This window comes from Convolutriloba macropyga, unplaced genomic scaffold, assembly GCF_964194025.1.
Source record: "Convolutriloba macropyga unplaced genomic scaffold, txConMacr16.3 SCAFFOLD_1191, whole genome shotgun sequence".
Taxonomy (NCBI): domain Eukaryota; kingdom Metazoa; phylum Xenacoelomorpha; order Acoela; family Convolutidae; genus Convolutriloba; species Convolutriloba macropyga.
The window spans coordinates 1-61,681 of NW_027453331.1; the positions used below are offsets into that span (position 1 = coordinate 1).

At 34.5% G+C, this 61,681-nt stretch overlaps 2 protein-coding genes across 2 annotated transcripts; one reads left to right on the forward strand and one right to left on the reverse strand.

Annotated features, from left to right (window-relative positions):
* Positions 1-1,470: 1,470 nt before the first annotated feature.
* LOC142358218 (uncharacterized) lies at positions 1,471-27,578 on the forward strand. The gene is made up of 3 exons (XM_075409666.1): positions 1,471-1,650; positions 26,433-26,552; positions 27,132-27,578. Exons 1-3 carry the CDS (start codon positions 1,483-1,485, stop codon positions 27,357-27,359), a joined length of 516 nt encoding a protein of 171 aa, XP_075265781.1. The 5' UTR covers positions 1,471-1,482; the 3' UTR covers positions 27,360-27,578.
* Positions 27,579-30,888: 3,310 nt separating this feature from the next.
* Positions 30,889-50,118, reverse strand: LOC142358219 (cdc42 homolog). The gene is made up of 7 exons (XM_075409668.1): positions 49,380-50,118; positions 45,600-45,671; positions 45,447-45,517; positions 42,901-42,947; positions 42,198-42,260; positions 34,498-34,722; positions 30,889-31,195 (listed from the first exon to the last, which is right to left on the reverse strand). Exons 1-7 carry the CDS (start codon positions 49,418-49,420, stop codon positions 30,956-30,958), a joined length of 759 nt encoding a protein of 252 aa, XP_075265783.1. The 5' UTR covers positions 49,421-50,118; the 3' UTR covers positions 30,889-30,955.
* Positions 50,119-61,681: the final 11,563 nt, after the last annotated feature.

Consider the following 61,681-nt stretch of genomic DNA (forward strand, 5'->3'; position numbering starts at 1 on the left):
CTGATCTCGAGCAGGACAGGCTGCAAGGGCTCTGGGATTGAGGTCTACATTGCAGTGGGGCTGCATAACAAAGAGATGTTTGTAGATCTCGTTCTTTTACGTTGAGGTATGTGATCATTGAGATAGTGCGCTATTCAGTCCTGATGGAAAAGACTGGATGTATGATCGTGCAATATTTTCGTCGTTCCACCCTCGATGCATCGTAACTTCTTAATTGGGACGATAAGTGGCAATGAGTGGCCGCGTTCAGCAGCACGAAGATAATTTAGTTCCTGATGATGTCCAAAATTGTAAAGGTGCCTTTGCAGTACTGCGGCTTTAAAATTTACATTAATTTAGATAGTACAGTGAAGTGATTTTGGTGTTCACGTACTGGAGACGTGAACCACTATGGAGTTGGGTATTTGTTCGATTGAAGTGATGCTAGACAAACTTTTTATTATGTATCGTGTGCTGCATCTTTTCATGATCACACGATGGGACTGTTTTATATATCCATTTGAGTGGTATGCAAAAAACAAAACTGGAGACAGAAAGGGTCGTACTACTGGTAAATACGATAGGAAGTTGTTTCTGTGTGAAAATTGTGTTTAGGTAATCGTTGGTGCAGTCTGCCAGCTCGAAACGTAGTCTACTTATACTAGAAGCGTTCCATGAAGCGTGGATCAAGTGGAAAATGTACACAGTCAAGGGGAAGATGATGGTCATATCCTCTTCCGTGTACTTTTTTTCCAACTGTCCTATTGTGCAGCTGATAGTGGTAGGCTTCAGGGTATGCTGCTGTGGCGATATAGTTGAGCCTCTCAGAAACATGTAGATGGTATTCAATGTTGATCTGGAGAGGATTTTCAAATTGGTGAAGATGAGTGCTGAGAACGCGTATAAACTACTGAGAAATAAATGAGTGCCGAGATTGCTTATGAAGTTCTGCAATAAACCTATTGCTCACAGTTTTTAGAAATGCTGTCTTTTTAGCGTGTGTCTTTTGATTGTTCAGAATCTGTAAACATTTAGATTGTCTGTTTTTGACTGCGGCCAGGTTTTGAGGTTGAAAATTGGCAACAGTTTGATTCTGACCTCAAAAAATTAACACCGAATATAACATTTGAGGAATGGAAAATTTTTACCCCGTCAGTAGCGATGTTTTGAGGGTCGAAATTTCTAGTCAGTAAAATATGAATGGTAGCTCAAAATTCTTAAGCAGAAAACTATTTTCCGTTCTGCATCATGCATTTTGAAGGTTTCGTTTTATGTCAGCGCATTATTTCCATTCGGCGAAAAACGGTCTGTTCCTAAAATTATCGATTATACACTGTCAGTTCATTTTGAAAACGGTCGAAAACGGATATGCATGTAAAAATGTCAAAACCACCACTTCTTGTTTTTTTAGGGGGGAGAGGAATCCCAACTGTTAAGTTATTTCCACATCTGTTAAGTATTTCAGATACACCAGTGCTTATGAATGCGGAGGAGAAGAGGGAAATGTACATGGCTTTCATCAAAAAGGTATTCAGCTATTCCACTCTGAAAACAAAGATGGCCGCAATTATCAGCGAGGCAGCTGAACAAGCTGTGGAACTTCCGGAAAAAGTCAAGAAGAAGAGAGAAAAGGATCTTAAGTTCGCCATTCAGAGACAAATTGCTCTTCAGGTCAGTTATAGGTGCAATAGATATAAATGCAATGATTTTATTTGTCTATTTTTATGCAAAATTTTTGCTTAACCGTTCTAATTTTTCGAAGGATTTCTTACTTACTCTCTCATTCACAGTGATAAGCAGCTGAACTCAATTGACTTCGAATATGTCAAAGGAAAAGTGCTGGTTATGTGCTGTAAAATGAACTTTGAAGACATCTATAATTCTAAAGGAACCGTTATTGAAACACTACAAGGCAAATATCTCTCTTTGGGTTTTTCAAAATTGTGCTGGCGGCAGAGACATTTTTGGTGATGCATTCTGATCTAAGTCAATGTTTTTTTTTTGTTGAAAATGCGTTAAGCTTACCCAGTCATGGATATAATTCAAAACCAATTCTTATGAATTGGGCAATTAAATTAGGTGTAGCAACAACTCCACTTTAACACTTTGCCCAAATGCACCCAGGATGAAGTCCTCGAACCAAGACAGATGTAGATCAGATGAACCTGGGTCGCGGACAGGGTGGTCTGGTGCGACCGAGCTCATAGTCTGGACAATATTTGGGTCGTGTTGCTTCGTCTGGCCCATACCTGAGTTGGATCTATTCAGTCTGGCCCATAACTGAATACAGTCTGTTCGGTCTGGCTCATATCCCGTCCTCAGTCTGTTCGATCTGGCCCATACCCAAACTTCGGTTTTGTCCATACCTAGTTTTTGGTTCAACCCCGGAAAACAATTCAGTCTGTTAGCCCCTTTGGAGAGGTAATAATAAGAAAGTTGGCTCTGATCAGCACCAAGCGAACTATTTGTACTGACCAAAGCGCAGACGTCCAGCACAATATTGAAGCCTGTTCTCTGCAAAAAAGTATTTGAGCCCTGAAGTGGCCATTTTTAAAAGCAGCGGCCGATCTTTAGCAACTAAAAGCAACATAAAGATAGACGATTAAACATATACTGAATTTTGATTACTGAGTAGTCTGTGGTTTTTGGATTGGATGCCTTTGGTTATAAAACAAAGTTTGGCCCATAACTGAATTTGGGTCTGTTTGGCCTGAACCCCCCTGTCCACGACCAAAGTCCGTCTGGCCCATATCTCTTTTGGGTCGAAGACCGCATCAGTAGTGGAAAAAACAAGGGATCCAGCCACCAGTAAAATTTGTCCCTTTCTCCTAACGCTAATCGCGCATGTCGAATCGGGCCAAATTTTACTGCTTACGGGATCCCTTGTTTTTTTCCACTACTATATATTAGCTCTAAATTCAATAAAAAAATCAATTAAAATCAATTATAATCAAATAAAACAAAAAACAAAAATTAAAAAATCAATCATTATTCTATGAATTAGTCTAAGAATGATTTTCACCCTTATTTATTCTAGATCTAGCATCTATTAAGAAAAAAAGGGATCAATCTACTTCACAGATAAATTAAAGAAGAAGAAGAATTAGTTTATTTGAATATTATACTTATAAACATGCTCTCTGAATTGATTTCTAGTATGACCATATCTATATCTATGAAGATAAATACATAGTCTACATTTCCTATATCTAAATCTATATAGTGATATATGTTTATAAACATTACACATACTACATCTTAGATATTGATCGGGATCAGAATAATGATATCCCAAATGTTCTATATAATCTTTCACTTTAACCATATTTTTACATACATAACAAGAATATTCTAATTCTTTACAATTATTACAACATTCTTTCCAAGGTTTATTTATGCCTTTATTGCATTTCATTTTCATTTTTCGAAAAATTATTTTTTGATTATTCCCCTAAACAAATACATCATGTCCCAATCAACTAATACTAATATCATAAACTTCTGCGATGTCTGTAATTTATCCTTTGAATCAAAGAAGGGTTTATACAGGCATCAATCATACGATCTCAAACATAAGGAACTATTGGAGAAAAAGTTTGAGTCTGAAGAAGAAGAAATCTTGGAGAAGGTGTATAATTCGGATGAAGATCTTTATATTATTAAAACTAAAGCCAAAACTGAAACTAAATCTAAAACAAAAAATTAAAACAGAAACTGAAACTGAAACTGAAACTGAAAACAATATCTATTCTAAGATTAGGTTTATATGTAAAGAATTTCATGAAGAATTTAGGAGTAAAGTAGCTCTAACTACTCATTCATATAGTCACAATCGCATGTATCTAGAAAACACAGAAGACTTCGATATAAACTCCAGTCAGAACATGAGAGAGTTTTATATTACAGATAAAGTTGGGAATTACATCGAAGACATAGACGAAGCAACTAATTACTCTTTAGAAGAAATTAAAAACTGTTATCAGTTCAGAAAAGTTAAGAGTTTTAAATATAAGATCACGGCTGAAAGTGATTATAAGAAGAGAACCAAAGAAGAAGTTAAAACTACTAAAATATTCTTCAATACTGATTATATTAATAATACTGCAATATATGAATATGGTGACTTCAATCGTTGGCTAGATTTCGAAAAGGAAATATATGAAGGTTATGGTTATGAATTCGTGTTTCTTGGAATAAGAAGTATTCAGTTAAACATTGAACCAACTAAAGCATCTATTGCTAGTTATATAGATTTACCTCCTGATCTCAAAAAATCTAAATCGATATTAAATATACGAAGTTATAAAAACAATTGCTTGCGACTAACTATAACTGCTTGGCTACATCCCACCCCACACCATGCAACTCGAGAAAGTAAATATGTAGATAAACTAATTGAACCAAGACAACAACATGAAGATGATTTTGCTTATATAATAAGAATACAGAAATTGTATAATATTAATATTTGGGTATACACACCTTGTGGTGGGGGCAAAGTAGAACTGTTTAAACAAATGGATGATTTTTAATGACGATAGAATAGAAAAGATGTAAGAATACTAGTTTGGAGTAATGGTCAAATAGAACACTGTGCTCTAATAAAAAATATAGAAACCCTGTTAGAACGACCAAATAAAAACAACATTAAATATTATTATTGTGATAGGTTTACCTATTGGTTTAACTCACAAATTAAATATGATAAACACGAATGCAACAACTCATTCAAACCAGAGATTGTTTGTCCTAAGAAAAAACAAGTTACTTTTATAAATGAACACAAACGTCAGAATATAAAAAATATTATTACTGCCGATATAGAATGTTGCATTGTTGAAGTCACAACTAATGACTGTAAATATGTAATAGCTGAACATATTCCAATAGCTGTGGGTTACACCTGGCAAGGTAACTTCAAGCACTACTTCGGTCTAGGCTGCATCAAAAGTTTTGCTAGAGATCTATTAGAAATAGAAACTGAGAATAACTTCAAGCGCAACAAACAAATGGTATTCACAGAAGAAGATAAATTATATCATGAAACCAATAACACCTGTCATATCTGCAGCAAAACATGTATTAATAAAGTAAGAGATCATTGTCATGAAACTGGTAAATATAGAGGACCGTTATGTAAAATATGTAATCTGAGGTATAAACAACAAAACTTCATTCCTGTAATATTCCACAATGGCTCTGGCTATGACTTCAACCTACTATACAGTGAACTCTTTTAGCAGAATGATGATAAAAGAAAATTAGATAACATACCACTAGCCGCTGGTAGGTCTAAGATGTTTAGCATTGGTTGTCTCAATTTCTTAGATAGTTATAACTTCCTAGCTATGCCTCTAGATCAAATGGCAAAGATATATCAGGGAACCTGCTTCGCAGATGGATGTAAAACTAAAACATTATATCCATATGAATACTTTGGTTTGGATGATTACCGAGAAGCTATAGGTAATCTAAAAATAGAAGACTTCAAATCCTCACTTCACAATGAATTACCAACACAAGAAGAAGTAGATAACTTTAATAATGAAAACACTCATAAAACAGGTAAAGATCTAACTGTAGAGTATTTACAGAATGATGTCGAAATATTAGACTATTGCATGAATGAATATGTTAAATTAAGTATGAAAGAATTCAAGCTCAATCCACTACATTACCTTAGTCTACCAGGTTATAGTTTTGATTGTTGGTTAATGTCAAGAGGTGTAACATTAGATACATTACAAGATAAACAAATGCTAGATGATTTTGTTGGAGCAAAGAGAGGTGGTATATGTGGAATAATGGGTGATAGATATGTTAATAGTAATAATAATGGTGAAACATGGACGACGTCCCATAGAAACATATGGTACATAGACGCAAACAACCTATATGGTTATGCAATGATGCAAAAGTTACCTTATAAGGACTTCCAATTTACTACTACTAATACTACTCTAGATGTAATATTGAATACTCTAGATGATAGTGATCGTGGTTACTATATAGATTGTGATATTGATTATACTAATGAATATAAAGAGAGAACAGAACAGTTAGCACTAATGCCTAATAAGAGAAAGATAAATGATAATGAATTAGGTTACAGAGAAAGAGATGGGGGCAAGGCAAGATCAGAGAAATTAATCTTAGACCAAAACAACAAAACAGAATATATGGTTCATTATAGAATGTTAAAGTTCTATGTTAAGATGGGAGTAAAAGTAACAAAAATACATAGAGTAATTAAATTTAAACAAGATTATATATGTAGAGATATATACAAAACAATACAAATAAAAGAGCAACAGCTAAAACTGAAGCAGAAAAGGATGTAAGGAAATTAATGAATAACTCATTATATGGAAGAATGTGCATGAATCCTCTACACTTCTTTCAAAGCAAGTTCTTGCATGATGAAGAAAAGATAATGGAAAGTGTAAGTAAACCAACATTTAAGAATATAACTAGATATAGAGATTATAGCCAAATAGAATATATAAAGAAAAAAATAGAATATGATTCTCCAGTATATGTAGGAGTAACAATACTCGAACTTAGCAAATTACACATGTATGATGTATTCTTTAATATTCTACAACCATCTCTCAAAGATCTACAACTCCACTATATGGATACGAACAGTTTCGTATTAAGTTATAGTGAAGGTAAAGTCGGTGATGAGCATATGGACTTAGGTAATCTAGACATGCCTGTAAAAACTTATGATAAAGTCCCCGGCAAGTTTAAGCACGAGCTGGGGAGTAGGATTATTGAGGAATTTATAGCATTGTCCCCCAAAACATATAGCTTCAAAAATTATCCTAAACACTAATAAAAAGGAATAAAGAAGCATAGTAATGCTAGGCACATAGATTATTATAATGCATTAATGAATAATACACAGAGAACAGTAGATGAAAGCAGAATACAAAAAGTTGGGGATAGCATGACAACAACAAAAACAAGTAAGATTAGTCTAAACACATTTGATGATAAAAGATTCTATGTAAATAATATTAAAAGCTATCCTCATGATGAGAATCTTTATCTATTCGAAAGAGATTTAATAAAAAAGATCTGCGAATCAGGTTCCCTGATTAATACTACTTCAAAAAGTTAGATAATAAATATAATAAAGACTTGTTAATAAATAATATTTTAGAACTAACCACTAATGATGATAGAAAGTTAATTGAAGCCTCTATTAGATTATGTAATGATCTATGAAGCAGTTTCACTGATCTATGAAGCAGTTTCACTGATCTATGAAGCAGTTTCACTGATCTATGAAGCAGTTTCACCGATCTATGAACAGACTCCATCTATGGTTTATCGATTTATAAATCTAAATAAAAAACATAAAACTGGTTAATAATATTCTATACTTCCTTTTATAAAAAGATCAATTGCATCTCTTGGTTTAGTAGTTAGTACAATATAGATCATTATCCCTCCCAAAGTTATTTCCAAATCACTTTTTCCTCTAGTTAATTTGGTTTTGTTATATTCTATAAATTTTTTTATTTTACTGGTTTCCCTTTCATCTAAATATTTAGAATAACTTGAAATTATTAATTCATCATGCCAAGGATCCCTAGTATGATCGATAAACTCTTCCATAGCCCGATATTGTTTTCCACAAGCTAAATATTTTTTTTTAAACTCAGAGTAGTTTTCATCAATAGAATTTTCATTATCCATTTTTTACTCTTATTACAATTTTTCAATACATATAAAATGACTAAACTAGAAACACTTATAGAATTAAATAATCTAGAACAACAAAACAGAAGAAATAGATTAGAAGATAAATTAAAACAACATGAATATTATGGTGAAATAGAAGAGTTATTTGATCCTTTAACTAAAACTTTAAATGCGAACAGTGAACACAGTCTAGCATTAAGTGAACAAACATTGAGAGCAATAGATTGGCAAAATCAAGAGTTAGATAAACAAACTAAGATGATCCAGCAAGCTGGCTCCCAGTTTAATGAAGCATTAATGAAGTCCAATGGCAAAGCTGTAGAGGAAGCTCGAGATAAACCAGAACTTTTTGTAGATAAAGACACAGCTCAAATTATTAATTTAATGTCAGTTCAATCTAACCCTCAATTAAAGTTAAAATTCGGAAATTTAGGTATTGGTGAATTTGAAATGAACGGCGCTAAAATAATTTATCAAGAAAATGCTTTTATAGTTAAGGATAATATATACGAACTTTCAGATGGTTTATAAACTTTCTTACTAACCCAAATATAAAATATGGTGAAATCGGGGAAGATAAAAACAAAATTAAAAGGTTTTTATTTGATATTGGATACGATTTAGGAAAAGGGGATAAGAAAAATGCTAGATATAGAGCAATAAAACGTAAAATAGGTGTAGGAGATTATGTATATGGTAGGGGTTTAAATAGCAACCCTGACCAACAAAGTTGCCACCACTACGTGGATCAGGGAACCTGCTTTGCAGATCCAAATAATTTAATAGAAAGACTAGAATTATTAACACTAGAAACAAAAGCTGGTCATGATGGATTATATGATGAAATGCTAGATATATCTAAGCAACTATTATCTATGAATATTATTAACCAAGAGCAACTACTTAATTTTGTTTTTAACTATGGTAAATGAATAATGATGAAAAAACAACAACAACTATCGGCAAACCCTCTTCACGGATTAGCTAAAGAAGTATTCAGTCCTCAAATAACAAAGTTTAGAAGAGAAAGAATAATACCATTATATAAAGATGAAACATGGTCAGCTGATTTAATTGATAAGTCATCTCTAAGTAAATACAATAATAATTTTAAGTTTATATTAACTGTTATAGATATATTCACAAATTATGCAGGGGCTTTTCCGTTGAAGAATAAATCTGGTTTATCTATAACTAATGGTTTTAAAATAGTATTAAGTGAACATCCACAAGGTGGCTCTGAACCTAGGAAACCAGAAAAGTTATGAGTAGATAGAGGTAGTGAGTTTTACAATAAAACATTTAAATATTTACTTAAAGAATATGAAACAAAACTATATTCTACTTATAGTGATTTAAAGGCTGTATTCATAGAGAGATTTAATAGAACATTATTACACATAATGAATAATTCTATGTTCATCAATGGCGATGGTAATTGGGTAAATATATTAAATGTTGCTGTTGTAACATATAACAATAACATTCACTCAACAATTAATATGACACCAGTTGACGCTTCTAATAATCCTGATAAAGGTAAAGACACTTTTAGTTTAAGAATATTAAACCTAAACTTAAAGTTGGTGATTATGTTAGAAATGCAGATAAACGTAATATCTTCTCTAAGGGATACAATTCTAATTGGAAAAGAGAATTGTTTAAAGTTAATGAGATTTTAAAAACACAACCACCAACTTATAAGATAGAAGATCTGAATGGAGAGATAATAGAAGGTAAATACTATGAACAGGAACTATTAAAATCAGAGTTTGACTTTGAATCTAACAATAATATTTTAGAATAAATAAATATAGACCTACGGTCCTAAGCTGGCAAGCCGGATTTAATTCTTAATATAAATAATGACAAGAAATAGATTTAACCAAGCAAAACATCATATGGGGAATGGAAACAACTTAACACTAAGTAAGGCTCGTGGGTTATTCCTAGAAGATAATGATAATATTGATATGAAGGATACCTATAAAATTACAAATGTTCATCCTCCAATAGATGAAAAAGATGTTGTTAATAAAGAGTATTGTGACAATAACTTATTATCCTCTTCTAATAAAATAGACATTTTACGTAGAAACATAACTGAACTAGGAAAAGGTGAATTTGATAAAGTCACAACTAAAACATTACAACTAAATGAAACACAAGTTAATGATGAACTAATTAATGAGTTTATTGAATCAACAAATGAAGTCACAAATACTGGTAAGTTTTGTAATAAAGTTGCTGCTGATACTTTCTCTAAATATAATCAATTAAAACAAGAATTTGATAGTAATAAGTTTAATCAGAATATCACTAAAATACAACTAGATGAAATGTTTACTACTGGGCTAAAAGAATTTACAGAAGTTAATAAAAAGACTAATTCTTTTATAGATGAAGCCCTTTTAAATAATAAAAGGACAACAGTACAATATATAATTGCTATACTTTTACGAAGTAAGTTACTTGATAATAAAGAACAAGAAAGTCTAGAGAAGCATTATGATTTTAAACAAGAAGATATAACGAAAGAAATAGAAAGAATTTTTACTAATTAAAATACCCGAAACTATGACTAACCCAACATCACCGAGTGAGAGATTACTATATCCCAACTTGTCAACCGTTAATGAACAGTACATAAACGAAAAGATTCATGCCAATAATAAATTTAATAACAATATTAACATTATAAAAGATATTAGAAATTATTATGAAACTGAAACTAATAACTATAATAAGAAGTTAAGTAGATATAAGAATTATATTAACGTAGCTGAGATAACAGAAATAGTATTATCATCTATAGCAACAACTGCAACATCAACATCAGTTGCATTAACAGGTATAGGATTACCTTATTCTATACCTACAGCTTTTGCAACAGCAACTGTTTGTGGTTCATGATCAAAAACAATTAATACTAAAATAAGAAATAAAGTTATAAAGTATTCACAAATTTATATTTTAAGTAAACAGTTTAGCGACAATTTTAATAAACTATATACTAAATCAATGAATGATAATAAAATAGATAATGTTGAGTATAATGAATAAGTTAAGGTATATGAGGATTATAAGAAGAACAAGAAATTTAAGCTGAGTGTTTTTTTAAACTAAAGTTGTTAGTGTTTAGTTATAATAATGTATTTAGTGATAATAATATTAGTATTAATATTTATCGATAATCATAAACATAATATAATCATAATCATAATTAAAACTATAATATAATCATAATCATAATCATAATCATAATCATAATCATAATCATAATCATATTCATAAATATAATATAATCATAAACATAATCATAATCATAATCAACTAATTATCTCTTCTTAGTACCTAAGTATAACCCTCTTCCTTTTTGTACTACCTTTATTCCTTCACCAGTAGTTGCAAATTTAATTAAATCAGGTGTGGCTGATAAAGCAGCTCTAGGATTTCTAGATGCAGCTGCCTTTCCTGTTTTACTTGCTATTTCTAATGCTCTTACTGGATTATTGGCAACTTTCTTTCCAAAGTTAACTGTAGCTCTACCAACACTTTTAAAGAAATCTTTCAATCCCTCTGCTTCTATTGTTGCATCAGATACTGTCATTATTCCTTCCACATTTAACACAATTACCCTTTAACTTTTTAGTTCCTTTTGAAGTGAAAAAACCTCTTATATTATTAGTACCACTATAATGTCTACCTCCAACACAATAAGAATTAGTTTTGAATTTATTTAAAAGACCCATCTCTATATATAAAAATAATGGAAGTTAAAAAGTATAATCCTTTTGTTGTTATTAAGTCTCAGCCTGAGCCTAAGCCCAAGCCCAAGGTTAGGCCCAAAGCTAAAATTAAGCTTGAAGCTAAGGGTCTATCTCTAGAAAAAAAAGAAATTAGATATTTTTTATGCTAAGGGTTTTGTTAAGACTAGTAGGAAATAATGACAAGGACTATAGTTATAATTATAACTATGACTTAATTATAACTACGACTTAATTATAACTAAGACTATGTCTATGATACTATATCAACCATCTTATTTCCATCACTATTCACACTAATAACCTTTCTTGTTAATACTAATGCATGACATATAACTTCTGCAACTGCAGCACTAAATTTAAAATTAAGTTGTATTGGTTGTGGTCCTATATGATCACTTTGATATCTCGTATCGAATACATATATTCTATAACTACTTTTGAATGATCTATGATTTATATATGGTTTTATATTATGTGGTAGCCCATTATAATCTTTATTAAAATTAACAATCTCTTTAAAAGCCTCATTATAATTATTGGTTCCATAATTAATATTCATTCTATCCTCCCTAAATATTCGATAAAGCTCCATAAAACTCACTATCAATCTTACAATAACATTCAGTAACATTCATTATATCAAATGTACTTGCATCATGAGTTTGTTCATTAACCTTATTATTTTCAAAAACAACTATTATATATTCTGGTCTTTCCATACCACTTTCCATACCAAGATCAAACAAGAAGTTAGTAGCATTGGGCACATTCTTATGAAATGTTTTTCTTTCATAATAGCTAAAGTCTACATTATTCTTTTTACTTAAACCCTTTTGCACAATAATTCTATTATCATTACTAGGATCAGTACTAGGCACACACCATGATATATCTCTAATTTCTATATTAGCATCATTACCAACTGCACCAGGATTAGCATTAACCATATTCATCATCAGTACTAGTTAACAACTTATACATCAATAGATTAGGATGACAGTGATCTATATATTCAATAGTCCCACCACCACTAGTTTCAAGTTTAACTGAACTAAACAATGCCATCATACCATAATTAACTAATCTGACATTAGCATCATTAGCAAATACACCACCAGCATCATCTGATACAACAAACTCTATCTCTAGATATGAATCACGCAAATTTAAGTGATTCTCTTCTCTATTGAGCATGATATTAATATTGGTATTAACCGTATTCATTGTTGCTAGATTATTTGGTTTATTATTTATAATCTTACTTTTATTTATATCATTATTATAGCCATAAGTTGTATCCAAATAAAAATCCATTTTTATAAGACCAAAAATGACTGATCCACGAAGCGGCTTCTCCGATAGTTTAATCTTAAGAGAACTGCAAAATATACATGAAGCTTTAACTAAAACTAAAGAAGAGCATACGCTTAGTTTAGATTGATAAAGCCAACAGAAAAGTTTAACTTTAGTGAACCTATACTTAACTCATCAAAATTAGGTTTAATTAGATAATCTGTTTATAATTCAGTGTTTAATGTGAATAGAAGGAATAATCAACTCATATATGATATCAAGGGTGAAACCTGGTCAGATACCCGTATTTTAGCTATTATACCAGGAGCATGTGAATTATTCGAAATAGCAGAATTAATAAAAGAAGAAACTAATGGTAATGTTATAATAGAATCTGATAAGAATACAATGAAAAGTTTAATGGAGGTAAAACAAGGTGCAATTAACTTTGACATAGAAAATTCAATAGCCTCATTACTAGGCTTTAATAAAATAGTATATGAACAAGGTAAAAATACATCTCAGAAAATTGTTGATATAATGGGTTTTAGTACTATTAACATTCATTGTAATGTGATATCTGGTGTTAAAGATAATGGGAATAACACAGGCATACTATATACTTTTACTCTAACAGAACCACCAGACTATCTAATAAATATTATACCAACTAATATCTTATATCAAAATGTAACTAAGGATAGAATAGAATATATAGAGTTTCATATTAAAAATGAGCATGGAAGACCTATAGACTTTAATGGCGATGTATTGAGTTTTACTTTGCATTTGATTTAGAATATATTTATCTGCGAAGCAGGTTCCCTGATAGATATAGACTTAGTCATGGTCAGAGGCAGTTCCTGATAACCATAGACTTAGATTTACAATTACACTTTACATAGACTTATCTGCGAAGCAGGTTCCCTGATACTCATACTTTTACTTATGGGTCTTCGACCATGCTTCACCATGATTAATTATAAAACTCTACGATCCCAATTAATTCTTAGTTTACCATTAATATTTTTAGTTATATCAATGACAATATAATTATAAGGCTCTTTCTATACCTTATTACATATATTAGCAAACTCAATATAACTAAGTTCAACATTATTAAAGAAATCTTGATATATCGATGCTAGGACTTTACCTCTCTGTTCAATTAAAATAAATAGATTACAGTTCTCTCTAACACTCTGACTATCCAGAGAGAACAGGTTTTGATTAAGATATATCATATAGCAATTATTATGTCTACCTCTACAAAAGTATTCAATAATAACTGGTTCTTTGGCTCTAACATCATCGAATATCATTAGTTTCTTTAAGTCTTTGGCTAGTTTATCAGGAGATGGTAAATCTTTTATATCTTTAATAAATTCTTTAATTGCTTTTGGGTTTATTCTTTCTAATCCATTGTATTGATCACCAGTAGGTCCAATGATGTATAGCTTATCAAAATATATACTAGCTAGAATTAGTTTTTTTAATAAGAATGTCTTACCACATTCACTAGGACCAGATATTATACATCTAAAGTTATCTGGGAATGTGGCTTCAGTAATTATATCATCATCATTTAGCCAAGATTGTAGATCTTCATTTATATTTACAGAGATATTGTTAGTAGGACTATTGTTATTAGGTTTACCCTTTTGATGTTTTTCACCGAATAGATCTGCGAAGCAGGTTCCTTGATATATAGAATTATCATTAACATTATCATTAACATTATTATTATAATTAACATTATCATTAACATTATCATTATCAATGTCATTATCATTATCATTAATATTATCATTAACATTATCATTATCATTAACATTATTAGCAAAGCTACTTCGTAGATCATTAACATTATCATTATCAATAACATCATCATTATCAACATCAATGTCCTTATCAATATCAATATCATTATCATTATCATTATCGTTATCATTATCATTATCATTATCATTATCATTATCATTATCATTATCATTATCATTATCATTATCATTATCATTATCATTATCATTATCATTATCATTATCATTGTCATTATCTTTATCATTATCATTATCATTATAATTAAGATTAACATTACAACCCAAACAAAAACACTCATTATATATTCCTGGATATTTACATTGATTAACTAGAATATTTAAAGCACTTTTAATTCTAAATCCTCTATCAATAAGATAGATCATATATAAACTCTAAGACCCACAATAAGATTCATCATATTGTTGTATTCTCTCATTAGAGCCTAGATAAATATATTCTTCTAAAAATAATGGTGGGGTTTCTACAACAAAACTATCAAAGTAATACACTGGAGCACCTTCTCTTCTTATAACTAAAACCCAATGTGTACCCTCAGTTGGATGTAGATTGACAATAATGTTGAAGTTAGGTTCAGAGATCTGCGAAGCAGGTTCCCTGATTGTTTTAGGACTTTGATCTCTCATTACTATTTCAATTGGTGTTAGACTTATATCTTTACCTATATCTTTTATTCTAATATCACTCATAGCATTATTATCAATATTAAATTTATTATTGAATTCCTCAAAAGTTAGGATGAGCATTTTTATATAATAAATTTAATATATAAAAATGGATAAAGGCGGTATACTTTTTTTCTTATTGTTGTAATTGGAATTAGTTATACAATATATGATTCAATACCAAGTAAATACGCAAAACTAGAAGAAAGCGTTGTTGGATTTATGAATAGGACTCTAGTTAGATTTGAATATGAAAAGTCACCATTACATACTATTGTTTATGGTGGAACTGGTACAGGGAAAACATATTTTGTTAGACAATACTTAAAATTATACTCAGTCCAAAATCAAGACCAAAACCAAGACCAAAACCAAGACCAAAACCAAGACCAAAACCAGAACCAAGACCAGGCTAAAAATATAGTTATAGTGGGTAAAGATGACAGTGACTGGATAGATCCTGAGTCTAATAATTTTTATACTGGGTTTAATAAATGTGATATAAATATGATCACAAAAATAATATGCATAAATTTCAAAATTGTGTAATAGTACTTGATGATATGGGTGATAGGTTAAATGAGGATATAGCTTATTATTTAACCGAAGGTAGACATTATAATATTCAAATGATTGTAATGTGTCATAAACCAGCTCAAATAATTAATACGGCAAGGAAGAGTTGTGATACTATTTATTTAACAACTTATAATGGACCTGATCTATTTAAAAACTTTAATGAGATATATAAATGTGAACACGACTTTAGTAAAAATAATTAATGAGTTAAATAGTAACCATTATAATCATACAGATGGAATATCAGATGAACTTCGTTATGGTATAATAAAATATAATAATAAGGAAAATACTTTTATTATTATTAATAGTAATAGAGCAATGATACATGATTCAAGAGTTGGTTTCCTTGCTTTAAAAGCTCTTAGTTTAAAAGACGAATTAGAAAGAGAAGATATAAATAAACTTATAGCATATATGAAACCACTCATGATAAATGCAACAGATAGAAATGTTATTAATCATGATAACTATATATTCTATTTTAATAAACTTCTTACTTTAAATCTTATTAAAATTCAGAATGATGTTCTAACTAAAGAAATGATTATGGGAAAGGGTATAAAATGTTTATCAACTATTGGTGGAATTATAAGCTCAGGTTTAATTATATTTAGTTATATTTATCCCGATATAATATCAAGAAAAGCTGGGAGTGTAGCAATGGGAGCAAGCACAATGTTGAGTAAAGTAAATACATTAGTTAACGTTGGATACGGAGGAGAGTTAGAAATTTTTTAACCAGACTATATGGAAATAATGAAGAAGTTAGAGAAGAGATTATAAATTTTGTTACAGATAAAAACGAATTAGACCTTGAATTGATTTTAGATAAGAGATGTAAAATTAATACACTCAATACGTTAGGAAATAAATATTTAGCAGAGTGTATCACATCTAAAGATAATACCAAAGATTTAATTGAAATCATGGCTAAATATTACCCCGCGAAATGATTAGGTAAATATTATAGTTTACCCTATTATAAATGCTTTTAAAATGTTTAGAGTGTAACTATAAATATGGAAACATTGCTGTTTTAAAATATCATTATGAATCATGTCATAAAGATAAAACTGATAAATGTATGTGTGGTAATATAATACTAAGTAGTATTTGTGCTAAAAATTTTTCTCCATGGGGTTGTTCTTTTAAAAATGAATCTAGTTCTAGTTGTAGTTCTAGCTCTAGCTCTAGTTCTAGTTCTGGTTCTGGTTCTAGCTCTAGTTCTAGTTCTAATTCTAGTTCTGGTTCTGGTTCTGGTTCTAGTTCTGGTTCTGGTTCTGGTTCTATTTTTGGTTCTATCTATGACTCTAACTCTAACTCAGATCCTAACCGTAACCCTAACCTTAACCCTAACCTTTAGCCTCACCTTAACCCTAACCCTAATCTTAACCCTAACCTTAACTTTAACCCAGAAGTCTTAATTAGAAGTTGTAATAAATGTAATTATATAAAACCACTAACTGATTTTAATGAGAGTAAGTATACATGTAGAAGTTGTACTTCAGCTAAAGTTAATTGTCCATATTGTACTTCTGTTGTGAGATATGCTGGAATACGGGCTCATGTAAAGAAACAACATCCAGATGTAGAATTAACTAGAGGGTTTAGTAGAAGCTTATTAGATAAAAGACAAAGTCCTAGAGCTGTAAGTCCTTTAGTTATTGTCCAAACAGAGGAAAGTTTTTCGTGTAAATATTATAATTTTGTATCATTTCTTATTAATCATGGAATAAATATAGAAAAAGTAAAAGAAAATATAAATTTATTTAAGAGTATAGATAATTTGAAATAAAAAGTATAAAAAATTTAAAAAATATCAAAAGAGAGGGAATCACTCTTTAAGAGCGAAAGAGAGCGATCTTTCTACTGGGGGATCACTCCGAATAAGAGTGAATCGCTCTTAAAGAGTGAAATGTAAATTTTGCTTTGATTTTTTGATTTTTTGTTCTATTTTTGATTTTAATTGATTTTTCTATTGAATTTAGAGCTAATATATAGTAGTGGAAAAAACAAGGGATCCAGTAAACAGTAAAATTTGGCCCGATTCGACATGCGCGATTAGCGTTAGGAGAAAGGAACAAATTTTACTGGTGGCTGGATCCCTTGTTTTTTCCACTACTCGCATGCTTGGCAGAGTAGTATTTTTTATAGACCGGCTCCCATTTAGGCAGCTATTATTTAGGCCCTCTCTGTTTCAGTAATCCAAAATCGTGTTATACTCTGTTTTTGGTATCCAACAACATGAAAAATTGTAGTAAAGTTTGCAGGTTTTTGGAAATTTTTGTCATTTTGCAGTTCTTCTACTTTAAAGAGCCTTTGAAACAATTTTACAGCGGGTGCATGGGCTAAAGGTTACGTTACAGCAAAACAGTTTTGTATTTGAGGACATTATTTTTTAAGAACATAGCCAAATACTTGGGACTTTTTTAATTGCTCTCAAACGAATTTTGTAGCAATTATATTAGTCCTGTCGGTCTTTTTTATGCGATTTTTAGCTTGACCGATTTTTTGTCTGACGCTTTTGACTTTGTGTCCTCAAAAACGGGATAAACAGGTAGCGCCCAGCGGGCATTAAGTGCTTTTAGAGCCTTTCAGCTCTGTTTCAGCCCAAACGGTTTTGGAGACTTATACTTATGGTGTGAAGAGCGGTTCTTAAAGGTTGAGGACCCCCCCGCCCCAACTGTTGACCCCCCCCCCACTATTGTCCCCCCACCGCGTTGTTGACCCCCCACCCGACTGTTGCCACCCCCATCTGCACCCCGGTGCATCAGCCCCCGTGGCTAGCTACTGACGAACTACTGAACTACTGGCTCGCTAAAACACGCAAATTTATGCAAATTTTCGCATTTTTTTCGAGCTTTTTGAAAGTTTTTCTCATTTTTTGAGTTTTATCAGCCCTAGATTTCAAGGAGCTCACTCTATGGTTTGATAATAGGTTACGGCATAGTTTCTAGTGGTAATAGAGTGGTTTCAACATCAAGAATTGTTGCATTTTTTTTTTTACAAAACTTGCAAATTTTTTAAAGGTTTTTAAAAAATTTTCGATTTTTTTTTGGTTTATCCAACCTCAAGAGCCAGGGAACCTCCTCTAGGGTTTGATAATAGGTTAGTTTATAGTTTCTATGCGTATTGGACTTCAAGATTTTAACGTCACGAATTTTAGCTTTTTTTGACAAAAATTGAATTTTTTCAAAAAAATTTAACATTTATTGTCATTATTCAAGGTTTTTCAGCCTCAGGGTTCAGAAAACCTCCTTAAGGGTTGGATAATAGTGTTTTTTGCATAGTTTTTAGTGGTAATGGAGTGGTTTTCAACGTTTTAACATCACAAATTTTAGCAATTGTTTGATAAAACTTGAATTTTTCCTCAAAATTTTCAAAATTTATTGTCATTATCTGAGTTTTTCCAGCCTCAGTAACTCAGAAAACCTCCTCTAGGCCTTGATGATAGGTTACTGAAAAATTTTTTTTGGCCACAGAATAGTTTTCAACTTTTTATTATTACAATTTTTATCGATTTTTTCATAAAAGTTGCATTTTTATACGTTTTTTTGGCAATTTTTTGTCTTTTCATAGGTTTATCGAGACTCAAGAGCCAAAAACCTAATTTCGAGTTTGATAATAACTTATTGTATACTTTCTAGATGCCATGGAGTGTTTTTGAAGATTATAACATATAACGAGTTTTAGCATTTTTTTGAAAAAAATTTGGCAATTTTCATGTTTTTTGAATATTTTTGGGTTTTTCCAGCCTCAAGAGCCATGAAACCTCCTTCGAGGTTTGATAGTAAGCTGTTTCTTGGTTTTTGGTGTTAAATGAATGGTAATCATTATTTTAATCATTCGAGTTTTCGCATTTTTTGATAAAATTTAATTTTGAAAATTTTTGAACAATTTTTATCAAGTTACAAGTGTATGGATCTTTATGAGCCAGTGAAACTGTTTAAGGCTGGAAATGGGAATACAGGATAGTATCTTGAGACAATAGAATGGTGTTCTGAAGAGGTTAATATCACGAATTTCAGCTAGATTTTTTTAAAATTTGCAATTATTTTTAAATTTTGGAATATTTTTGTCCTCTGAGTTTAACGATCATTACTGGCAAACGAAGCTTTTTAAGTCTTGCAGATGGGTTACATGACAGAATTCCAGAGACAAAAATTGTTTTAAACATTTTCTTTACTGCGAAATGTGGAAACTTTTCTTTTGAATTTTGCACTTTCAGTTTTTTTTCTATATGATTTAGTTACTAACAAAGCTAGAAAACATAATGGAAAACTTATCTAGCGCTCTCTCTCTCTCTCTCTCTCTTTATGTTGGCTGGCGTTTCTTTCTTTCTTTTTCTCGCTCGTGTTTAATCTCGCGCTCTCTCTCTCTCTCTCTTTCTCTTTAACGCTTTTGTTGATGCCGCACTTCAGCGGCTGTTATGTGACATGCTGTCATCGTCTATTACTCTAATCTGAGGCCCCTTCAATCAAGCTAAATCTAACCTCAATAAACAGTGGCTAGGTACTGACGACGCCAACCGCTAGCCGGTTGTTTGAGATTAATTCGCCCGACGTTAGTCGTTTATATTTTAAAATTTTTTGTCTCGATTATATATCCAACTGGATTTTTGTTAGCCTGAATTTCAGTATGATTCAGATGTTTGTATGAAGGAATTGATACTGAAGTTTTATTCAAGATAAATAAAGAAAATAAAAAAAATTTTATTTTTTTTATTTTCCAAAATTTAGTTTTACATTTTTGCTCTGAACAAAATTAAACGTAAACATCAAAATTTCAGCCCTAATTTTAGTCCAATCTATTTTCTTGCAGTTTTGGTTTTCTTTTGTGCCTCTGCTTCTTTGTATCCAATTCTTCACAACCGAAAGTTTAAAAACTTGGATAACTAAATGCATTCAATATCTTCAATTAATAAATTTTAATACCTGGCTCTATCGATCAGTCAGGTTTTTTAGACACAAAGAAAATACATAACTAATTTGAAAACGTCGCATTATAGCACGCTAGAACCTCTAATGCAAACAAAAAAAGTGGAAGAAAATGAAAAAAAACATCGATTCGAGCCGCGGAACAATTCGAGTTTTTCTGACTTCATTGGCTGTCAGTTGTAAGCTCTTCCCTTCTCGAACTGATAAAATTCTTATGTCGGTCAGTGGTTTCAAAGGCGGATAATTGCCGACAATGCGCTGGCTATGTTCTTAATTTGATTTTAAATTGTTCAGTGACAAAAATTCAATGGCCCCAGAGATACCTTGAGAATAATATTAACTAGAGAATACATGATTACTTTTGAAGTAGTCGCCAAACTTTCGCTATTTTTCTGCCCGTTTGCAAATTTAATACCTATGCAGGAAAATAATGACAAATGAGATCATATATAATTTTGTGCTTGCTTTTTTATTTTTATCGTTACACGAGACAATTTTCTGCCGTGTAACGATAAAAAAAAATTCTGCCGTGCACCAAAAGCTCTCATTTTTAATTTTAAAAAAGTAGTGGTAATCACTGCAAGACAATACGTTTAAATTGTCTTTTATAAAAAATTTTTTCTCTCGATTATATATCCAACTGGATTTTTGGTTAGCCTGAATTTCAGTATGATTCAGATATTTGTAAGAAGTAATTGATACTGAAATTTTATTCAAGATATATACAGAAAATAAAAAAAAAATTTGATTTTTTTTAGTTTCCAAAATTTAGTTTTACATTTTTTGCTCTGAACAAAAATAAACGTAAACACCAAAATTTCAGCTCTAGTTTTAGTCCATTCTATTTTCTTGCAGTTTTGGTTGTCTTTTGTGCCACTGCTTGTCGCCTATATGTCAAACAAGATTTTAGTAGATGATGAGTTGATAATTTTTATATTATCCATTTCAATCATAAACATTTTTTTATCCATTTTGCGCATTTTTGACAATAAATCTTGGTATTCAATTCTTCACAACCGAAAGTTTATTAACTTGGATAACTAAATGCATTCAATATCTTCAATTAATAAATTTTAATACCTGGCTCTATCGATCAGTCAGGTTTTTTAGACACAAAGAAAATATATAACTAATTTGAAAACGTCGCATTATAGCACGCTAGAACCTCTAATGCAAACAAAAAAAGTGGAAGAAAATGAAAAAATCATCGATTTGAGCCGCGGAACAATTCGAGTTTTTCTGACTTCATTGGCTGTCAGTTGTAAGCTCTTCCCTTCTCGAACTGATAAAATTCTTATGTCGGTCAGTGGTTTCAAAGGCGGATAATTGCCGACAATGCGCTGGCTATGTTCTTAATCTGATTTTAAATTGTTCAGTGACAAAAATTCAATGGCCCCAGAGCCACCATGAGAATAATATTAACTACAGAATACATGATTACTTTTGAAGTAGTCGCCAAACTTTCGCTATTTTTCTGCCCGTTTGCAAATTTAATACCTATGAAGGAAAATAATGACAAATGAGATCATATATAATTTTGTGCTTGCTTTTTTATTTTTATCGTTACACGAGACAATTTTCTGCCGTGTAACGATAAAAAAATTTTCTGCCGTGCACTAAAGCTCTCATTTTTAATTTTAAAAAAGTAGTGGTAATCACTGCAAGACAATACGTTTAAATTGTCTTTTTTAAAAAATTTTTTCTCTCGATTATATATCCAACTGGATTTTTGGTTAGCCTGAATTTCAGTTTGATTCAGATATTTGTAAGAAGTAATTGATACTGAAGTTTTATTCAAGATATATACAGAAAATAAAAAAAAATTGATTTTTTTTAGTTTCCAAAATTTAGTTTTACATTTTTTGCTCTGAACAAAAATAAACGTAAACACCAAAATTTCAGCTCTAGTTTTAGTCCATTCTATTTTCTTGCAGTTTTGGTTGTCTTTTGTGCCACTGCTTGTCGCCTAGATGTCAAACAAGATTTTAGTAGATGATGAGTTGATAATTTTTATATTATCCATTTCAATCATAAACATTTTTTATCCATTTTGCGCATTTTTGACAATAAATCTTGGTATTCAATTCTTCACAACCGAAAGTTTATTAACTTGGATAACTAAATGCATTCAATATCTTCAATTAATGAATTTTAATACCTGGCTCTATCGATCAGTCAGGTTTTTTTAGACACAAAGAAAATATATAACTAATTTGAAAACGTCGCATTATAGCACGCTAGAACCTCTAATGCAAACAAAAAAAGTGGAAGAAAATGAAAAAATCATCGATTCGAGCCGCCGAACATTTCGAGTTTTTCTGACAGTGGACTTCATTGGCTGTCAGTTGTAAGCTCTTCCCTTCTCGAACTGATAAAATTCTTATGTCGGTCAGTGGTTTCAAAGGCGGATAATTGCCGACAATGCGCTGGCTATGTTCTTAATTTGATTTTAAATTGTTCAGTGACAAAAATTCAATGGCCCCAGAGCCACCTTGAGAATAATATTAACTAGAGAATACATGATGACTTTTGAAGTAGTCGCCCAACTTTCGGTATTTCTGCCCGTTTGCAAATTTAATCTTAACCCGGGTCGAGGCCGAATGGTTATCTTGTAAGAACTTGCATGTTTGTGGCAGAAACTTACAAGGCGATGCATCGGCTTGCAAGTTTTTCTTCCAAAACCAAAAACTTGCAAGTTTTTACAAGTTAATCATTCGACTTGCATGTTCTTACAAGTTGACCATTCGACTTACAAGTTCTTACAAGTTAACCATTCAACTTACAAGGCTCTTACAAGTTAACCATTCGACTTACAAGTTACCTAGAAGTTAACCATTATCACACACACACCACACACACACAACGCGCGCACACACCCGAGCGCACACACATACACGCTCGCATACAAACACATACACACACACATACACACACATACGCACTAAACCGTAAATAAAACGTTGCAAGACATAAATGTAAACGGATGTTTGGAAAAAATAGAATCTGGAAAAGTTTGAATTAAGTTATAAAAAACGGTATAAAAATAAAGGGCCACTAATTTATTTTGAGAAAATACTCACATATGAATATGAAAATTCAATCAAAGTCAATATTTTGGGAAAATTTTTAAAAAACCGATCGTGAGGAAGCTAATTGAGATGGACAGTTTTTTTAATGGAATTGCAAAAAGAGCTCTCTTGAGTTGATAAAATTAAAAAAAAACCATTTTGTTTACTGAGGTCAAATTGTATTATGTTATCAAAACAGAGCAACTAACTCCCACGCGCTTTCTACGATAAATGACTGAATGTTAAATTGAATTGACCAATAAGAGTTGTGCTCGACCGGAACGAAATTGCAAGAGACTTACAAGTTAGCCATTCGCCTTGCAAGTTCTTACAAGTTAACCATTCAACTTACAAGTTCTTACAAGTAAACAATTCGACTTGCAAGTTCTTACAAGTTAACCATCTTATTCAAGAAACTTGCAAAATCTTACAAGTTAACCATCTTTTGCAAGAAACTTGCAAGTTCTTACAAGTTAACCATTCGGTCTCGAACCGGGAAACCTTTGCAGGAAAAAAATGACAAATGAAATCATATATAATTTTGTGCTTGTTTTTTTTATTTTTATCGTTACTCGAGACAATTTTCTGCCGTGTAACGATAAAATAATTTTCTGCCGTGCGCTAAAGCTCTCATTTTTTAATTTTAAAAAAGTAATGGTAACCACTGCAAGACAATACGTTTAAATTGTTTTTGCATGTTTTGTGGAAACCTGCAATTCACAAGTCAGTTCAGCCCATCCATTTTTTCTGGTCAATTTATGAAACGGGTGAAAAATTGCTTTGAGTGAAGATAGAAAAGAACAAATATTTAGCAATAACGGGGTGTTCAATTGCAAGTTCTCGATATCCTTACTCAACATTTCTGCAAAGTAATTGTTGCGAACAAACTACTGTTGCGTGCATCCATAAAACCACCGAAACTGGAATTGTTTGCCCAATAAGTATAGTTTTAATAAAACCCTGAGTGATCATGATAACTAACGGTTTTAAAATTTTCTTATGTAACTATTTTATTTGGCAGTAATTTTAAAGATCATTGCTTTTAAGGCTTACAAGCGCGAACAAAAATTATTCGAGAATTCGAAAATTCACAATTTTTAATGATGTGGCTACCTGTGAAAATTACACTCGCTGACAAAAAAAACTACCAAAAACAACTTGAAAGAGATATTGGTTTTATTTAAAATCTCTTTTGATAGAAGCCGAGCAGTCAACCTGCACAACTTATGGAAATTTCCTTCGGGAATTTTCCTGTTTTATACGGCGCCGTACCAAAATGCCAGATCCTATAAGGCATCGCAATAATTTGGCCAATTCTGTCTAAGACAACTTATCTATTTTTACAGAAGAAATTTTGCAGAGAATTTACAGTCTATCAATTTCTGTTTGAGTCATCAACATCTTTAACCATATGATAAGCACTTTACTTTTTGACGATTTTCACGTTTGACTTCTGACTTAATGTAATGTTTACAGTCAAGGTCAAGAGAGCTAAATCAAAAGAAACGGGATAAACCGATAAGCCCGGTCGTTAAGTCATAGTGCATTAGGTTATCCAAGTTTATTAGAGTGATTAAAAGCTGATTAATTGCTCTTGAACGCAGTTCATAGCAATTATTGTAAACGTGTGTGTCTTTTTTATGCAAATTTTTCGCTTGACAGTTTTGCGCTTTTCTTCTAGAACATTCTTTGTCTTCTCAAGTGACTTTTTCACGCTTTCGTTCTTCATTTTTGAGTGATCTCTATTGCTCTGAAGTAAAGCTAATATAAATTCGGTTGCAGAATAAGTGAGGTATGTGATCTGTAGCGCAGTGGTTAGTAGTTGTGGCTGTGGATCGGGAGGGCAGTGGTTCGAATCCCGGCGGGAGAAATATCTTCCCATAATTTGATTTAGGCTACAGCCCCTGAATTAAATTGCCTCGACTGTCGTTCAAGAGCAATTCTTCCGACATTTGTCGGTTTATGTTTTTAGTATTAAGCTTAAAAACCTTCAGTTTAGAAGCTGAGGTAAGTAGAGATTTAGAATCTAACTCAAACACAGAATTTTTGAAACATAGGGAAAGTTTTGTCAATTTCAATTTCAATGCGTCTAGCGCGTCAACCGCGTCTATTTTCCGGCAATCTGCGGGCTATGTTTTTATTGCTCTCGAACGAAGTTCAACGCAATTATTGTAAACGTGTTGGTGTTTTTATGCAAAATCTTTGTTTGACCATTTTGATTTTTTGACTGACTTTTAAGCCTTCCATAGTTTATATAACTTTCTCACTCATTCATTAGTGTCAAAAGTTGAACTCAAGTGCTGGAAGTCAGTTCACTAATAAAAGTCGAAAGAAAAGTGCGATGAAATCAATTTAACCTTTAAATATTATAAGGGGTTATAATGGTATTTGATAACCTCTAATGACGTCATTTCAAGACCCCCTTAGTGAATTTAGTTACTCCCTGTCCCAGGCTGAAGCAGGCTACAATAGATTTGACCGATCTCCCAGTAGTTGGTCAAGAGCAATTCTTCCGACGTTAGTCGGTTAAGTTTAACATTGCGTTGTTCCTTTGTGCTTCGAACTATTATTAGGTAATTTATACAGGTACAGGAACATAGCCTCATGTTGGGTCAGGAGTTTGTCATCAAGGCAAGGCCTCTGAGCACAGAGGATAACCAAGAACCCAACATTTACTGTCTCGCCAAGAAGGGTGCCTTCGAAAAAGTAGGTGTCTCTTTGCGTCTGGCTCTGAAACTTTTTGATTGATCTCAAACGAAGTTTGCATCAATTGTATCAGCACTGTTGGTCTTTTTCTATTATCACATCTTGTAGTAAAGATTTTTAGTCTGAGCGTTTTTTGTGACTATCGAGTTTAAGTGACTTGCCTTGAGAAACGAGACAAACTGGCAAAACCTGAGGGCATTGAGTCACCTTACTTCCCCCCCCCCCCCACACACACACACACACACACACACACAAACACACACATACACACAACACACTCGCAACACTCACACACATATACCACACACAACGCAACACAAATTAACACACACACACACACGCCTCCCTCTCTCTCCCCCACCCACCCACTCCAATTCTCCCCCTGCCCCACTGAATTCTACACTATAGGTGTAAGTTCACGGTGTAAATGCGACTTTAGGTGGTTTGGCTTGTAATGGAACAATATAAAAAAAGCGTTTTGAAACTTATTGATTTTTTTGATTAGCTAAAAGCTTTAAATTTTGAAAGTAAAATACTCGGAGCTCAAAAAACTACTGAAGAACAATCATTTGTATCTAGATCATGGGTAAGAAGCAGAAGAAAGAGGAAGACGAAGACGAAGTACTAAGAGAGGAGAGAGTGAAAAATAAAACATGGAAGGTCGCAGTACCAGCGGGTGAGATCCTGACCCCTGGCGATTTCGTAGTATCCACAACATGTCTGGCATTGGTGCTGAACCACAACGTAGCCGAGGAGATCTTGACCCAGTTTCAGAAACTGGTTGCAGAATCAGCTGACGAACATTGAAATGATTGCCCATTTGATTGCCGGTGCACGTTGATAAAATGCATCAGGAATTATGAATAATTTGTGGAAAACAATATTGATGGCTAAAGACCAGAAAAAGCGGATTACCGAGTTGATAGTTGACCAATTGCAAGATAATCTAGAATAATCAAGAAATAGTAAGAGACTCCAAAATGGAGCTAAGTATGGAGCTAAATAAATTGACAATAATTTCCGATATTGGCGAGTACAAAAATATTGATCGAAACTGCAAAATTTACAACTAATGGATTTTGAAGGTTTTTTATGAATCTAACATCTGACGCGTTGCATCACTAAAAAAACAAAGAGTAGCATTTTCTCCTTTTTCGAATAGACAATAGACAACACAAATAATGTCAACAAACTCTAATTAAATATAATTATCAAGCGGCATAAAACAGATAGAAACTAAATATATAATAATATTTACATCTAAGTCTTAATTTTCAACAAGGGTAGGGTTTCTGTGCAGCAACAGTTTTTTAAAACTAAGATACTAAAGATTATTAAGCCTGACAATTAATGGTATTTAAATAAATATTTTCTAGGATTGAATTTTCGCTGACCTATTCATAAACAGTTTCACGTATAAAAAGAATTTCTCTTCTGTCTGCGAAAAGTTTATGAAAATGAAGTTGCTTTATTAAAGTTTAACTAAGTCGGGAAAAGTTGTAATAGTGTTCAGATAACACCTGTATTCTAAATAGGACAGATTTTTTAACACCAAGTCAAAAAATTTGGCGCTAAACTATGAGAATGTCTAAAGCTGCGTTGAATTATTATGTTTAAGTGTCAAACGTGACCAAAATATTGACCGTTTTCAATGGAGTTTGAAGAGATTACGTTTCGATTTCACTTCTCAGGTGACTTGTTCAAGATTGACTTTTTGATTATTGTATGCCCTATTTTGCGCATATTCAGAAAATTAAGTCCATTGCCTAAACAAAAATGGTTGTAGGAAAATCTAGCACAAGCGTACTGATAGCTGAGTGGTTGATGCTTCAGTCAGTTACGCTGGCATTGGGGGTGCCAACTCCTCCTTTGTCGGAATTGTTTGAACCCAGAAAAAAAATGTCTGGGCTACAGTCCTTCTGCATTAAATTGCCCGCTTCTTGTTCGAGAGAAATTTGTCTGACGTTAGTCTATCGCAATTTTCTTTGTATTGTTGAAAACACATTTCATTTATCGTTCAATAAAATTGCATATAGTATTCTTTCGAGTTTTTTTTAGCAATTTTTCGTATATCGTTCTTTTTGTCAACTGATCTTTGTGTTCAGAAAATTTTGTTTCGCATAATCCAAATCTCTTTCATTGACAAATTTACGAAGTTAAATTCAAACTGCTGCCCTATTCCCCTTTAAGTGAACTTATAATTGATCTTTCTTTACCAAAAATCGCAATTGTGATCCACAATAATTTATCGTGTCATTCGGTGTCACTAGTTGCTTTAGAGAGACTTAAACGCGTAAAACGCATAAAGTTATAAGGGTGAGTGACACTAGGCTAATTTAGTTCAAATTTGCATAAAATTACGCTGTTTCCACGGATACACTATCTAAATACGAAAAACAGACAAGACAGTCCCAGACAAAACAGTCCCGGACAAAACAGTCCCAAATAGCAAAATAGTTCCAGATAAAACAATCCCAGACAAAATAGTCGCAAGCGAGCAGACAAAACAATCCTTGACAAAGTATTCCGAACTAAAGATAAGTTAAGCATATTCGCAACAATTAACAAAGAAAATATTCAGATGATTGTATTTCGCTGAACAATTATTAGGCTGATTACAACATACTTTTTGACAACTAATGAATTTTGAAACGAGTTTTTGGTTTAATCCTAATTCATATCAATTAAAAACAATGCACTCAGAAGCTCAACTCATAAATTATGTTTGATTGTTGTTTGTAGACTATTTACAATTGTTACGATATTTTTTCGGGACTTTTTTTGTCTTGAACTATTTTGTCTGCTTTCTTGGGAATACTTTGTCTGGACTGTTTTGTCCCGACACGCTAATTACCAAAATGAAAAAACGCCTATTTGGTGATTTTTTTTCATATGATTCTCTCTCGATACTTCTTTCGGATTAAGAATCTAATTTGTGGTTTTGAAATTACTGATAGCACTGTTCATAAGAACCATTAAGAATTTAAATTTGGTCTCAGGTAATTACTAAAAAAGTTTGAGCAATAAAGTTTTAGGCTACTTGCATGATGATGTTGTTTCCACAAAACGCAAATTTTTTGAAATTTTGTTTTTGGACGATGGCAACGTAATATCGATCTTTTTCAAAAAAAAATTGTTGTATTGAATAGAACTAATAAATTTTTTATAGTTTTTTTTATAGTTAGTTGATAGTTTTCGCAATGTTTAGTTGATGTTGTTGTTAGAGGTAACCCCAATTGATGCTTTCTGAGTTGAAAAAGTAATTCAGCAGACAATTTCATGGATTTGAATGAACGAGATAAATTTCGAAAACGCAAGCAAAGCACAAAGTATCTGAGGTTTCTTCTAAAACGAAATTTTACTTTCATATTAAACTTTATAGTCAACGAATTGCTTGCTACTGTTTTGGCTCATATTGACAAGTCAATTTATTCAACGTATCTAAAGCATTCACTCCCACGAAGTGAATCTAAATTTTACACTTGTTGGAGAAAAAATAAATGTTCATTAGTAAAGTGGAAGAGGATGCCACAAGAATGCAAGAGGTTATTGTTTATTTGGTCTCAGAGAGGGCACTGGACTTGTTAAAATTACGTAAGAGTAAGGATCCTAGCGTTTGAAATTTCGGCAGCGAGTTGCAGCGTTGATCTAACATAATTTCAACATTAACACCCTTTTCACCGCAAATTATGTAAAAAAAGTTGCATACATTTTACGGCTTCTAAAAATAAGAACGTCCACTGTTAGAAAACCGTTGATTTAGCAAAAATATGGAATTTTTCATTCCGAAGTTACACCTGTTCTCATTGAACAAACGCTGAGCAGCCACCTGTTGAAAAACTATTATTTTAATTAAAAATTTACTAATCAATAGACGTGACTAACAATCGATCACAAATGATCAAAATAACTTATCGAGTAAAACGCAATGAAAACTACGTACAATAATTAACATTTTCATATTGGGATTTGAAATTTCAAAACCTCTCCCTCCCCCACCCACGTTAATATCCGACTTACAAATAATTTACTATACGTTCTTCTCTGAAACGTACTAATAGTTCTTTTTCTTGAATTAAAAATATGAGATCCCGGACTGTACTCCAAGTCTATATCAGTGCTGTTTAAATCTAAATCCAAGTCTTTTTTTGTTTTCCAGTACTGGGCACGTATAAGTACAAGTCTTACAAATCTGAAAGTCTTAGCCAAGACTTGGATAACACTTGGAAGTTAAGATAATATTAAGACGAGAACTTTTATGGGCATAATCATCTAGTAGTTAGATATTACTTGAACTAGGATGCAAGGCTATAGAGAAGACCAAATTTTTGAGGGGATTGGGAAGGGGTGGGAAATGGGAGGGGGGGTGGGAAATTTAGAATGAGAGATGTGCAGTTTATCTACTATAGAATATTGCATCTTGAGGAACTGTCTACTGAAGTTGAACTGACGACGATGCTCACTGGTCTCTGGCTTCTTCTGGAAGTCTCTCCCTGGGAAGATCTCCTCTTGTGCAGTCCTCTGTGTTTGTTCTGCAGACATATTTTGAGAGCACACTCGAACACAGTCGACAGATTCTGTTGAGTTAAGGCTGAACACTCTATGTACATGTCTGCTTTGATCTTCTTTGCTAACTTGATACCCTGAACAAATATCAATTTTTCAATCTTTCAATTTAATAGATAGAAACTTGAAAATACCTTTTGGCTACTTTAGACAATACTTTTAGTCAGTACATTTTGGCTCGTGTCTTTGTTTTGTTTTGTTTTCGTGTCTTTTTTAGACTCGGTCATATTCGGACTTCGTTTACTGGGTTGATCGCTACGCTGCAAAAAGTAAGATACAATTTTTTACTCTACAAAGGCTTTACTTTTTTACTTCTTTGAATTAAAATTATTGTATAGTTATAAGTTATTCGTTCAATCAAAATCTAATGTGTGCATATATTTTGCAGGAAATGAACTAGTATTTCCCAAACTTTAAACTGAATTTGATACTGGAAGAAAACAGGGAACATTGTTCCTCAAAAAATGAGTGGAATTGAGTGGCATTGCACATCGAAATCAATATTGATATCACAGCAATATTGATATTGTTACTACTAAACTGCAGGGCTATAATGTGAAAAACTCAAAAATATAAACAGACTATACAACAATTTCTGTCATATGCGTAGAATGAGACAATCATTAATTTTGTTAATATTGACAGCAATGAAACATGATATAACAAACTTTTGTCTAAGAAGGCATAATCAGTGGAGTAATGTGAATCGGATTAACTCCTACGCTGATGTACAACCAGTATGCAACAAGTAGTGAACATATTGCAACCGATTGTAGTTTTATCTTGGAGAACGTGAAATATAAATTTTTTTTATCACGACACAAATTTTTGCGTTAATCAGCCTGTGCGAAAAAAACGAATGCGCGTTTTTCCACTGGTAAAGAATTGTATGGTCTTGTTTGAGCTGCAATTAGACATTGCCATTAACTCGCACACATGGAGTCAACATGTCGATTTTGATTGTCATTTTCATCCGAGAGAAAAATTAAGTAAGTTCCTCGAATTGATTATAAGCACAGGTTTGTAATTGCCGTTCAGAACTTATCGGCGAGAAGTTGAAAACCGATTTGCTAGTTGAAACTGGCTCTTTTCAAAAACAACCACTCCACTGTGTCAGATTTTGTAGCATTTATCGGGTATTAACTATTTATTTCGTCCGTAATTTATGCAAACGTTGCTATTGCAAGAGTTGATTCAAAGGTATAAATAATTTTAGTCCATAAAAATCTGAGGCCCATTTTACATTTCTCGTCAAAAATGTACACTATGGTGCCAAAAAGAAAGGTGCCTAAATACACCAAGAGAATTTTGAAAAAGTGGCAAAATGTAAAATAATACAACATGCTGAGTTCAAATCAGTTCTCTAGTAACGGGAAGTTCCAATTTTACTTTTTCTAATATATGGTAGACAGCTTGTGAAGTTTTCAGAGAATTTGTTAAGGAAATCTCCGTCAAGTTTTCGACAATTTTTTTCTTCTAATTTTTCCTAAAGATCTCTCGATTTTCGTAATTCTTGCTTCACAATTGCCCATAAATTTTTAATTGGATTCAGAATGGGAATATTTGCGACCACTCCAGTACCTCCCCATTTGAAGAATTTGATGACAATCTTTGCTTTATGCACAGAAGCATCTCTTGTAGAAAAATAAGGTTTTGCAAAGGCAATTGTTTCGTAATTTTTTCAAATGAACTAGGCCCTTTAGCTTGTTTGACCATCTAACAAACAGTGTCCCCTCATCTGATGTATTGTACCTCACGAGATAATTGATTGCTTGTGCGAACTCAAAAGGTTGCCAAGAAATCTCGTTCTATTTCTCAGAACAACTCGGACAATTGCTTCGCTGGAGATGCCCAGAGCTTCTTACACTTATGCTGTAGTTTGTATGCATACTGTGTACTAGATCCTAATTTTAAGCTGAGTTGCTCTTGTTTTTTGACTATCAAACTTGGACAATACCAATCGCAACAGCGTGGCAAGCAGTAAATTACAAAGCATATTAACCATTTTTTTCTGTTTAAGCGGAAAAAAATGAGAATGAAAACGCGTTTAAACAGTTTAAAATTTAAAAATTTCACGCCTGTCTTCACGCCTTAGCGCGAATCAAGCGTTTTGTGCAAAAGTAAAGCTTAAGGCGCACAAATTGTGTTGTACGTAGCTTTTTGGTACCATAGTGATTTCTATTTTGTTGCATCTTTTTGTAAGTATATTGATCATGCAAAAATCCTGCAGTGCCAATAATGATTCAATGCTTTCTTTCAAGAACTGTTAGCAAAGATCAAGTGATACAATGTCGTTCAAACTTTTGCAAACTTCAATTCGTACTTTGAACATTCAACCAATGGACGGACGTTACAGGAATTTATTGATTTTCATTTAACAGCAACGATCAATTATAAAACACAGCTTATATAAGTTCCGATCACCAACTGGCAAACAAGATCTAAGATATTTGGTGTTAGAAGAACCCATCAAACAAACGAACGATTGTCCGGACAAATAATAGACGACGAGAGTAATAACTATAACCATCAACATGCAATATTAGACTTTAGAAAGGCCTGTTATGTGCCAGAAAGCTACTGGTTGATAATTGACTGCAGATATATTCCATTGGCCGACAAATTGAGAAACTTTGAAATAAGGAACAGGTAGCTTGCTCAGAAGAGGCTGCTGTGGCCTAATGCTATTACGCTGTGCTTACGCACAAAACACGATTGCTTAAATAAAATAATGAATAATCTTTGAATCTGATGATGATCTGGGACAAAGTGTAAGAATCTCTTCCCTTCTCAAAAAATGAAGTGCATGACCTCCCTATTACTTCAAGACATGTTAAAATATTAAACTTAATTCAGGCTCTTTTATGTTTAAGAAATATTAGAAAAATGGAGAAGATTTTTCCGTTCATTAAAGAAGAAAGTGCATTATCAGGGGAGGTCTTAGGCACCCTCATAGCCTAATAAGGTACGTTTGCTGCATGTATTTGCCTAATAGGGTACCATTTGTGATTCAAAATTATATAATAGTAATAACCCGGACTTGAGTATTATATTTTTCATGCAGTAAATTTTACTCATTATGAAAAAAGCCAACTCTATCAGCAAATTCTCGTAACAACTTTTCACAGGGGGCTTAAACCAAAAGATGCTATGACAAAAATAGGAAAAAAATTGAACAGAATATTATTACGGACAAAAAAAAATCCTCCCAGGATGAGGTGCGCGACCCAAACCATCCCTGATCAGATCCACTTGGCTCTCGCACGGGGCTAAACCGCGACCGCTCCTTAGAGTCTGGCAGCACTATGTACGGTCTGGACATGCTGATCAGGACCCCATCCAGAGTCTGCACTATCAATAGATATCTCTAAAAACGTACCATTTTGTGATGAAGAACTGGGTTTGACTGTTTGCGTTTTGAACTGCTGTTGTTACTGCTGGTGGCTGCTGACAGTGTTAGAGACCTGCTTGCTCTTGCCCTACTTCCGTGGTCTGCAGAGGACAGAAGCAGCTGGTCAAATCTGTAGTGATGTCTGAGGTCACATTTGGTGCCCACTAATATCAAAGGTACTCGAGAATCGTGTTCCCGAAGTTCAGGGGCCCACTAAAACAAGGACCCGTAAATATTAGGATTCAAACCATTACCACGAACTCTAGTTATCTATTAATTTTGTTAAAATTTTGATTCGAGTTGAAGACTTAAACTTAGTATTATTAGAAAGTTTAACTTACCAAATTAATCTGACAAAGGTAAATTGATTCAAGTCACCAGTACTGATATAAATGAATCTTCAAGAAATGGTGCTGTGAATCAATACTCGGTTCAAACTGATGATTCTAGATAACTATTATTAGAGTTAGATTAATTGATGTAAAATCTTCCCAGCATGTATTAAATGATTATGATATCTCCGGAAGTGTGAATGAATTCTTAGAAATGTGCAAATGCATTCCAATTATGGTTCCCTTTTCGACTGATTTGCAGAAGCAAACCATATTGGGTAATTCTTGCGACCCCCACTATAAATCATGGTGCTAAGATTAGTTTTGTATCTTGACTTTTTCACACTGATAATGGGTATATATATACAGTTGATTTTTGAGTCCTTTTTCATCCCGAAAATCAAATCACCATTATGATCTAATAATCACATCTCTTCTGTAAATCTCTAAATTCTACTGTAAAATATCATTATTGTTATTCTCTCATTTAAAGAAATTAATTTTTTCTACTGAGTTAAGAACGCTTTTTATTCCGCTTGCGAAAACCCATAACCCAACAGGTTATGGGCCCAGCTATTTTCTAAGTCTTAAAATTATTTTCTAAAACAAAACTAATTTGTTGTTGACAGTCATAATTCTTTTCTGCTTAGTACCTTTTCTTTTCATAACTTTTTTGCCAGCTCAAATTACGATTGATCAACAAACAGTGAAGCTGCTGACCTACACAGGAAAAGCACAGGAATTTCCAATCTGGAGCACAAGATTTGTGGCAATGATGCAGACGAAGGGACTCTACAAATCACTACTTGGGACAGAGGAGCAACCCAACGAGCCTGCACCACTAGCCAATGGGGCGAGCAATGATGAAAAGAAGAACCACAATGTGCTGAAGGATGCATATGAGAAGGAAGTTGCAGACATCAAGGAGAAACGGAACAATGTGTGGTGCCATCTGGCACTGACTCTAGATGCAACAACCCTCATGCTAATCAGACATGACTGTGTGGGAGATGACGGCATCAGAGATGGAGCAAAGGCTTGGAAGTTTTTGCAAGAGAGATTTCAGAGTGTGGAGACGCCGACAGTGGTGACTTTGGTGGCACAGCTTGCTCGACTGCAGCTCGAGGATGCTGAGGAATTGGATAGCTTCTTCATCAGAGGATATGGGTTGCTCGCAAGACTACAAGAAGCAAGGGAAGCAGTCTCAGAGACCCTCTTCAACGCCTTGGTCCTCAATGGTCTGCCAACGAGGTATGAAAGTTTTGTTATACAGGAAAGCCTTAACCCGGCAACGAACTTCACAGAGTTCAGGAAAAGGCTGCAGAACTTCCATGAGAGCACAGCACAGAGGTAAAAGGGACAAAGTGGTTCAACGGCACTGGCAGTGAAGCGTGACTTCAAGAAGGGACCCAAGAAAGGAAACTGCTTTGTGTGTTTGATCCCTGGACACTTTGCCAAGGACTGCAGGAGGAAGGAGACACCACAATGCAGCAAGTGTGGTGAGAAAAGTCACCTAGACAGGGCATGCAAGAGACAAAGAGATGGAGGCAAACAGGAGTCAGTGCCAATGGGTCCAACATTGGCTTCACCAGACGAGGAATACCGGGCAGCTCTCATCAGTAATCACAAAGATCACAAAGACTCCAGTACCAAGAGTGGCAAAGACCCAAGCAGAGAAGCTGGAGAAGGTGTTCACAGACGTGATGGGACCTTTCAGAGTAGCGTCACTGTCAGGGTTCCGGTTTTGCATTGTATTTGCAGACCAGTACACAAAATTTGTGTTTGTGGACTTGGTTAAGGCAAAGAGTGAAGCACTGGCCAGCCTGAAGAAATTTGTTCTCAGTGTGGGGACGCCCACGAAGCTGAGGCAAGACAATGCGAATAAGTTTCTCTCAGAGCAGTTCAAGACATACTTCTTAGATGCAGGCATTCTACTGAAGAAGACCATACCAGAGACGCCACAACAGAATGGGTTAACTGAGAGGTGCATCAGGACACTGCTGGAGATGGCAAGATGTTTGCTCACTGACTCAGGACTTCCCAAGATGATGTGGGGAGCAGCAATTCTTCAATGCACCAGGATCAGGATCTTGGTTGCAAGACGAGAAGAAAAAAATGCCCAGCAGAGCTGATGTGGGGTATAAAACTTAAGCTTTGAATTAGTAAACTATCTATTTTTGGTTGCACAGTCTTCATGAGGAATCGGGACAGAAATGTCAGCAAACTTGAACCCAAGGCACTGGAAGAAAAATTTGTGGGTTTCACTGAAGGAGACAACGGACACCTGGTGTGCGTACCCAACACACGCAAGGTTGTGGCAGTTCGAGATGCGATCATCAAGGAGTCCGAAGTGGGCTCAGTCCCTGACAACACAGAGACACCCGACCTACTAGATCAGGGGTCACAGCAACTGAGGATCTGGCACCCAGATGATGGTCATCAAGACGATGGCAACAGAAAAGCAGGGCACATCTACTGCAATAAAGGAAGAGTGGCATGACGCAGAGAGCGTGAACACTCAAGAAACGACACAAGAAACGAAACGAGATGCCTCAGATGTTGAGGAAGCAGCACTGGATGAAGAATCTACTGCAACAAGAGGGACTCTCAGAGACTCTGAGTCACTGGAAGACAGTGAAATGGAGGACTTCTCACAGACAGTTGGCCTCTTTGAAGAGGCACTGGAGCAAGCGGACAAGGGGGCCCAGACGAGGGACACGAGTAAGCAATTTTTTAGAGAAGTCAGGACCCATCTTGCTGTGACTGGGGGTAACTATGTGGAACCCAGAACACTCAACGAAGCCAAGCAAGCTGACGAATGGGACCAATTGTACCGGGCAATTAATGACGAGGTCAAGGCACTCCAAGACAACGAGACTTGGGACCTAGTGAGACCACTCACAGACAGGGACGTCATAACGGGCAAATGGGTCTACAAAGTGAAATTGGGATCCAGTGGTCAAGTCGACAAATACAAAGCAGGCTATGTGGGAAAAGGCTTCGAACAAGTAGAAGGACTGGACTACTTTGAGACTTTTGCACCTACCTGTAAGCCAGAGACATCAGGATTCTACTTCAGCTATCAGCGAAGCACGGCCATGTCATGCACCAATTTGATGTCAAGACTGCTTTCCTGCACTCAACAATCGAGGAAGAAGTGTATCTGGAACAGCCACCGGCGATTGTAAAACGCGGATCAGATGGGGAGAAGTTAGTATGTCGACTAAATAAATCAATTTATGGTTTGAAACAGGCTGCTAACAACTGGTACAAAGACAAAGAGCCGGCAAACTTCCTACTGAGACAGGGGTTCACCAGAAGCAGGAACGATCACTGCTTGTTCGCAAGATCAGAGGCAGAGGATCACACCTTCGTCTTGGTCTGGGTTGACGACATCATAGTAGCATCAAAAAGTATGACAGTGATCTCCGATGTCAAGAAAGCATTAGAGGAAACATTTCACATGGAAGACAGAGGGAGACTAGACTGGTTTCTGGGCCTTAGAATCAGACAAGAAGAGGGCAAAGTCTCAGTCGAACAAGAACGCTACAAAGAAACAATGCTTGAGCGGTTTCAAATGGATCAATGCAAACCCTCAAGAACTCCAGCTGATTTGAATTTGAAACTTCAGACAGCACAGAACGGAGACAAAGAAATGGACCAGAGGATCTACAGAAGCTTGGTTGGATCACTTCTTTATCTGGCCAAACAGACGAGGCAAGACATCATTTTCACAGTCAACATTCTGTCCAGGCACATGGACGCACCTCCCAATCAACACTGGCTATGCAGAAAACGACTTCTGCGATATCTTCAAGGTTCAAAGGGTTTAAAATTTACTTACACAAAAGAGGCTAGAGATGATTTAGTGGGGGAAAGTGATGCAGACTGGTCTGGAGATGTGAACGACAGAAAATCAACAACGGGCTATTGCTTCAAGCTCAACGGACGTGGCGCAACGCTCAGCAGGGGTGTCAAGAAACAGGCCACAGTTGCTCTTTCTTCATCAGAGGCAGAATATCAGGGCATGACAGCAGCAGTTCAGGAAGCACTCTACCTGTAACAACTTCTAGAGGATTTTGGCATCCAACAGAAACGTCCAATAGCAATTGGAGACGACAACCAAAGTTGTATCAGTCTTTGCCAAAACCCAGTCATGCACAAGAGGAGCAAGCCCATCGAGACAAAGTTTCACTTCATTCGGGACAAGACGGAGGATGGGACTATTTCAATTCATTGCTTTCCTACAGACAAAATGGCATCGGACATCTCCACAAAGTCCTTAACTGTTCCGAATGTGGAAATATTCAGAGCTGTTTTGATGGGAACAGACTCTACGCAATCAGCTCAAGTCTGAGTGGGGGTGTTAGAATTTTGATTCGAGTTGAAGACTTAAACTTACTATTATTAGAAAGTTTAACTTACCAAATTAAACTGACAAAGGTAAATTGATTCAAGTCACCAATACTGATATAAATGAATCAATCTTCAAGAAATGGTGCTGTGAATCAATACTCCATTCAAACTGATGGTTCTAGATAACTATTATTAGAGTCAGATTAATTGATGTGAAATCTTCCCAGCATGTATTAAATGATTATGATATCTCCGGAAGTGTGAATGAATTCTTAGAAAAGTGCAAATGCATTCCATTTATGATTCCCTTTTCGACTGATTTTGCAGAAGCAAACCATATTGGGTAAACCTTGCGACCCCCACTATAAATCATGGTGCTAAGATTAATTTTGAATCTTGATTTTTTCACACTGATAATGGGTATATATACAGCTGATTTTTGAGTCCTTTGTCATCCCGAAAATCAAATCACCATTATGATCTAATAATCACATCTCTTCTGTAAATCTCTGAATTCTACTGTAAAATATCGTTCTTGTTATTCTCTCATTTTGAGAAATTAATTTTTTCTACTTAGTTAAAAACAATTTTATTCCGCTTGCGAAAACAAATAACCCAACAAATTTCGTTCAGTATCCACAAGTTCTGAATTGATTGCTAAATCTTTATGGCGATAAACCAAAGTGAAGCATTGATTTTTTTCTAAGAAATGAAAACTCAGCTTTAAAGTAACATTAGAAGCGCATAAGTTTTATCTGAAATTGCTAGCTTTGAAACAATCTAACTCATATCAATGTGCTTTTGCAATTAAAATTCGACCCCAAATTTTAGCTCATCGAAAATATCAAAACAGCTGCGTTAGAGCGACAATTCTGAAAGTTTCAAGTTTTTTTTTACTGTTCTTATTATCTTTCAAATATATTTGAATTTTCACGAAAACTCGAAGGAAAAAATACGAAAAATGTGAGCAGCAACACCATTCAAACCTTTTTACACTTTTTTGCAGAACAAATGTTTACCAGAGACGCTCTCGTGATAGCATTTAGGAAAAAAATTGTTTTGGTAAAATTGAATCAATTTAAAATCAATATCTCATTAGAGCACAAGTATAGCATCCTATGGAGCATAAAATGAAAGATGAAGGTGATAAAAAGAGAGAGTCATCACAGATACATATCAAAATTTGGTTCAGGGCAGATTGAAGTATGGATCTAATGATCAAGTTGGCTGACCTTTTGCTTAGTTTTCATGGAATCGCATCTTTGTCTTGAAATCATGGTTTCTAAGGACAGTTTAAACATTTCTATTTTGTTTAATTATCTGCATGTTTTCGCTTCTTCTTGTTTCTTACATGCTCAAGCAAAAATTATGAAATGCAAATTTATTTTTTCTTGAGTTTCAGCGTTATTCATTTGAAACATTTGATCTCCATAGCTTAACGCCAAAAGTATCCATAATTCAAATGCAATCGTTGATATTTTCTCCTAATTTGTGAAAATATATTTTATCTATAAGGCTCGCATAGGTCTATTGGTTGCTAGCCATTTCGAGTTCTCCATTCAGTTCATTGGATGGAATTTCAGGGCCCTTGTTCTTTTTTTCTTTTTTCATTTTTGCTTTTTTGTTGTGAGCAAGCACCAAGAAGTCACAAGCGACATTTTACTAACTACTGGCATTATTTAACTGTTTTATCTGCGTCATTTGTTACTGTCGTTAGTCTAGATTTTTGAGTTAATTGCGTAATCCTATTATGAATTACCCCACTGAAAAATTGACTTCTGTGCTCACCATTTAAATCTAAATTTAGTGATAAAAACGTGAACTACTTAAGAGAAAGAAAATTGAAATTAGGAAAATTTTTCGTAAACTCCCTCTCTCGTATTACTAATTTGAGATTCAAAAACAACTTGCAAGTTAGCTTTTATCAGTAAAACAGCGCATGAAAATTTGTGTTTTCTAAATTTGATGGTAAACAATTCAGAGCAAAAATTTGCAAAACGAACTGCAATCTTTTTGAAGTTGTTTTCACTGCTCACCCAAAAAATGGGAGCTGGAGAACAGATCATATTATACACTCCTGAGTGCACTCACTCAAAACCCAAGCTGAGCTCTCAGACAAAATCGAATGTTCAGATCAATGATGAACGCACGAGGGCGTCGTGCGTTGCAAATCTGGACACGAAGGCACGAAAGTCTGGACATGACAGCACATATGTCTGGACATGAATGCATTATTTTTTTCAGTCTTTGTAAAAAAACTCATAGCTATTAGGTAACTCATAACACTTCTACACCAGTGTACTCACTCAAGTGGCAGCCTTCAAGGCAGAGCGCTTAAACTCACTTGATCTTAAAAATAAATATCAAAATGTCGAATGAGCAAAGAATTGCACTCAGACTTTTGCGTTATATTTGAAATTTTATTTATGATGTTAAAGAAAATAGCTGAAGTTAGAGAGGTCAAATTCATGCCTTGCAGGCCAGAAAACATCATATTTATCCAAAAAAAAATTTGGAAGGCTTTTTTTAAGTTTACGCAAATTTTTTAAAACGCTAATGACCAGTTAATAATTTTGTTGATGTATATACTAAATGATCAAATTATGCTAGGTTCTAGTATGAGAGCTACGTGTAATTACTGCAGTTTGTCTGACTTTGAACGCATCAAATAATCCGGACATGAACGCTCGAAAGTTTTTACATGAACACATAAAAGTCCGGTGAACGCACAAAATTCTGAACATGAACGCACTAAAATCTGATAAACGCACGAAAGTATGGTGCACGAATGAAAATCTGGACATAAGATCTTTTCGACTGTGAACGGTCCTGATATACCGGTCTCCGTCCCGCAGCTCAACTTGTGAAGAATTTGAATTTGAAAACCGTTCACAACCTAAGATTTTGATATAAAATTTAATAACCAACTCTTAAATCACCAATTAAATCACCAATTCTCTATTGGAAAATATATAAAATTACTGGGAAAGTTTGTCCTACCTTTCGCTTGACGTTCTCGTATGAGTCGAATTTCTCTATGGAGAAGCATACAAGAAATATGTCCTGAAACAAAAAAGTTAATGGGCCTAAGCAATTCCATATAGCAACGCTAAAGAAGGATTATTTGAAGCAGCATATAGTTTATGCAAAACCTGATTTGATGGATTTGCAAATTTTTCAGTTAATCTTATATGGATATGTAAACTTAAATAAAAGGTTTTTAGATGAAAACTGGAAACAAATTATATTACTATTATATTAACTACTACAAACTAAGAATATACAGATTTTGCTCATCCTGAGCACTCAGATCCACATTCCTCCGAGTGCGACGTTTTTGTTTTTGGGTCAGTCCTTGCAGCAGAACCAGGAATATTACTAGTCCCAGTAATTCCCAGTACGCCTGCTACTGTCTGCTGAGAATTACCAGGGAAGCAGCAAAACGTACAAAACATATTTTTCAGACAAAATTTCGACAAGTATCCGCTATTTTTGCCGGTAATTCCCGAGATTCCTGGTAATTATGACAATAAAAACATTAACATAAATTTGAACTACATAACTATCCTGGAAGGAATCCGGCTATTTTAGTGTAGTATTTTTTTCCTTTAAATTTGGTAAAAAAAATTTACCAGGAAACGTCGCACTGGGGTGCAGTTTAAAGATCTGTACACATGATGAGGTGTCAAAAGAAAAAACTTACTGTTTGTGGATAAGATAGAGGTCGCAACCGGTCATAGTCTTCTTGACCTGAAACGATAAAAAATTTAATTACCTCATGTTATTTAAGTAAATTGGTGTTACTTTTGGTGTCATTTTTTCCAAATATTTTTACCACATATATTGTTCTCGCACTTTTCAATATATAGAATTTTTTGGTGTAACTTTTGATGTTGTTTTTACGAAATATTGTTCAAGACTTGCTTTTTACCAATTCTTACCAAGAATTTTTTACCAAGACTTGCTCAAGACATGTTACTGACTTCATTCAAAACGTGCCAAGTGTAAAAAGTGACATGATCAGAGCTCTGATCCAGTACTGATCCAAGAAATCCAATTTCGCTGAATCATCACTGATAACGACTTGATGTTCAGTCAGGGCTTGCTGTCTTCAATGTATAGAAATTTTATTAATGAAGTTACCATAAGAGTGAATTTAAAGATTTCAATGTTTTTTGAGCAGAAATTATGTACGCAAGCTGTTATTTTGTGGACTATTCATCGGAAAAAAAATTTTCTAATCGCTCCTTGATCATTTAAATTTTGTTATGATTGTTAACTCGTTCCTGATTATGCTCTTTTTTGACTCCTATTTTGCACAAGCATTTGAGGTTTAAGCTATTTAGACAGGAGGAGTAATCGAAAGAACTCGATCACCGTTAGTAATCTAAACATCGTTCAGTTACATACAGCTTTTATATTTACAAACGAGGCCGAGCAATCGATTAGTTTGAAACGCGATCAAAGAAGTTGAGTTCAGAATTATCAGTTATGAATGGTGTGTTACATAAATTGTACATATCGGGTTTTACTGAGAAAGACTGATAATGATAAGTTATAGTCAAGTGTAAGAAGAACTAAATCTTTCTATTCTTTTGTTGATCAGACGCCACATTCTAGACGAAGTACATGTTGAAGTATGCATTTCCATAGACAAATAAAGGCGTCTAACAAAGCTTAGTTTTACATTCTTGCCAAGCTCTATTTAAGAATTTCGATATTTTGTTGATACTCTTGTATAAAGAATTCGCATAAACTAACACATAGTATTGCATGATACCTGATAGGATCAACAGAAACTCACTATGCTAAAAAAATTTGATAAAACTGTTCATTTGACCGAAAAAAGTTACACCATGAGGCATTAGTGGTCAGTACAGACCCCCATATAGAGCATAATTGACCGTTTTCTCCAAAAAGATTTTACATAAGTGGAAAACACTTATGTTCGCCAAATTAGCTTGAATTGAAATATTTTGAGGGGATTAAATCAGTCTTGTCCACAAATGCGTTTTGATGAATAAACTGACGGATTAGTGTAAGTGTTTTTCAAAGGCAAATATAATTAGATTGCGCAATTTGCGTAAATCAGAATTAATTGCCCTTGATTATAAAAATTAGTCTCAATTATGGGAGAGGGGATATTTGTGCAATTATTCATCGATTAAACATATCAATGAATTAGAAAAAAATAGGAAAAAAGAATGTAAAATTTACTGACAAAATTCTGTCAATGTAGGCCATTTTGCATTGTCAGTCTTGTCCACGAAATGGCTCCGAAAGCCGTTTGTGGACAACACTGACGGATTAGTGTAAGTGTAGCTCAAGTTGCCGTGAGTGAAATGCACTGGTCTAAACTAAGGGAGAATTTGACCTATATTCAGGGGTCTGTTTTGACCAGTAATGGGGTCGAGGTTATACTGGAAAATAATTCAAGCATTGCAGTGAATAGAATTGAAAAAAAACTTTAGTAACCACAAAGCTTGTAAAAGTTTCAGCTGTGAATGCAGTGAAAGCGGATGAATTTTTATAAGAATTCTACCGAATTTAGTTTTAAAGTTTTGTATATAAAATTTGCAGCTCTAAGCCATGTAACTTTTCACCTTGAACGCAATTTTTTCTATATATTATGAATTTGTCGAACAAATCTTATTCTGTCTGAAGCAGCAGGAATAAATGGTGAAAGCAGTAATATCTGGAAGAAGTTCTAATTGGTTAAAAACGACAACATTTTAAATTGAAATTAAAGTTCTTTGAAATTCGTTCAAAGACCCCTACTTCATTTTAGATAAAAAATAAACCCCCACAGAAATAAACACCCTCTGTACAATTAAGGAGCTGCGCATTTAGCGCCTTTGGCCTTGGCTCGCGGGCCACGGTCTTGCCTCAGCGGCCCGTGGGACTTGATATGAAACTATCACAACCGAACAAATTGTCACGACACCGAAATTCAATTTTCAAATGGGGGTTTACTTCCGAGGAGTTTATTTCCGTGGGGGATATTTTCCGTGGGGGTTTATTTCCTAGACCCTATCTATTCGGCTCTACCATGAATTCCGACAACTAGCTTCAAGCTGTCATTGAGAGCTACTCCATCGCTGCTATCCTCTCATGTTGCTTCCAGCAGTGTCTTTTTAGACAAATAAGCTTAATATGAACTTCTTTTGGCCTTTAATATGTTTGGACTACTCTTTCAGTGTTTAGAGCTATCCTTCCTTTTTTTCTCACTAGAGTTTACTATTCTCGTACCTGCAGTGTCCCATAACTGTAGACCGTAGGGTAAGCCCTGATAGAAAAGTTTGGCAAGATGGTTGTCAAACCTAGAACATTACAAACATTTCAGTTTATCAAATTAAAGGAAAACAATTTGAACCAAATTAATTATTGATTATAAAAGCTTACACTGTTGGGATGTAGTCTTTGGGCACTTTGTTCTCTGTGTAGGAGTAGAGCATGGAAGTTTTTCCCACCATTCTAAACAACAAAATAGTTTTGTGTATTTACACTAAATTGCTGACCATAATTGCTTCGGATTGTATAGTGCTAATGTAAATGTAAAAATCAGACAAAACTACACTCCGTGAAACTTTGAGAAAACAATGTCAGCTCTGTAGAAGCTACAACTGGGGTTATTTTTAGAAAAACTATTTCATGGATCTGTGTATTTAGTAATTGGTTAAGATTTTAGGCCTAATATGGGTTGGAACTCGGTAACTCAATTGCCTCCTGATGCATATGGCTAATTTATGTGTCAAAACGGAAATAAAAGAAACAACCGAACTTAAATGTGACTCTACCAGGTTGTAAATTAAAATTCAAATCTTGTTGTGTTGATTTCTTATCTTTGTTACAAGTATGTTTAACTTGGTTATAATGTTCATTTACATTAAAGCTTTAAAAAAAGCACTATATGAAGTTTTCAGGTAACAATGAACGCTCTACCCGTGCGGAGACGGGGTGGTTACGCTATCAGATTTTACAAGTTTCCAACAGATGATTAAATTGTAAGAATATGCAAGCGAAATGTTAAAGTTTTCAATATTTGCAAGTCGGATTGTTCGAAGTGTAAGATTCTCGCAGATTCGTTTCGGTCGAATTTTTTTCTCCATTGGTTCTTTCTAGAGCGCGGTCTGTTTTTAATGAGAAATGTAGACAGAAAAGAGTTGCGTGACTATAGCATTAACTTTATTCAAACTTTTGATAATCGAAGTTCCGAATTTGTTTATGTTCTTCAGCTATATGTTAACTATATTCACTGCTTCTTGTCAGTATCAGATCAATTTTGTAAACAACAAATAAAAAGGCCTACTTATTTTCCCGTTTAATTTGGTTCTAGCTTTGCTTACCTCTTTCAGCAGCTGCCCATTATTAGCCTATATTGTTGAAATTTATACCACAGTTAGCAGATTTATTTATCATTTTCCCTCATCCACCTGGTGGATTTCTGTTTCATTTTTAAATATTACATTACTTAATCCATAATTATGTTTCAGTTTAAGCAGAAAGTTTATCTCGATATCTCGTAAAAAATACTTAAAAGTCGAACGTTAATTTTATGAGAAACTGTGAACCGGATGTTTAACATGTAAGTAATTGCAAGCTGCATGTTAAACATATAAGAAGGTTTAAGTTTTTGGCAAAAAAGCTTTTAAGATGTTCTCTCGCACTATAAGATTTACGAATCTTGAAAGATCTCATAGTCTAGCCATCTTACCGGAATCCGAGTACAGAAGATATAACAGGGGCCAATTATAGAGAAAATAATCTGCATGGATCTAAGTATTTACTACTTGGTTATTAAACTCGGGCTTTTAGTGCCTGCAGAGAACTCAGTAACCATAATTAAAATTATCATAAATGTCCGAAAATATTGAGTCCTATACCTGTTCACATAACGTATACGTGTAGTTTGATATATTCCACACTAACTATTTCTCCTCAGAAAACTTTCACACCCAAAAAATATTTACTCAAGGTATGATGGTTCACATGAGCATTTCAATTGACTTAGACTTCAGAAAACTTTTTTTAAAAAATTAACAACAAACAACCTGAAAGATTTCTCCAAAGTTTTTTTATACTGTTACATTTTGATTGCAAATTTGTTGTAACTACCAAAAATATTGTCAGATGTTGTATACACTCTTGATTGATTTCAAAAATTTGCAGTTTCTTGAAAAAGAATTACCGCACCAATTTTTGTGGCTTCATCCATTTAAAATTTCTGAGACACAAAAAAGATTTCAAACAATAAGTTATATTGCAAACAATTTCTGTTAAAAGTTAACTTTTCGGCCGTCATGTTTCAAATTTATGCCGCTGAAAATTGAAAATTGTGCTTAATTTCAAAATATACTGAGCAGCCAAATGTGCTGATGAACGAAAAATACTAAGAACAGTTATCAATGCATTTAAATGGTTTTAGACTGAATCAATAAACGATGTTAGCAAAGAAGGTTAATAAATCCGAAGGTTAAAATATCCTAATAGAGCACGTTTAACTTAGAGCAATTGACATTAAACTCGCGCTAATTAAAAGATCTTTGGATGGAAAAAGTAGTTCGTTCTCCTGAATGTGAATACAAAAGAAACACAGTTTATTAATTTAAGTTCCGAGATTTGGCCATTTTAACTCAGCTAGAAAAAACTTCTTTTAGAAAGAGTCAGTAGATTCTTAAAAATTACTCGCAAAGAAAGTATAATGGGTTTTTTGACTGGATTCAAAAGTTGTTGACATTTCGGAAAAAAGATGTTCTGAGATTAGCAACTGTTTGCCCATTGGCTTTTTTCAAAGTACCGATAATGATGAGATTGCGCTTGTGATAAAATAAAGAAGCATCGAAAAAGTTATCCGGATCTTTTCAACAATTGCCCCCACTTTTGCAAAAGGGGAGGCTATGCTTAAAAAGAAATTAAGCGAGCCATTTATTAACCAATCAGAGACGACTAATAACTTTCCACGCATGCACATACTACGTTAAATTAAATAGAAGAAAATACGCCATGGTATAGCAACTAGCCGAACCGGAATACAAAGCGAAAAGAATTTCCGACTGGCGAAGAAAACTTCTGAAGACTTGTACGGTGGGGTAAAAAAATACGAAACTTTCTACAGCGCCCTAAAAGGCCATAATACGTTTTGAGATGAACAATTTCTGAATTCTGAATTAGTAAAATTGGTTAAAAATATAACCTTTATATCATTCAAGCTAATTTTTATTACTTTTAAGCTCTGTGTACAACTTCTTGCACCTCTGAAAAATTACAAAGCTTAGTACGGCGCCCTTTAAGGCCGTATCAAGTTTTTGTAAGATTTCTAAGGTACTTTTTCCTCGCCTTTTGGTACGCCCAAAGTCATAAAACTTCACCTCGAAACAAATGGAAATAACAATTTTTAGTAGGGTGCCGTATAAGGCCGTAACTAGTTTTCGAATTCTCCTAGAGTATTGAGTTTTAGATATAAAATCTGTAAGGATCCTAAACTGACATAACAAAACAAGTATATCCCTTTCAATGTTATAAAAGAACAGAAGGGTGCATTTTCGAATCCAAGGAAACCATTAAAATTGGAAGTAATCGAAGAGACAGGCGTTGAATAGAACAATTACTTGCTAGAAAAACGATACTTTGCTATATCAGTATTCAATTAGTTTTTTTTCAGTAACTCCGCCACTGCTGGTCCCAAGCCCTGAATGAAAAAGGAAAGGAAAAACCACAAAACTGTTCTGCTGTTCTGGAAAGTGAGTTTCTAACTTAAATAGAGAGTTTTCCGACAGCGTTCAGTCATTTCATATTTAAGGGCACCTTATTAATTTTTGTTTGGACTTAATACGGCCGCCAATTGCACTTGATGCGGCCGCAGCACCTTACAAATCTTGGTACGGCCGTAGTATACTTGACAAGACTTTGTGCGCTTTTTTTTCAAAGACTTATACGGTGCTGTAGTAAGGCCTTAGTAAGTTTCCCAAGTTTGGTCAACCTGGGAAAGCAGCAGTTTTAAGTCCATTACTGCTTGACAATTGGAGTTCCGTACAGTTAAAAGAGAATTAAATTCTAGATGTCATCAATTTATGATCAATTCGATATTTTCGTCCGAAAAGTTAAGTCTTTCGCATTGAGAAGGTAAACCTCTCTTTTTGTTTGCATTTTTAACTCCAAGTGAGAAAAAATTGACGTCCTTACCCATCTCCGACAACTACGCATTTGAACACATCAGCATACATAGCACAAACACAATAAGAGAGAACACACCATTAACACATTAACAGCCAACGTAGGTAAAATTCAGATAATATAATAGGAAGATAAAACTGCGCAAAAAATAACCCAACAAAAAATAAAATGGGCAAACAATATTTTAACCCAAATATGATGAGACAAAGATAGTACCAGGAAATTTCAGACAAACATAAGACACACCAGGTCAGAATTTTGGGGTCAATTTATGAAAAGTAAACTAAATTGGAACTACTTCATGTTGTTATAAACAGTTTTATGTTATAATAACCAATTATAGAACTTTTTACAATATGGACGAACTCTATGGTCAAACTCTTAATGACCTCGAACCTCCCTGTTCGGGAAAGCGAGTCAATCAATCAATGTCAAAGTATCAGATGACAATAAAACATCAAAAAGAAACCGATTTCGAAACAACAGCAAACAATATTATTTTGTTGTTGACAAGAAGTAGTCAAACAAGGCCGTTTTATTAATCCGAAAAGCAGAATTGTAATAAACAATAGTAAATAAAGTGTTTTGTAAAAATTTTAATAAAGCATCTAAATTTACCAACAAATTTAACTAAACTTAGTTTAACAAAAGCAACTAAAGATAACTAGAACAAAGTTTACGAGAATGTGACGTTAGAAATTTAGAGAAAGTTTGCAAATGATAGAATTGATTTGAATATTATGCACAGGTTGTGCACTACAGTACCTATGAGCGCATCTAATGAACTAAAACTTACCTCGAGTTAGATTTAATTAGAAACATGCTTTCGGGTACCAACTAAATTAGCAGAAAATCATTTGGCGTCTCATTTGGCCGAACTAAATTTCAAAGGTTAGCTTTATCATGGCACGGTACGTGAACGCTACTTTATTATTTTCACGGTACGTGAACGCTACTTTTTTCTTCCCATTAATGAAAGAATATTGTTCGCAATCGATTATTGACAGTGTTTGAGCGAAAAGTTTTACCCAAAAAACCTCAAGGAAAAAAGCATTTGAAATCAACGAATTATATATGGCATTTGCTGAAATTGATAATAGTCATCAGCATAAAAGTTATTTAATTGTATCTAGTTATTTAAAAACACTCCATTTTTGAGTCGTCATTCATATTGATTTCTTTCAGATTTAAAAATGAAATTTTTGTTATGTCAATTTTTAGGAAGACAAATTAGTAAAAAAAAAAGTAAACAAACTTGTTTGTCATTTCAATATTTCCGTTTTGTTTTTTCTTGTCATTTCTACTAATTGTAATATAAAAAGAGACGTACTTGATTAAAACAGTGAGTTCTTTTCTGTCATTTAATTTGGTAAGCTTCTCCTTCAAATTACTAGGTTTTAGTACATTTTAAACTGAGACAGGCTCTTATGTCCATTGAGTGGGTGAGTGAGAAAGAAAAAAAGAAAAAGTGAAGTGATGAATGAAAACTGCAGTGAAATGCTTGAGCTGAATGACAGAAACTGCTAATTATGATTTTGGAATTAATCAGGAAATGCAAGGTTAAAATCAAAACAAGCAGATTGATTTTTTAACTTATGCTTTGCTGAAGCTACAATCTGCTGAATGAGGAACGGTTGAAGTTCTCTGGTCATTTTTATGTCCATGAAACAAAATTTTCTTTTCTTCTTTTGAAAAAATTGAAAGGGTGAGCAGGAAACCTTAATAACAGCTGGATCACATTTTGTTCCCAATCGGGTCGAGGTGAAAACGTTAAAAAAGAAGTGTGGCGTATGCGGTAAAACATGTAAAAATTACAAATTTTATCGTTGAATGTAGGGAATGCGGTGAATAAAAAGAATTCACCGATAAAAATTGCCAAACCTACAAAATTTAACCACTTAATTTACCAATTAAATTCACCGCAGAAAATACTGCGAAAAAATAGGAATAACGGTGAATGCGTTGAGAGCGTTGAAAAGATAATTCACCGCTAAAAACCGCAAACTGTACATAGTTTCCCAGCTAAGTTAGCACAATTTTCTATCGACTCGGAGTCTTTATGAACCTATGAAAAATTTGACGAGAATGCGTTGAAAGCGTTAATAAATTTTCACCGCTTTCACAGCAAATTTCACTGAAAGGCGCACATAGATCATTTTACTTTAAAAAAACAGGATCTTTTCCGTTTGTGCCCCCCAACTTAGCGGGCGCATATTATTTGCAACCCCCAGACGCACGTGCCATATTTGTACATAGTGATTTACTTTGTAATGGCACGTGCTCTGTAACTGGGGTCGCATAACGTACTAGGGGCACAAACGGAAAAGATCCAAAAAACATTCTCTTTTTATGATTTCTGTTTACTGCTCCCAACATGCCGTTTTCAATAAACCGTTTTGAAATAACCAGCAGTCAAAAAAAAGACTTTTGCCATTTATAAAATAATTGTTCCGATCCACTTTAGTGGCAGAGAAAGTATAATATCATATCAGCTATTTGTGCAGTCATTTTCGGTCGACCGATATATTCATATATTCATCTTAGAGGGTTGTGAGTGGTATCCTTAGAAAGCCCATCCAGCGTAAAATATAAAATAAAAAACCACTTTTGAAATTCGTTTTTCAACAAAGTTATTGATGTCTAAGTTTTTCAAACATTTGACTGATTTTCGTTGTTTCTGTCCTTTTTTCGGGTTTTTTGCCAATTTTCCTAAAAAATTTTAATTCAAATTGTTAACGATAGTGAGTTTGGTTTTTCCTCAAGTGGAGGAATGTTGATGAAAATTTTTTCATCGGTTACAGCGGTGAATGAAAAACTTTCAGCCCCATAAACCGCACATCTTACATCATTTCAACTTTGGAAACGTCTGTAAACTTTTTGCGATAAATTTTTGTAAGAATTGAGGTTTTTAACTGTGAAGTTTTCAATTTCACGGCTTTTTATTCCCAACGGTGAAAGTTTTTTTGTTGTTTAATCTGCTGACCGCTAAAAGCTGCGAATCATAAAAAGATTCAACGCTTATGTATTCCACAAAGTTTATTGCGTCTGATTTAAATTCGCAGGAAATATGAGATAAGTAACTGACAGATGGCGCAGTGGAATGATAGATTTGAAACTATAAACTGAAATTACCTCTTTTGAAAGAATTCCGGTGAATGCGATGGACAAGAAAATTTTCGCCGCTAAAAACCGAAAATCTTGAAAAAATTCATCGCATTTATGGCTAAACGGCAAGGGAGTTTTGCGGTGTAAAATCTTTTCACAACTGATCGCCTCAATTTTTATGGTTGTTTTCGACAAATCTCGATCCGGGCGAGGCACCGAGCTTGACAAAAAAAAGATATATTTCTAGCTCACTATTGAACAATCTGATTGGTTTATCTGTTTGATAAATATTGATTATTGGGATGGCTGTAACTGATAATTATAATGAAATTCAAGTTCTTATTGAATTGAAATCTCTTTTTTCAAAAAAAATATGGTGTCCGAAAACATTATATATTTCATTCAATGGAGGCAAAACAACCTTCAATTTTTTTTCCTGTTTTTTTTGATGATCAGATCATTAAAAACAAAAATGCAATGAAAAAACCAGTAAAACGGCGAAATTTTGTTTTGGAATTACATAATAATAAGAACTTGATTTTGATAATTATACCATAAACAATTAATTAACATTTTTCGAAACGACTCGATATGCCACAGCAACAACCACATTTGTTTTGTTCTAGTTGTGCAATTGTGTAGTACAATTTTTTTTCCGATTGTAATGGGGTGCTGTAAGTGTTCTTTATAAATACTGTTGCCTGCTTTCTTTTTGATGTTTGTTGCAGTCCGGAATTATTTCCAATAAAAATTCAGCTATTGACCAGCCGATTTTACGTGCAAGTGAGACAAATGAATACCCGTAATAATGTCAGCAAAAACTTATGTCATTTCGGCTTCAAAACCTTTTACAAAAAACTGTTCGTGTTATTATAAATTCTGTCTCTATTCATTGCTATTGTGTAGTTTTTTGACTTAGCATCATTAACTAATGTGCTATGGGATTCCAATGCAGTTACAATTTGAACTATTATCATTTTTTAGGTGAAAGCTTAATGTTGTTATTATCTTTGTGTTTTTATAATTTGTTCTCAAAAAAATCAATTTTTGAGAGTTGCCAGTTTTTATTTTTTTTCCGCAACAATTAACGTCGTCTCATTTTCGAAACAGAATTCTTTCTTTTCCAATTGATTTATAATGTAGTTTTTTTAATTGCTATTTAATTACCAAAAAGTGTCGTTTCGAAGTTGATACTACGAGTTTTCATCACGAGTTTTTATATTTAATTTAAGGTCAGTTTCCAATTGTTGAGGTATCTGTCGTACTCTATTTACTCAGAGTAGCTATTTGCGTTGTACATATCAAATAAATTAACTCGTGATTCGCGAAGCGGAATCCTGACTTGAGTTTCTACTGCTTACTCGCGGAGCGGGATTTACGAAAAAATTGTTAAACTGAATTCGAATTGCAAAGTTAGGAGAATGAAAAGAAATGAATTGAAATGCTTGCAAGCAAAACGTGAATGTGTGATCAGACATGTCTGATCCCGAGGCGGGAAACCAAGAAGGAAATCATTAACTGATCACAAGACGCAAACTGAAAAAAATATGAACAGGATTATCAAGGGCAAATAAAATGAACTATTTTACAGCATCATATAAGATATACTGCATCGAGTAAAATAATAAATGATGATATCCTTAGGTATCACATACCCCTCACATCGACAAAGAAAATTGTTACAGGACAATTTTCGAATGTATAAAAGATAACAATATTTACAAATCAGTACTTGGTCACAGGTTAAATAAATAATAACAATATATTTACTGGTTATCATAGCACAAAAATAAATAATAATAAATTATGAAATAATTCAATTGTCACAGTTTGAAGAAGTTCAGTATCAATTGTCCCATTCATTTTCTTCCGAATTGTGTCCTTCTGCCTCGAATGCCGTCATGGACAGAGCTAGTGATGGGGTGGACATTTCGAGTAGAGAAGGATTTCGCGAAAGGTCTCCAATTTGTGGCGAGATATTGTTCTCTTCAGGCCGACTTTCCGCGATGTGTTGAACCGACTCTACAATAGACTCGGGTGGGGGTTGGAAATTCTCCACGTCACCCGCTCGTCGATGTCGTTTCGGTGGTGGCAAAATTGTGGAGTCTGGAGATGGGCTTTCAAATCCGTAATACGAGGGACTTCGCCGATTGCGATCCGACGATCTCTTTGGTTGGGTCACTGTGGCAGGCGTACTCGTGGAAGAGGTTGTTGGTTTTCTGCTATGCGAAGCTGTTCCGGCGTCTGGTTGCTGATTTCGGATAGCGAGAAAGTTGGGAACTTTGGGGATTCGTCTTCGCATCGCGCGTGAGATGCTAGATTTTGATGAAGATACCCCGCTGCCCGGTTCACGTTTTTGGTCCTTCATCTTCTTGTTCCCTATTTGTTTTCTTGTGAACTCTTTCACGTGGCTTTGGATGAATTCTTCTACTAATTTTTCGCCCGATCGTGGTCCCGTGCGGTCTGCATACGCTTTTAATGGAGTTTGCCGCTCCAGTTGTGTTCCAAATTTCGCAATGTCACTATTGCGTACCGTGACTATGGGTTTGCCGGGTTCCCTAATCGCTGAAGTCGTTGGGCTAACCTTCAGAATGTGTGAGCCCGACGCGAGTACTTCATAAAGCCCCTCCAAATTCTTCTTTGATCTTCTCTTCCCATGAATTAGCCGGGCTAGATTGAGCTCTACTGCACGTTCTTTGGAGGGAATTGTGCGAGTTGGCTTGGTTTGTAAGAAGCGTGACTCGCCGTCCGTGCTGGCCCTTTCTCGTTCATTGGCCTCGTGCGTTGTCCGTGACATCCCAAATTCAACTTCGATGTCACTGCGGTACCCATTCACCCACTTGTCGTCTGGAAGAATTTCTTCCGGCATCACTGTGTCCTCATCTAAATAATCGTCTACAATGTTTTCATATGTGAGGTTTGACAATTTAGGCTTTGTCGATATCACGCTCAGCGGGGTATCAGGTTTTCTTCCAAAGTGTGCTTCGAAAGGCGAGATCTTTGTTGTTCTTTGTTTACATATTCGCAATTGGTGTAATATTATCTTTAATGAGTGCTTTATATGAAAGGCGTTAATAGACAATTTTTCCTCTTTAATACATGCGAGTTTATTCTTAATTGTTTGGATAAAAATTTCAACCAGTCCAATAGCACGATGATCGTTCACAGGAGCTTCAATTATATCGATATTATTTTCAATACAAAAGGTGTTTACTTGATTGCCAACTAGACACTTTACTTGATCTAGACGAACAGATCGTGGAATCCCGTGGTTTTCAATATACATGTCCAAAAACTTAGAACGTTTGGTCCGTTAGCCTTGTCATAAATACATGCAGTAGGGTATTTAGAAAAACGGTCAATTGCTGCTAGAAAGTAAACTTCGTTACACTTTTCATCAAAAATTGGACCTCCAAAATCAATTTGAATTTCTTGATTTGGTTCAACACACGGTATGTGGGGATTAAATTGCCTAGTCGGAATAACAGGTTTAAGGTTCTTACCAATCACCGTGCAGGGCTTGCAATCGGTAGCTTTAACAATGAGCTTGCGATGCTTGTATGGCCACCAGCAATGCATGGCCATACATATCATACCCCATGTACCCGGGTGGCTGGAGTGTATGTCATCGACCATCGCCTCTCGCAGTACGTTCGGTATAGCGACCTTTTCGTCAATACATACACACCCGGAACGTACATGGAGGTCCCTCCAATACGAGTGTATGTATGGGTCTAGGGCTTTGAGGCGACTCTCGTTGTTTGTCAGAATACAATCCTGGACCTCTTTCAAAACTGCTTCCTTTCTAGTTAGTGATGCAATATAGTGATGCAAGATTTTTGATACGATGTTTTCAAATTTTGGAACATGCGGGCTGGGTGTGAGAGGGGTACTTGCGTTAGACGAGTGAGCTGGAGATGTCGGTGTCGTTATTGGTGGGGAACTTGCTGCACGGGTGTCGATTGAAGGTTCGTTGCGTTGATTTGCGGCGCCGGAATCATTTAGCGAATTAGATCGCTGACTTGTGGGGCGAGTTGTGTTTTGGCTGAGTGACGGTTGATTCGCCGTGCGAGATGCGTCGTTAAAGTTAACGCGAGTGATACGCTTTTTAGATGGCTTTATGTTACTGATTTTGTTTATATAATTTATTTCTGACAATGATTTAAGTGAAATTGAATTTGTTGAATTTCAAGTACACGACTGAATGGTAGAATGACTAGAGGCAAAAAGCACTGATTTTTTTTGTGTGGTGACATTTACAGATATTTGAGGAATGTCTCCTAATTGGCGGGATTTTAGATCGACTAATTTGAGGCTCGCGCGGCGCGAGAGCTATTCCATTCCGAATTTGGAATAATTGTTTACTCTTACTTGTATTTTGCTGTGCGAAAGAAATGTGTAGGTGGATTTTGCGACGCGGAACCTACATATTTTAAATTGTTTTAATTACTAGTATAATTTGAGGCTAGCTTTCGCTGAGCAGGGGAATTATAATAAACATGTTTGCATACTCGTGCCGCATGTGTGCTAATTAAATTTATTGCATTATTATGAGCCTCAATTTTAGGTGTGAAATGCGATGCGGGATTGTGTGTCTCAATTTTAGGTGGGATTCGTAATGCGGGATTGTGTGCTAGTAACAACTGGTGTAAATGAGATGCAGAATTTGTGTTATTCAATTCTATTGCAGTGATTGATGTAGAAATTAATTTTACATTGCGACAATGAATTCCTCATCATAATCTGAGAATTTTTTTAGCTTTCTGAGACGGGTGTCTAGAAATGTAGTCGACTAAACCCATTGTTGCCCCAGGAGATGTTCAATATCAAATTGAAATTGGAGTAAACGACCGACCCAGCGGGTCAATCTGCTGTTATAAGATTTTTTTGATCTATTTTCTTTCATAATTGATACAAGGTCACGATGATCCGTAATCACTGTGAAGGTTTTCCCGTAAAAATAATTTTTAAAATATTCGATTGACCAGACTACGCCCAGAAGTTCAAGTTCATTTACGCTATAGCGTTCTTCACAGGATTTTAAAAACCGAGACGTAAAGGCAATTGGTTTCCACCCATCAACTGTTAATTGTTCAAGAGCTGCTCCGAGACCGGAACGTGACGCACCACACTTCACGCGTGTTTCGAGTTGCGGATTATAGTGGTTGTTTGCGGTTGCGTTCGCGATGCGATTTTTTTTTTCATTGAAGCAGTTCTTATGTTCCGCTGTCCAGAAAAATTTTGATGACTTTTTCAATAAGGGACGGAGAGAATGACTAATTTGGGCAAGATTAGGAATGAATTTCCCAATGTAATGAACCGACCTCAAAAAAGAGCGGAGTTTATATAGGGTTTTTGGGGCTTCGATTGATAACATCGCAGCTGTTTTACTTTCTAGTGGCGAGATACCCGATTGCGAGATATGGTATCCTAGCCAATCAATTTCTAACTTTCCAAAATGACATTTAGGAAGATTTATCCTAAATTTTTCATGATCTAAACGTTTAAGACAATTCATTACATAACTTTTATGCTCTTCCAGAGATCCTTTACTAACGATCAAAATATCGTGTAAGAAACAATATGTATTTTTCAGACCAATTAAGTTGTAGTCCATAGCTTTTTGGAATTCTGATGGCATATCTGTGAGCCCGTAAAATCCTGTTTGAAATCTGTAAGTGCCGGTCATGTCACCACTAAAGATGTTAAAGTTACAGTGATTAGCCGTGTTAGTGTCTAAATTTAATTGACTATATGCTCATTTCAAATCAATCGTAGAAAAGTACGTTGTGTTTTGCGACGTGGGAGCACTTATTTGTTGAGATATGGATTCGATTAGCGTATCAATATTTGGCATCTGATATTTGTTCTTGTGAATGGCTTTATTCAATACTTTTGAATCAAGTGGAAGCTTGATCGTTTGATCTTTCTTACAGTGACCACTATTGGTGATATGAAATATTTATCGGGACAGCTTGAAAGTTTTATGATATGTTTTTCGTCTAGCAATTTTGTAAGTTCAATATTAACTTTTTGTTGTAAATTAATTGGAATACGTCTAACTTTTGATGTCTAGGTTGGAAATCTTTATTAAACTTAGATCTTGCTACATGATTTTTTGATCTTCCAATACGCGAAATCAATTCAGGAAAAGTTTTTGCGATTTGTTCTCTGAATTCTGGAGATGAAATGTTGTTGACCCGATTACCTTTTTGAGATGTAGAGTGAATCGCTGCTAGTCCAAGTTTGTCAAACAAGTCACGGCCAATTAGAGACTTTAGTCCGTCAGCTACAACTGTGAATGTCGCCACCTCACAAGTCCAACCCTTGCTCGTTATTGGTGATTGTATCTTTCCCTCGAGCTGAAGTGGTTCATTCGAAAAAGTCCGAAATTTTGGAGACACCGTTTCGTTGGTCCAGAACGCGCGAGGACTGCTTTGTACTACTTGCGGTGCGAGTGAACGATTGAGATTGCTGCATGCGCTCCCGGAGTCCACGAGTAGAGTAGTGTTAGTGTTAATTTTGCCAATCTTGACGGGCATGTTGAGGGGTTCTACTTTCTCTATTCAATCACCGCGACCGTATTATCGTCTCCACTACTGTATTCCGATTCGTAGGGCTTGGCTGGTTGTAACAAGTTCACTGAGTCCTCAGGATGCGGTTCTTCTTCCACGACGCTCACCATCTTTTTCTTTGAATTTTGTGGCTTTGTATTCACATTCTTTTGTTTTCTGCAAACTTTCGCAAAATGATTTAGAACTCCACAATTGTTGCAGGTTTTGCCTTTTATGATGCATTTTTCGCGGTGATTCGTGAGCCAGATTCCTCCGCAATTTGAGCAGTAGAGTGTCGAACGGTTGTTTTGTCTCGAGGCGTTATTTGTATTTTGCCAATACGGGGTTCGAGAATTATTGGCGAATTGGACCGCGTTGACGTTTGCTGGAACAATATTTTTGTCGTATTGCTGAATTTGATGTTGGTTTGGCATCCTGAGTTCCATGTTGATTGCTAGCTCTAATGCCTGACGCGGTTCGACAGTATGTTTAGGGAGCTCTTTTTGAATCTCGGGATCCATCAGATTAGTGATGAAGACTTCGCGTATCAGTGTTTCTTCCTTGTTTTCGAAACCGCAATTCTCCACTAATTCCTTTAATTTCCCATAGGAATATTTTACCGTTTCTCCCCGAAGCTGTTTCGTAATCAACAAGACATGACGATTGAACGTTATGTTGTGGGGGCGGATAAATGCCTCTTCCACGATCTTCCAGAAGTCTACCGCAGTGAGAGTATCGATCATGATGTGCGGGATCTTGCAATTGAGAATAAGACAACCTTCTATCCCGATGCTTACGTAGAGAAGGGATACAGTTTTGTGGTCCGCCAATGGCCACGGTTTGTCACCGCACATGATACCCACTTCGATTAGCCGTTGGCATTTGTTTTGCCAGTTCATCTTCTGTTGCGCGTTGCGAGCGTTCCTCTCTCTCTCTCTCTCCGATTGTGCGGAAGCACCAACTATTGTTTCTTTATATATTGGCTCAAGGGGAAATTCCACCATCTCGGGTTTGGGTCCAAGCGAAGTATCGAGAAAAATATTCTCTTTTGCCAACAGTGTCAATTTATATTGCACTCTCCATTTCTACAAGCGAAGCGGAGGATCGGGTGTAGGTTTGTCCCAGAGAGGGTCGATTCCGAGGGGCGTTCGTTTAGTTGCTGACTGCGCCATGTCGTACCCTATTTACTTAGAGTAGCAATTTGCGTTGCGGGTACATTTCAATTTACTTAACTCGTGATTCGCGAGGCGGAATCCTGACTTGAGTTTCTATTGCTTACTCGCGGGGCGGGATTTACGAAAAAAATTGTTAAACTGAATTCGAATTGCAAAGTTAGGAGAATGAAAAGAAATGAATTGAAGTGCTTGCAAGCAAAACGTGAATGTGTGATCAGACATGTCTGATCCCGAGGCGGGAAACCAAGAAGGAAATCATTAGCAGATCACAAGACGCAAACTGAAAAAAATATGAACAGGATTATCAAGGGCAAATAAAATGAACTTTTTTACAGCATCATATGAGATATACTGCATCGAGTAAAATAATAAATGATTATATCCTTAGGTATCACAGTAACTTTGGCAGTTCTGTCCGATCATCAAATAATGGCATTTTAAAGAAAATTTTCCATCAGAATAATGGCGTCAACATGAGGAGCAATTTTTTTGCATAATTTTATTGAATAGATTTTGATCTTACAGGCTTTGACACTGTTTCCTCGCAAAATTGATAAGACTTTCTAATTTGTGACTGTATTTTTGTAGTCGTATGGGTTTCTACATATTGATAGGTTTCAGTGATTTGGTTTTAAGATATAAATGAAGCTACTGGATGATATCGAGTTGCTTTCCTGGCTTTGAACTTGATTGTTTCCAAAAAGACTAAACTTATTTTCTAACTGTGCCTTTTTTGTTCTCCGACTATTTGTTAACCATTCTCAATAAAAGAAATTATTTTTTCATTTAATACTATTTTGAATTTTTATTGAGTTTTGGTAGTTAAAGCTCCCTAATGGTAGGTGTTATCGGCCCACTAATTAGTTGTTGTTTCATTTGTATAGTGGTTAGAGCTAAACTAATTTTACAATTAAGGAATAATATTTTTTCGAAAAAGGAGAGATTTTTGAACGTTTTTTGTCTTTTGCTCATTTGATGGACATTTGAATCAAAAATGTGGTTGAGTGGGGTTGGAACAATATTTTGAGAGCACACATTACCGAGCCACCTTTCTCTAATTACATATTACAGAAATGTATCGCTAAATGTCAAATACTATTTAAAATCTGCTCATTTAATTTTTCTAAAGGAAGCAGATTGCAAATTTGTGCAAATGCCTGGGTCAAATTTTTCAAGTTATTGTCTCTAAATTTGATCAGACAGAGGATCCTATTTTGATCACTTTTTTGTGACTAATCTTCACATTTATGGCAAGTTCTGTAGAATTTTGGAAACATTGGAAATTTGATATCCGATTTATTTAAATTTTATTCAAATGGCATTTTGGACTGTGTTTTGTATTTAGTTTGTTTTGTTTTTTTCCTTGCAATTAGTTTATTGATGGATTCACATTAACTTTATTCAATATTAATTCTATTTTGTGTATGTGTATGTTTGTGTGTGTGTGTATGTGCATGTGCCTGTGTGTGTATGTATG

Bases quoted from the DNA above. Each gene is read 5' to 3' on its own strand.
- LOC142358219 (XM_075409668.1), bottom strand. From the start codon at position 49,420: ATGTATGCTGATGTGTTCAAATGCGTAGTTGTCGGAGATGG. The intron at 45,672-49,379 runs GTAAGGACGTCA...TTTGTTGTTTAG, and splicing joins TGCGTAGTTGTCGGAGATGG to AATGGTGGGAAAAACTTCCA. The intron at 42,261-42,900 runs GTAAGTTTTTTC...TTTTTGTTTCAG, and splicing joins CTCTATCTTATCCACAAACA to GACATATTTCTTGTATGCTT.
- LOC142358218 (XM_075409666.1), top strand. From the start codon at position 1,483: ATGTACATGGCTTTCATCAAAAAGGTATTCAGCTATTCCACTCTGAAA. The intron at 1,651-26,432 runs GTCAGTTATAGG...TAATTTATACAG, and splicing joins AGAGACAAATTGCTCTTCAG to GTACAGGAACATAGCCTCAT. The intron at 26,553-27,131 runs GTAGGTGTCTCT...ATTTGTATCTAG, and splicing joins AGAAGGGTGCCTTCGAAAAA to ATCATGGGTAAGAAGCAGAA.